This window comes from Pelophylax lessonae, assembly GCF_965119305.1.
Source record: "Pelophylax lessonae genome assembly, chromosome: 2".
NCBI lineage: Eukaryota > Metazoa > Chordata > Amphibia > Anura > Ranidae > Pelophylax > Pelophylax lessonae.
The window spans coordinates 295,192,948-295,265,036 of NC_138769.1; the positions used below are offsets into that span (position 1 = coordinate 295,192,948).

Consider the following 72,089-nt stretch of genomic DNA (forward strand, 5'->3'; position numbering starts at 1 on the left):
ATCCTGTAAGGAAGTTATTACACTGCAAAGCTTGGTGTCATCTGCATAGACTGAAATGGTACTTTTAATCCCAGACCCTATATCATTTATTAAAAAGTAAGGGTCCCAACACTGAACCTTGGGGTACACCACTGATAATCTTAGACACTTCAGAGTAAGATGTATTAACTACCACTCACTGAATTCTATCTTTTAGCCAATTTTCTATCCAATTACAAACCGATCTTTCCAAGCCTGTAGACTTTACCTTACACATTAGCCGTGTGTGGGGAACTGTGTCAAATGCTTTTGCAAATTCCAAGTATACTACGTCCACAGCCACCCCTCTGCCCAAGGTTTTACTTACCTCCTCATAAAAAGAAATCAGGTTTGTTTGACAACTTCTGTCTTTTATGAATCCATGCTGTCTGTTGCTTAAAATATTTTTTTCCAGCAAGACTTCATCTATGTGGTCTTTTATTAAACTCTCCTATAGAAGTTAAACTAACAGGTCTATAGTTACTTGGCAAAGACTTTGATCCTACGCCAACCCAGTGGTACTATTGCAGTGCTTAACGAGTCCCTAAAAGTTAGAAACAAAGGCTTTGAAATGACAGCGCTCAATTCTTTTAGGATGCGTGGGTGGATGCCATCTGGTCCAGGTACTTTATCCACCCTTATTCTGTCTAAATATTTCTGGACCATATCACTTTTGAGCCATTGTGGATCATTTGGGGCTGTGTCAAAACCATCCCAATTATGGACATGAGCTCCCCCATGCTCCTTTGTATATATAGAGCTGAAGAAAGTATTTAATAAATTTGCCTTCTCTTTGTCCCCAGTCACCCACTTCTGATTATTTTGTAAAGGGCTTACATGCTCAGACCTAACCTTTTTACATTTTGAATTTTTGCATCCTTGATTTTCTTTTTACGTATTCTGTAATATTGTTTGTAACAATTAAACAATGATAGTGTTCCCTCATTTTTATATTTTTTAAAAGCTCTTTTCTTTTTATCTATAGCTTTTTTAACTTTGGCCGTGAGCTACATAGGTTTTATTTTTAGCCTTTTAAACTTATTACCCATGGGAATATACTTTACAGTGGGTTTGCATAAAGTCTTTTTGAAAATTTCCCATTTCTGTTCTGTGCTCATCGATGCCAATATTCCCTCCCAGTCTAAATCCTGGAGAGCAGCCCTCACCCTTGGAAATGTGCATTCCCAGAACGCAAAAAGGTGTGAATGAGGCTGAAAATAGAACTGAAGGCAAAACTTTATTTTTCACTTTGGTTAGAGTAACGGAGAGTTATAACCCCTTTAATTTTTCCTCTTTTTTGCCATATGTGTCTCATTAGGGAGATTTTCCTTCACTTCCTGTCCCATAGCCACAACAAGGAGTTAGAGGAAATCACTGCGCAAAGGAGGGAATCCCTGATTGTCCCTAGACCTAGTGTTCCCATTGGAAGATCTCCCCTCTTACTGTTCTGGTAAAAACAATAATTTTTCTTTACTTTTACTTTTGATGATAACAGTAAACAGGACAAATAGAGAGGGTGAATCTGCCTAATGCGTGGAGAGGTAGCAATAAAAATTGACAAGAGTTCTAATCCATCCCCACTCTATCCAAAAAATAAAAACAAATCATTTCCATTAGTTATATTTAAAAATTATAATATCCTCGAGCTATAGCTGTGTTCTGAGGGGTACCGTAGCGCTCCCTCTGTCTTATGTTTCCCAATGGGGAGAAAAAAAGTGCAGAAGGCACTTTGACACATTTGTTGCATGTAGGGCAGCTCATTCAAGTAAATAGGCTGCCTTATGCTGTCGGTCGACAAACCAGAAAACAAATGCCCAAAAAAGTGGCTCATCATACAGATGTGAATGGGGCCCTAATGAGGCCAGAAATTAATTATTAGTTAAGTGAACCCCCAAAAAAAATTCACAGTCAACCATAAACTCATCAACCTATCTCTAATATTTCTGTGCTTACATATTTCATTAAAGACCATAAATACAAGAAATCGGTTTGTTTGATTATGACTGAATTAAACTTTTTTGGGGGGCTCAGCCTAGTTGTGGGGGTTGTACTGTCACAATGGAGAGAGACCATTACACCATTAGATTTACTAAACCAAAATGTTATGTGTGGGGGTAGAGCATTATGAAATTCATACCCTTCGGAGGTACCATTGCTTACCTAATATAAATCAGAAAATTGTGCAGGACTTTAACCACTTGCCAACCGCTGTGGCAGGCTTGCTCAGCTGCGCGAATTGCCGTACCTGGCGCTTCTGGGGGCAAGCGCGCGCCGCTTGTGGTGCGCACCCGCCCCCACTAGGCAGCAGGGAAGGCACCCGCGATCGCTCCCCGCTGAGAGAGAACGACGGTCAGCTGTTGTAAACACAGCAAACCGTTGTTCTCTCTGAAATAATCACAGAGGGCCTGTGATCCTCCTTTAAAGGATCACAGGTCTGTGTTCATTTCCCAAGTCCCTCCCCCATACAGTTAGAAAACACTCCCCTAGGCTCACAATTAACCCTTTGATCGCCCATGGGTTAACCCCTTCCCTGTCAGTGTCATTATTACAGTAACAATGCATATTTTTAGCACCTGATTACTGTAGTAATATCACTGGTCCCCCCAAAAGTGTCAAAAATGTCAGTTCGGTGTCCGATCTGTCTGCCGCAATGTCGCAGTCCCGCTAAAAATCACAGATCGCCTCCATTACTAATAAAAAAAAAGTAAATAAATAAAAAGAACATAAATCTTTCCCCTAGTTTGCACAGTTGAATGAGTTGTTCCTGTGGTGTGGTCTTTGATGGCCTGGATACCCTGTATGCCCGTAACCCACCTGCAGCTCTACACATTATACTGAAGGCTTTGAACAATCGCAAGCATATATATCTCATCAATCTGAAGCAGGATTACAGCAGCATGAAGGCTTGTGAGAGAGCACAGAGAGAAAAGGAAGGTAAGAGGCACCCAGATGCAAAGGAGACACATGGCGGCCCCATTAGACGTCACTCTGTCTGGGGTGCAGCAGCATATGATTTAATTGTCATTAAATAAAGTGGGAATCTCTGCTTTACCTTCCCGGCCAAGGAAACTATTTTTCCTCTAAACTTCCCTGTAATACAATGTCCTTATTTTACTGAGACTGAATTGACTTATTTGTTGGCTGTTTGTAAACAGAACAGGAAAAGCTGCGTGCTCAGGCTGAGCAGAAAGCCATCATGGAGGACATGGACGAAGAGGAATATGATCGCTTACCAGCTGAAGAGTGAGAGTGCATTGATGGACTGCGTCTGCAAGCAGTGCGTGAACGCAAGAAAAGGTCTTGTCCTTGTTTATTGCTTCTGTCTTTGGCCTCGTTCACATGGGGAATGCATAACTGTACTCCTGCGCCCATGCAACTGACATCAATGAGACTGCCTACATGGGGATGCACAGAAAACCCGGGCATCCCCATGCTGGTAAACACTGGCCCTCATGGGGGTACGGTGATGTACGCCCTGTGTGAGTGAAGCCCAATCATCCAAATTTTCCATCTTATAGGAATATTCTCAGTCTACAGTGCCTTGAAAAAGTATTCATGCCCCTTGAAATTTTCCACATTTTGTCATGTTACAACCAAAAACGTAAATGTATTTTATTGGGATTTTATGTGAGACCCACACAAAGTGGCACATAATTGTGAAGTAGAAGGAAAATGATCAATGGTTTTCAAATTTTTTTTACAAATAAATATCTGAAAACTAGTGAAACCAATTGCCTTCAGAAGTCACCTAATTAATAAATCGAGTCCATCTGCATGTAAGTTAATCTCAGTATAAATACAGTTGTTCTGTGAAGCCCTCTGAGGTTTCTTAGAGAACCTTAGTGAACAAACAGCGTCATGAAGGCCAAAGAACACACCAAACAGGTCAGCGATAAAGTTGTGGAGAAGTTTAAAGCAGGGTTAGGCTAAAAAAAAAATCCCAAGTTTTGATCATCTCACAGAGCACTGTTCAATCCATGATCTGAAAATGGAAAGAGTGTGGCACAACTGAAAACCTACCAAGACATGGCCCTCCACCTAAACTGACAGGCTGGGCAAGGAGAGCATTCATCAGAGAAGTAGTCAAAAGGTCCATGGTAACTCTGGAGGAGGTGCAGAGATTCACATCTCAGGTGGGAGAATCTTTCCACAGGACAACTATTAGTCGTGCACTCCACAAATCTGGCCTTTATGGAAGAGTGACAAGAAGAAAGTCATTGTTGAAAGAAAGCCATAAGAAGTCCCCGTTTGCAGTTTGCGAGAAACCATGTGGGGGAAAAGGTCCTCTGATCAGATGAGACCAAAATTAAACTTTTTGACCCAAAAGCAAAACACTATGTGTGGCAGAAAACGAACACTGCACATCACCCTGAACACACCATCCCCACCGCGAAACATGGTGGTGGCAGCATCATGTTGTTGGGATGCTTTTCTTCAGCAGGGACAGGGAAGCTGGTCAGAGTTGATGGGAAGATAGATGGAGCCAAATACAGGGCAATCTTAGAAGAAAACCTGCTAGAGGCTGCAAAAGATTTGAGACTGTGGCAGAGGTTCACCTTCCAGCCGGACAACAACTCTAAACATACAGCCAGAACTACAATGGAATGGTTTAGAGAAAAGCATATTCATGTGTTAGAATAGCCCAGTCTAAGTCCAGACCTTAATCCATTTGAGAATCTGTGACGCTCTCCATCCAATCTGACAGAGCTTAAGGTATTTTGCATAGAATAATGGGCAAAAACTTTACTCTCTAGATGTGCAAAGCTGATAGAGACATCCCCAAAAAGACTTTCAGCTGTAATTGCAGCGAAAGGTGGTTCTACAAAGTATTGACTCGGGGGGGGGGGGGGGGATTTATTTTTAAAAAATTTGAAAACCATTTATCATTTTCCATCCACTTCACAATTCTATGCCACTTTGTGTTGGTCCGTCTGATCACATGAAATCCCAATTACATTTACGTTTTTGGTTGTAACATGACAAAATGTGGAATTTTCAAGGGGTATGAATACTTTTTCCCCACACCGTCTCTTTCCCGCCTCTCACTTATGCTGTTGTTCTCCTCCCTTTGTCTGTCTCTTCTTTCTCCCCTAATCACTCTTTCTTCCCCATTATTTTATTCTTCTCTATTTATTTTCACTCTCTCTTTGTATATCCTCTTCTTTTTCTCCCTCTGACCTTTCTTTCTTTCTTTCTTTCTTTCTTTCTTTCTTTCTTTCTTTCTTTCTGTGTTTTTTTCAAATTATCTCCCCCTCTCTTTCTTTCTTTCTCTCTTTATTTCCCTCTCCCTTTTTCTTCCTCCTCTTTCTCAATTTCAGTATCTCTTTCCCTCTATCTGTTTTTCTTTCCTCCCCTCTTTCATTCTTTATATCTATGCATCTGTCTCCAAGAGAGTCTACAAGACTTTATCTGTCTTGTGTCTCTCTTTCTCTCTATCTCTCTGTCTGTCTCAGCCCCCCCCCCCCCATTCCATCACCTATCTCTGCCTTCCTTGTTCCCACCCTTTATTCCTCCGCTCTATTTCTTTCATTGTCTTCCCCCCTATATCTTATTCTCTCTCTCTTTCTCCCACTCTCCCCCACCCTTCCTCTCAGTCTCTTTCAGTATATTCTTACCTCTGCCTTTTTCAACCTTTCTGTCTTCCCCACCCTCTCTCTTCCACTTCTCTCTTTTCCACTTCTCTCTCTCTCCTACCCTTTCTTCTTCCTCTCTGTCTCTTTCAGTCTCTTCCTTCTTCTCTATCTAACCATTACTTTCTCTCTTTCTCTTTCAGTATCCTTCTCCCTCTGTTTCTTTTTTCTCTCCCTCTCTACCACACCAACCCTTTGTAATTCTCAATCTTCCTGTTTCGGGGTGCAGGGAGCTGGAGGACCGTCTGGCCCGAGAGGAACAGGAGCGAAAGCTGCAGGAGGAAATGTTAAAGCAGAAAGAAGAAGAGGAACTAAAGAAAAAGTTGAAGAGAGGAAAGAGCCGAAATTCTGGAAAAGAAGAGAAAGATGGAAAGAAGAGTCAAGTGGGGAACAAACAGGTGCAGATCCCTCGGACTCTTTGACACATGTGGCTTTCATGTAGTAAAGAAAATACAGTACTAGACTAGTCTGCATATGTATTGTGTATATAATCCATATATCTCCTGTTTGCCAGGCTACAAACACACTGACAGTGAAGCCAGAACATCATCCGGACTATGGAGTAGAGAAAAAAGTCTTAAATCAAAGATCAGATTCTGCACTCAATGATGCAGAGGACACAAAGAGGAAGAGGAATAAAGACACATCCCAGCATGTCACAATGTCTGAGGACCCTGAGAACGATTCCCTCAGTGACAGCGAGAAACAGCTGATTCAGAGATTCAGCAAGGCCCGAAGCGAAAGAAAAAAAAAAAAAAAAAAATAGCGCAGGGCAGACATGACCATGTGAAGAGGGGAGACAGGGCAGGTGTGAGTTAAATTAAATTGTTTTGAGTTGGGGGGTATTCAGGGATTGGTGTATCAGGTTTGGGAGGGGTTGAGGTACAGTTAGGAGGGGTGGCCCCTCAGATTGGAGGTCAGTGGAAGTTCAACGGACGAAGGAAGAAGAAGCTTGGTCACCCACCTTTTTCACTGCAGAGCATCTCACCTCAGCTTCCCTGGTCTGTGATGGCGGATTTGGACGTTTTGCTGGAGCAAATTAAGGCCGCTGCCGCGGTGAAGGGGACTGAGTGGCTCCGGTCCCAGGTCTCCACGTTGATGGGGGTTCAGGACTCTGCACAGGATTCGGAGGGGCTTGCGGTCCCGCGGGCTCGGCGGTCACGGCCGCCGGAGCGTTTTTCACCGGACCCTTCCCCTCGAGCTCAGCGTCATCCTAGGAGCCCCGACAGGGACCCTTCAGGGCCGCCGGCTAAGCGTACTCCTGCTGCGGCCGTGCGCGCCTCTGGGAGGAATCCTCTGCATGGACGGAGCTCTGGGGGTAGTGGGGGGAGGCGGCCTTCGGTCTCTCCCCGTCCCTCTCGCCGGGGTGCTACTGGACTGGCGGGCTCCCCTACTGGCGATGCTCCGGTCGGAGGGGTGCCTCGGCGTGGGAGCGGCTTCATGGCGGCCGGTGGCAGCAGTGATCGGCGGGACTCGGAGTCGGCCTCGGCTGGGCGCAGAGAGATGACGCGGCGGGGCAAGTCACGTGGCCGGGTCATCGGAAGTTCGGCTGGTTCACAGAGGTCTCCGTCGGGCGGAGCTGGAGTACGGGGGCGTGGACGCCTGTCGCTCGGCTCTGCAGATGGCGGGAGTGCGACACCTGGTGGACGGATGTCGGCGGTGCCCGGGGACGATCGTTCGGAAGGCGAAGTGTCCGGATCGGATGTGGAAGAGGATGTCGGTGGTCGGTCGGCGACGAGGGAGGCTGGATCGGCGGCTGGGGGCGCCCCCCCTGGGCAGACAGGTGAGGTCACAATTCCTTCTCTGGCTTTGTCTGATTTGCGGGGCTTGTTTGATGTGGGGGGTGGGAGTGCTGGAGGGGCTCGGGGGGTGGGGGTGTCCCGGCCAGTGGGGGCGGGGACCCCGGAAGGGGGTGATAATGGGGGTTTGAGGGGCTTCCTCCTGGGTCTACGGGACCTCTTGGGGCGTTTGCCCCCGGGGGACGGGGGCCGCTTGTCTCCAGCGGCGGCTTGGGTGCCTCCGGCGGGGGGCTCGGGCACGGAGCCGGGGGGGGCCCCGGGGCTGGCGGGGCCGTCTTCCACGGGGCTAGTTGCGGGGGGGGCTGGGGCCCCTCCCCAGGTTGTTGGTGCTCCGGCAGTGGTGGCGGTGACGGCCGGGGCGACGGGGGACAAGACCGGGACGGCGAAGGAGGGGAAGGCGGACGCTGTTCGCCTGGACGATTCAGCGAAAGGTGAGGTATATGTTTGTTTTGAGGGCCCGTTGGGGGCACATTTGAAGCAGGAAGTCCGGGAGAAGATCTGGAAGGGTGAGTACGTGGAAATCTTCACGCTGTTGCCCCTCGAGAAGTTTCGCCTGGACAGGGTTAAACCGGAGGAGCGCAAGAAGGAGGACGAGGAGCTATCGGCTTATCCCTCGGACCTTCGCCAATTGGCTGCAGGCCTTTGCCATTCTGGCGGGCGTCATAGGGGAAAAGGCGCCGGAAAACTGCTCGGCCCTGTTCTGCTACATGGACGCTGTAGGGGAAGCCTATCGGGTTTCCGGGGGGTCGGCCTGGCTGCGGTACGACGAACAGTTCCGGCAGCGGAAGGCGGTTAGGCCGTCCTTGCGGTGGGACCACAAGGACATCAGCCTGTGGATGCGGCTCATGTCGTCTGCGAAGGCTCCGAATCAGTTTTTTCCAGGGGGGGCCGGTGGTTCTGCGACCCCGGGACAGCCGGCCGCAAAGAGGAGGGGTTTCTGCTGGCAATTTAATGAGGGTTCCTGTAAGTTCGGTGGCACATGTCGCTTCAAACATGAATGCTCCGGTTGCGGAGGTTCCCATTCCTTGGCTCGGTGTTTTAAGTCCGGAAAAGGGCGGTCCGGAGAGCCTTCGCACAAAGGGGACGACGCCGGTGAGGGTGGAAAGGCTGCGGCCTTTTCTAGATAGGTACCCCGATAGGGCGGCTGCTCGACTTCTGTGGGAGGGTTTTGCGGTGGGTTTTCGTATCCCTTGCTCTTTGGCCTCGGTGCCGCCGGTGGCGAGGAATTTGCGTTCGGCATTGCGCCACCCTTTGGTGGTGTCGGATAAGTTGCACAAGGAAGTGGCTCTCGGTCGCATGGCGGGCCCGTTCTCGGAGGTGCCGGTGCGTGACTTGGTGGTTTCGCCGTTGGGGGTGGTTCCCAAGAAGGAACCCAACAAGTTTCGCCTCATTCACCCCCTCTCCTTCCCGAAGGGTGGGTCTGTGAATGACGCCATCGACCCGGAGGCCTGTACGGTGTCTTACATTTCCTTTGACGCCGCGGTGGCCTGGGTGCGACATTATGGGCGGGGGGCCTTGATGGCCAAATCGGACATTGAGGCGGCGTTCAGGTTGCTCCCGGTTCACCCGGACAGTTTTCGATTGCTGGGCTGCCGGTGGCAGGGGGCGTATTATGTGGATCGCTGCCTTCCTATGGGCTGCTCCATATCATGCGCGCTGTTTGAGACCTTCAGTTCCTTTGTGGAGTGGGTGGTTCGGGAGGTTTCCGGTGTGAATTCGGTGATCCACTATTTGGACGACTTTCTGTGTGTGGGCCCGCCCGCTTCCAACGGGTGCGCGATCCTGCTTGCCACGTTGCAGCATGTGGCCGGGAGCTTCGGCATTCCGTTGGCCCCCGACAAGACGGAAGGCCCGACCACGGTGCTCAGCTTCCTGGGCATTGTCGTGGATTCGGAGGCCATGGAGTGTCGCCTACCGGAGGATAAATTGGGGGCTTTGAGAGCTGAAATTGAAGGGGTGCTGGGTTTGCGCAAGATTCAGTTGCGCAGCTTGCAGTCGTTGCTGGGTAAATTGAATTTTGCCTGCCGCATTATGCCCATGGGCCGGGTCTTCTGCCGACGGCTGTCGGCGGCGACTTCGGGGCTGAAGTTGCCCACTCACTTCGTCAGGCTCAACAGGGAACACAGGGATGACTTGCGTCTGTGGCACGGTTTTTTGGCCACATACAATGGTAGATCCTTGTGGATGGCCGGGCCGATCAGCAACTTTGATTTGGAACTGTTTACCGATGCTGCTGGTTCGGCGGGGTACGGGGCTTTTCACCGGGGGGCGTGGAGCGCCGCCCCTTGGCCGGGGGCATGGCAGGTAGCGGGGCTGGTCAGCAACTTGGTGTTGCTGGAACTGTTCCCGGTGGTGGTGGCCCTGGAGATTTGGGGGGCGGAGTTCAGGAACCTGAAGGTTCGCCTCCATTGCGACAATCTCGGGGTGGTTCAGGTGATCAACCGCGCGTCGGCTTCGTCTCAGCCGGTGGTGCGCCTCCTCAGGTATTTGGTTTTGCGGTGTCTACGGTTGAATGTTTTCCTGTACGCTGTGCACATTCCGGGGGTTAAGAATGATATTGCTGACGCGCTGTCTCGTTTTCAGTGGGACAGGTTCCGGGAGTTGGCACCGGCAGCGGAGCAACGCGGAGTCACGTGTCCGGAGTGGCTATGGGGGATTGCCTTGGGGTCCTCGCTGGATGGATCAGGAAGTCGGTGAGCGAGTCCACGTGGTCGGCTTATTGCAAGGTATGGTTGGAGTGGCTCGAGGTGTTGCGGGTGGCATCGGTGGATCCTCTGGGTCCGGAGGTCAGGTGGGTGTTACTTTCTTTTGTCTCTGATCATTTTGAGAGGGGCGCGTCGGCTTCCGCTGTGGCTCGCAAGTTGTCCGGCCTGGCCTTTCTGTTTAAATTTCTGGGTTGTCAGGATTACACGAAGGACTTCGTGGTGAGACAAGCGTTACGGGGCTATTCCAGGGCTTATCGGAGGAGGGACACTAGGCGCCCGGTGTCCTTCGCTCTTTTGCAGGACGTCTGCCGGCAATTGGGGGAGCACTGCGCCTCGAGTTACGAGGTGGTGTTGTTTAAGGCGGCCTTTTCTCTCGCTTTCTTCGGGGCTTTCCGGATTGGGGAATTGGTCAGCTCCTCCCGGACGGTGCCGGGGGGCCTATTGGGTCAGGATGTCTCTGTCGGTCGGGAGGGGGTTACTATCCTCCTTCGACGGTCCAAAACGGACCAGAGTGGCAAGGGGGTCCGTGTCCGGTTGTTCGCGGTGCCGTCTTCACCGCTGTGCCCGGTAGGGGCGGTTCGGGATTACTGGGCACTCCGCCCTTCGCGGCCCGGTTCATTTTTAATGCATGCGGACGGGTCGTCGTTATCTCGTTTTCAATTTGTATCGGTGTTCAGAAGGTGTGTGGGCTCTTTGGGTTTGGATGCCAGTAGGTTTGCATCTCATTCCTTTCGGATCGGGGCGGCCACTGAGGCTGCACGCTGGGGATTGAATGACGATGCGGTCAAACGCATTGGGCGCTGGGAGTCTAGGAGGTTCTTGTTGTACGTTCGTCCACAGCTGTTGGTGTAGGGTATGTACGGGGGGTGGTTTTGTCGCTGGGGGGGTGTGGGCCCGGCTGGTTATCTGATTATTGGTTGGTTTTCTTTTCCTTTTGTCCCCTTTTCTTGTAGGTTTGGAACCCTGCCTTGTTTGGATCGTGGGACACTCGTATGTTTTCTGGGGGGCCCGGAGAGCTGATGTGCGTCCTAATGGTAGACAACTTGGTTTTTCTCGGCACGAGGCTTGTGTCAGGTGGCTGGGGGTGCCGGGGCTTACTTGGGGCAGGGTCCTTCCCGAAGTGCATCGTTTCGCCCGGTTGGACAGGCAGCCAGATGTTTTGGTGCTGCATGCCGGGGGCAACGATTTGGGGGCCAGGTCCGCGCGGGCCTTGATCAGGGACATAAAGTTGGATTTCCTTCGGCTGCGCACGGCTTTTCCGGCGCTGCTTGTAGTTTGGTCGGATATGGTGGCCCGCACGTCCTGGCGCATGGCCAGGTCGGTCGCGCGCCTTAATAAGGCTCGGATTAAGTTGAACAAGGAAGTGGGGCGCTTTGTGTGTCGGAATGGGGGGTTGGTGGTTCGCCACCTGGAGTTGGAAGTGGACACATGGCGGTATCTGCGGGATGATGGAGTCCACCTCAATGCGGTGGGTATAGATTTATGGGCCCTGGGATTACAGGATGGGATCCAGCGAGCCTTGAGGGTTTGGAGGGGCACGCAAGGGTAAGGTGTCACCCTTGGGTGCTGGTGGCGTTTTGTTGGTCTTTGCTGGCGGGGGAGGTGAACAGTTTAGGATAAGGGTATGGTTGGGACTCATCGTTGGTATGGGTCCCTATGGTGCATTCCATTTAATGTCAGTTTAAATGGAATTCAAAATGGTGGCACTGCGGGGAGTGGTTTGTCTCCGAGCCGGTGACGCGGCTGGAGGCCTATCAGGGCACAGGTCCCGCAGTGCAGGATTTGGAATTATTTGGAGGAGCCTCAAAGACCAACAGGCCTAATGACTGATTGTTTTATGTTTGTAAGGAATGTTTTTTCTCCTTATGTTAATTTTAAGGTAAAAGGGTTAATAAAATGGCTGCTGTGGCCAATTAACTCCAAGCACGGTGTGGTCTCAATTATTTAGGTAAAGGGAAAGGTTTATGGCATGGGGGTGGAGCCTTTGGCTTTAAGCAGCCTAAGAGTTTGGGGGTGACATCTATTCTACATTGGTCAAGCAAGGCCCGAAGCGAAAGAAAAAAAAAAAAAAAAAAATAGCGCAGGGCAGACATGACCATGTGAAGAGGGGAGACAGGGCAGGTGTGAGTTAAATTAAATTGTTTTGAGTTGGGGGGTATTCAGGGATTGGTGTATCAGGTTTGGGAGGGGTTGAGGTACAGTTAGGAGGGGTGGCCCCTCAGATTGGAGGTCAGTGGAAGTTCAACGGACGAAGGAAGAAGAAGCTTCCCACCCGCCCTCCCTAATTTCTGGGACTGTTATGGTTGATTTTGATTCATGTCTTTTGTGCTTTCTGTCCTTTCTGGGGGAATTTTATATTGTCATGGCAGCTGGGCGTTTTGTTGGTCTTTGCTGGCGGGGGAGGTGAACAGTTTAGGATAAGGGTATGGTTGGGACTCATCGTTGGTATGGGTCCCTATGGTGCATTCCATTTAATGTCAGTTTAAATGGAATTCAAAATGGTGGCACTGCGGGGAGTGGTTTGTCTCCGAGCCGGTGACGCGGCTGGAGGCCTATCAGGGCACAGGTCCCGCAGTGCAGGATTTGGAATTATTTGGAGGAGCCTCAAAGACCAACAGGCCTAATGACTGATTGTTTTATGTTTGTAAGGAATGTTTTTTCTCCTTATGTTAATTTTAAGGTAAAAGGGTTAATAAAATGGCTGCTGTGGCCAATTAACTCCAAGCACGGTGTGGTCTCAATTATTTAGGTAAAGGGAAAGGTTTATGGCATGGGGGTGGAGCCTTTGGCTTTAAGCAGCCTAAGAGTTTGGGGGTGACATCTATTCTACATTGGTCAAGAACTATGAATCCTCCTAGAAGGAGATCTCACACATCCTCACTTTCTGGGACAGAGTGCAAGGCATCCTTCTGCCACCTCCTGCTGCAGAAGACAGCCATCGGGAGGGCGAAGAGCCACCTCCTGAGCGACACGCCCCCTCTGGTAAGAAGTACCGCAAGGATTGTGAGTGGGAAAGGCATGAAAAACTGGAAAGAGAAAAGGTTGAGAAAGAACGGCAGGAGAAGGAAAATAAGATGGAGATGGAGAAGATGAAGAGTATGGAGGACGAGGCAGGAATGCGCCAAGGATCAGAGCAGGAAGGCCAGGAGATTCAAGAGGACGATCTGAAGGTTTTGAGGACAGAGGTGGGAATCCCTCGCTATGACCTGCAAGTTACCAGAAACCAGGAACCGATGGAACGGCAGATCTTACAGAGTGGGAAGTTACCATCAGTGGAGGAGGTGAGGTTTGCTGTCTTACGTCCAGGCCACTTTTTGCGATTCGGCGCTGTGCGACTTTAACTGACAATTGCGCGGTCGTGCGACGCCGTACCCAAACTAAATTTACGTACTTTTTTTCCTACAAACAGAGCTTTCTTTTGGTGGTATTTGATCACCTGTGTGCTTTTTACTTTTTGCGCTATAACAAAAAAAGAGCGTTTATTTTGAAAAAATAACAATATTTTTAACATTTTTTTATATGAAATTCCCCCCCAAAAAAAATGTAAAAATCAAATTTTTTTAAAATTTTTGGCCAATTTGTTTTCTGCTACCTATGTTTGGTAAAAAAAATCACGATAAGCGTATTTTGATTGGTTTGCGCAAAAGTTATTGCGTTTACTAACTAAGGGAAAGATTTCTGTAATTTTTGGTGTTTTTTTTTTTAACGCGTAATGGCTGATCTGCGATTTTTTTTTGCGGGACTGCGACATTGCGGCGGACAGATCGGACCCTTGACTGACATTTTTTACACTTTTGGGGGTACCAGTGACATTACTGCAGTAATCAGTGCTATATATATGCACTGTTACTGTAAAAATGACACTGGCAGTGAAGGGGTTAATTTTATTGGAGAGGGAGGGGTTAATGTATGCCTGGTGCTTACTGACGTGTGGAGGGGGAGGTGACTGAGTGACAGAAGGACAGATCGGATGTTCAGCTATGCTGATCACTCCGTTCTGTCAGTCCCTGTCACTTAGGAGATCCTCACTCGATTCCCCGACGATCGGGGCAGAGCAGCGGCGATCGCCACCGCTCCTCCCCTGGCCCGACTCCTGCTGTGAATGAAAACAGCGGGAGCGCCGCCTACAGGGGGAGGAGTCCAGCGACGTAGGTCTACGTCGCTGGACGGGAACGAGCCACTGTGCCGCAGTAGCAGCACAGTGGCTAGGGGTAAAGTGGTTAATATCTTAAAAAATAATCAGCCCCAGATTTCCTTTTTTATACTAATTTTAGCACACCCAGGATTTAAAATATAACTAAAATATATAAGGGCAAAACTTTTTTTTTTTTGGTTTTGGATAGAGTGGAGAACACCTATTAGGTTTTTTTTGCTGTCTCTGTCCCTGTTAGGGAGATTCATCCTCTCTATTTGCCCTGTTTATTATTATCATGTAAAGTGAAAGTTCAAGAAAATTCCAAATTTTGGGTTGTCCCCTGAAAAGTAATCGAGGGGAAATCTTTCAATAGGTACACCATTTCTACTCACCTGAGGGCCCCAAGGGATTCCATTGGAGGATAATTTGCATGGATTTCCTCTCATTTCCTGTTTTGGCTATGGGACAGGAAGTGATGGTTACTCTTTGCAGTGAGACACAGATGGCAGTAAAACTGACAGGGGCTATAACCCTCCCTTATTCTTGCCAAAATAAAAAATGTTGCCTATAGTTCTACTTTAAGATCAAATTCCAGCCTAAACCTAACTTTTCTTTAAATGTCCCCTCCCCGTCCTATTCTGACTAACCTGTGTAAAAAGATGTCTATATTTACCTATTTTTTTGCCTGTTCTGGTCTGGTCACATGATCCGGCTCCCCTTTGTCAGCCAGCGGCGGCTGCATTGAAGAGGAAAGAGCGCTGATAATGGCTGGGACATGGGAGCCTATGGGTGATGTCACCGCTCCCAGGTATTTCCAGCTGTTGTGGAGTGCTCTCTCCTCTGCAGCCAATGCTGGCTAATACAGTGTATCACATGATCAGAATAGAGCTGGTAGAGTAAGTAAGTATACAGTATATATCTTTTTTACACAGGTTAGTCGACATGGGGGTGTAGGTGGAGAGGGAGCAGTTTTAGGACTAGTTATGTTGAGGCTGGAAGTCTACTTTTTTTGTCCCTCATAAATTTACAAATTAATGCAAAACAATGCTTCCACCTGTTTCTTCTTTGAATTTGTCTTTAAAAATTCACCCCCTATGAGGATAGGCAAACCTAAACCTATGGCATGGGAGCCAGGGTGGGAACGTGGTGTAATTTTTAGTGGCACTCTGAAGAACGTCACATGATTGGCACTCCAGAAGACCAAAGGATCCTCCATTGGGCCTCTCTACCTTCTACAAATACAGTGCCGCTACCGTAGGCTGTAATAGACAGCTGACTAGGCTTTGAATTACAAAGCTTGCCCCACTGCACCCACAGCCTACCCACCTCCATGATGTTTTGAAGACTTGCCAGACATCACTGACGATCAGATGCTGGCACTCCTCCCTTTACCAGCCAAGGCCCATCTGCTTCTGTGGGAATTGGCTAGTAAAGGGAGGACATTGTTAGATGAAGACCCCTGGCTTGGTATATTTAAACCTCAGTATAGTATTTGTTCTCCCCCAATCTGTTGTGGTGATGGCCTCTCCATTATGAGATGTGATGTGGGGAATGTAATTGGGGCTTATTTTCATTATAATTTCTTTGTAATTTTTATGTATTTTTTTAAAACCAGCAAGCAAATAAAAGTAGTATAAAAGTAAGCCAACCTCCTATTTAAAACAGTACATTGTAAAAAAATACTTGTTTTTATACCCTCCTGGCACTAGGTAGTGGTCACTAAACTAATGATAACACATAGGACAATCTGTACTTGAATCTGTCTTTATATTTTTATCTTCTTTCTCCTGACAGCTCCTTGAAGGCTTTGGACTAGGTCCCTCTGGTCCTCCAGTCCCACCTCCATACATCTTCTCAGTGATCCCATACCCAGACAGGAGAGGACCGCCTGTTGACCAGGAGACCCTTAGCCCCTTCACCTTTATAGCAGCCTCCCCAGATGACCCCAATGTAATTGTTGAAGAGAAGAAGGATGCAGAGCTTGAGCCGAACCCGGGGTTGACCATCTCAGCATTAAAGGTAAGAAGGAAGCTTTACCCCTCTGTCTTTGGGTGGCAGAACAGTGTAGGATCCCACATTCCAGGAGAAGAGATGTCTTATGGAAATATTTTGCTGTATATGAGGAGCAGACTAAACAGATGAAATAGAGAGTGCCTGTGAGTTATTGTAGAGGTGTTAGGTGTATATATGTAGTATAGATCAGTAGATCTTTCTCTTATGTGATTGCAGGATGAGCAGGTGACACCTACAAAGAGTCGCAGCAGGAAAGAGAAAGGTGGAGACACAGGCCGAGAGAGCCAGAAGGACAAGCGGCGCTCCTCTTCTCTCCGCAAGAACCAGCAGAACCAGGACAGCCATTCTCCGCCACCACCGCCTGGTGCCAGGACACCCGTTTCTGACCAGGAGCTTAGCAGCCTTGCAGGAGAGACCCAGCAAGAGAAAATCCAAAAGTAAGATGATGTTCTGTTGGTTTGATTTCCTTTTTGACATTCTTGATTCTTTGACACTGTCAGTCAGCTCCAACAAAGCCCCAACTCAGACTATTCTACAAACTCTGCCTTGATCAACTTATAAATTAATATGTGAGGCCTGAAAAAGAAGAAGTCCCACCCTCTGAAACACGTTGGCTGTATCTGACGTTCAATAAGAATTTTATACGAATTTCTAAGCACATATTTATAGTTTGATGTTCTGATGGGCGATTCTTCTATTGTGATCAAAGAGGCAGCAGCTTAAGACCTGAACCAGATCTACAACAACATACTATTAGAACTGGCTTACCTCCACTATGCAGAACACCCTCCATTTGCATTTACAATAAAATAAATTCTCATTACTTCTGGTCCAGCTCTATCACACATCTATAAATATGTTATATTTTTGTAAGAATACAGCAGATGTGTCATACACCTGTAGCACTGTCCCCTTGAGGACTGCTGGATTTCACACTTACGGGTCCCCCTGGGTTACCATTAGAAACCTTGACATTAACAGTCTCTCACTTTCCTTCTTGGCTCATTCAATAAACAGTCCAGGGGTATGTAGTTGTTTTTGTGTTTTATTGATAAATTAGGGATGGGAGAAGGGAATAGAGGGATACTACAAAATTACCTATTGAGGACTTCTATTTCTTGGTACAGCCAGGCTGTTGATCCACCTTGCCACTGAGGTGAATTTAGCTTTAAGTCTCTTTTCCAGATGACTTGATGAACTAAGTTTATCTTCAGGACACTCTCCTTAGTATCCTCTTTCTTGGCTGCTGACACCCGTCCACTGATTATCCTACTCCTGGGGTGGCCCCCCTCAGGTCAGGCCCCTTGACACTATCCTTTGTACTCACGGTCCTGTTTACCAGGATCTCCAGTGTCTCCCCCTCAGTCAGCTCTCCTGGATCTCTGGGTTCAGCTCCATTCCTCTGGCCCTCAGGACGCCCTCCTGAGGCCACGTGCCACTGCTACAGAGAAGGAGGCAGCCACCACCCTCCCTTCCAGACTCTGCTCTCCAGCCAAAGACCCTGCAGCACATGTGCTCCTGGCTTTTATACAGTATCTCAGAATGCACCGAGACAGCCTGTCTCTGCCAATCACCAGGACTGTATCAAAGCCTATGCATCCATTGGTCAGGTTTCCTCCCACTGTCCAACATGCCTCCCTATTGGACCAGTGTCAAACACTCTCTAGACAGAATGAATCGCATACTGAGCATGAATGAATCGCATAATGAGTAGAGCCAAAAACTATATTCTCTCTCTAGCACCTACCTAGGAGGGTGATACACACTATAGATTAGCAAATAAATAGATATACAGAAAAAGCTGTGATAATACCAATATAATTTTCTAAGTAGCATATGGGTGACTTCCCAGTCTTGGTTGACCTCTATATGCAGCAGATTGTGATGTATTGATCAAATGTCAATGTGTTATAATACTTATCTCTGTACTGATTAATGTGTTGTAAATCATCAGTGATTGGCAGCTGCTTGTTTCAGTCCCCAGCAGCAGAGTGTAAATAACATGACCAATGTAGAATAGACGTCCCCAACCTCTTAGGCTGCTTACCGCCAAAGACTCCACCCTAATTCCATAAACCTTTCCCTTTACCTGAATGAATGAGACCACACCGTGCTTGGAGTTAATTGGCCACAGCAGCCTTTTTATTAACCCTTTTTAACTTAAAATTAACATAAGGAGAAAAACATTCCTTAAAACAGAAACAAATCAGTCGTTAAGCCTGTTGGTCTTTGAGGCACCCCCCAAATAATTCCAAATCCTGCACTGCGGGACCTGTGCCCTGATAGGCCTCCAGCCGCGTCCCCGGCTCGGAGACAACCCACTCCCCGCAGTGCCACCATTTTAAATTCCATTTAAACTGACATTAAATGGAATGCACCATAGGGACCCATACCAACGATGAGTCCCAACCATACCCTTATCCTAAACTGTTCTCCCCCGCCAGCAAAGACCAACAAAACGCCAAGCTGCCATGACAAGCATAAATAACCCCGAAAAGGACAGAAAGCACAAAAGACATAAATAAAGCAAAAAACATAATACTTGTATAACCACAGGGAGGGTGGGTGGGAAGCTTCTTCTTCTTTCGTCCGTTGATCTTCACTGACCTCCAACTCTTAGGGGCCACCCCTCCTAACTGTACCTCAACCCCTCCCAAACCTAGTCCACCAATCCCTGAATCCCCCCAAACCAAAACAACTTAGTTTAACTCATACCTGCCCTGTCTCCCCTCTTCACATGGTCATGTCTGCCCTGCGCTATTCTTTTTTTTTTTTTCGCTTCGGGCCTTGCTGTAGCATCTTCTTCTGTCTCCAGACTAGGGTTGTTCCGATGTGTGGTCCCGGCTGGAGGACAAGTCCTTCTACGGCGCATTTATTTTCAGTCCAACAATATTGGGAACTTTGACCAAACCCTCAACTTTGAGCTTGTTGGGACCCGGCGCAGGTATCCGCTGTACTGCCGTGGCATCTGTTCCTTTCCTACAATCAGCCAGGACCCCAAGTAAGTGTAAATAAATGGGAGGACCCACAGATGTCATTCACATGGGGACATATTAACCTTCACATCATCGTAATGAACACTGTAATATTCTTTTAGAATGATAGATAATTCCTTGTAAGGATTCTTACATCCATGGAAGGGTTAAAGAGTTAGTTCACCTTTACCAAAAAACTGCTTATGCAGGTAAGGGGCACTTGTACATCAAAACAAACTGTGCAGCTTTGACCAAAGGTAAACTAGTTCTAAAGGCTTGGGTGTTTTTGTACCTTTAGGCCCCTGTTCACATATAGGCATTTTTGGGCGATTTTCTGCTCTAAGCCTCAGCTCTAAAAACACCCAACAAGACAAATCCCATTCATTTAAATAGCCCCTGTTCACATCTGAGCGTTCTGTCCCTTTAAACAAAATGCCCGTTGCTCAGAAAAGTACATGAGCTTCTTTTTTGGCAGATTACAGGCGTTTTACTACTTTTCATTGGTCACTCAAAACGCCTATACAAATATGCTGCAAAAATGCTCTAAAAACGCCAGAAAAAAAGGCCTGTAAAAATAGCAATGCCTAGATGTACACAAAGCCTTATGCATTCTGTAAAAAAACACCCCACTAACTAATCCCCCCCCAAACACTTACTTGGGCCTGTCAACAATCCAGTGCAGCCTTCTCTCCCCTCTCTTCCTCTTCTCATAGGGACTTGGGCAGCAGCGTGAGCCATTGGCTCCTGCTGCTGTCAGTCAAATCCTGTGACGAGGTAGTGGGGGATGGGGCCTGAGCTGCGCTTTCTGTGTCAATGGATATAGTCCGTGGAGCTCGGAAGCTAACCCGCCGATGGGCCCCCATAGGCAGCAGCTTTCTATGGGAGCCCACAGAGAAGAGGAGCCAGGAGTGCCGGCAGGGGACCATAGAGGTTCAGGGCCACTCTGTGCAAAACCATTGCCCAGAGCAAGTAAGTATGTTTGCTATTTTAATAAAAAAAATGCAAATTCATTAACATTTTAAATAATGCCCTTGCTATAGGTGAAGGCCAATTACGTTCATCCTGAAACCTGGCAGATGGCATCATCCCAACCTGGATTGTTGCTAGGATGTTGCTAAGCCGATTCAAACCCCTTTTTCATGCGTCACTGTAGATCTGAGTTCAGCGATGCTGCAGTGGAGGAGATAGTGGGCCACACATGTGCGGGGGTTTGAGAGCTCACTCCTGTGTTGGTGGGGGTAAGCAATAAAGGCTGAGAGTGTCTTTTGTAACATCCTAGCAACAAGACTGGACAGGATGATGCCATCCCTTGGAATATTTTTGTCAGGTTTTGGGAGGTACGGAAATGGCCTACAACTATAGCAAGGGTATTATCCAACTTTAGTCAAAACTGCACAGTTTGTTTTTATCTACAGGCATCACTTACCTGCATAAGAAGTTTATTGGTAAAAGGGAACTAATTCTTTACATTTCAGGAACATGGCTGTAATAATAACTGTAGTTTTCTTCAGTCTGATATATGTGAGAGACATTTCTCGTGTGATGCTGTTGCCTATTAAATAACCAGGTAAATGGTTACTGCTATGATTTTCAGAATTGTTTTCCCCCACCGGAAGAAGGATGCCAAAAGTGATGAAATTGTGCAGAAGAAGTTCATCCTGAGCAGCGGCACATTTGACTTTGGGCCTCTGTTGTGTGGGAAGAGCCGGGAGAAGTGAGTACATCAGATTGCTACATTTTGATTGGGCAGGTAAATGGTAATAAGCCCAGGGTAGGGTCCTATGGCAACACTGTGGCTCTTGTAGTGGCATTATGTATGTCAAGCTGTATAAATTATAGGAGACTTCTAGTAGGAATGAGTGCATTGACCCCATCACAGACTGTGATCTCTACCGCCCTCTGCAGGTATAAAGCAGGACAGTACCCAGAGAACATGGAGAAACTCACCATCTATAATGCATCACCTATGGAGTCCGAGGTGACTTTCTGCTTCCAACATGATGTCAAAGCTGCTACCTTCATAGTGGATCCACCAAGCATGATGCTGAGACCGGATGAGAAGCAGGTTTTATATTTTCTATGATATCCAGCTCTTATGTAGCCTAACCTATATATAATACACTCCTCCCTGTAAGTATATGTAGTGTAGGTGTACTGGTTACCATTTTTCCATTATTATTTATTTCCTCTGGAATTCAGAGGGTAGATTGTTGAATTCATGTGTGGATCTCTTTATTACTGTTTATTCTTCCCGTTTGTTATCTTTGAATTGCATTATCCCATCTGACCTCTGTGTAATGAGTGAAACTGAAATTTCTCTCAGCGGGCAACAGAAAAAAAGTAACAAACTAGTCACATAGAAAATTGAAGGCCAGCCCCATTAAGGCTCTAACCCCTCCCATCTCACGGATGCTCAGTTTTGTTTAGTGTCCTTAGTAGAATGGATGTCTAAAATCACTATTATTACATTTTTGGTAAAAATCGCTTTACTTATTCGTACTGATCATATAGGCAGCCTACTCCAGACTGCTGTACTTCTTATCCATACTGACCATAAAGATGGCCTGCTCTGGACTGCTGTACCGCCTATCCATTCTGATCATATAGGTGGCCTACTCCCTGTGGACCATATAGGTGGCTTGCTCGGATTGCTGTACTGCTTATCTATGTTGATCATATAGATGGCATACTCCAGACTGCTGTGCTACTTATCTGTACTCACCATACAGACAGCCTGCTCTGGATTGGTTATCTGTACTGACCATAAAGACGGCCCACCAGTGGCGGCCCGTGCATAGTGGGCGCCAGGGCGCCGCCCCCCTACCCCTAAAAAAAAGAAAAAAAAAAAATGACAGCGAACAAATAAAGTTTAAAAAAAAAAAAAAATTGGGTTAGCCGGCCTTTGTAAGGGAAGTGGTGGCTAGGGGGGGGGGGGGGGGGGTGGGGTTACGTCCCAGAAGAGGCGCCGATCGGCAGCCTTCTGGGGGCGTAACCCGATCGCAAGTCCTTGCGATTGGACACCCCCACTTTCGGATATCCTGGCTGTGATTGGTCCAGTCTCCAGCCTGGACCAATCATCATCCAGGACATCCGATCCCTGACGTCACAATGGGGGCGGTGCCGGTGCGTGAGTCAGTCACTCACCGTCACCGCCGCTCGGAGGACGAGGGAGAAGCCGCTCTCCTTCCCGCCACCGCCGCTGCAGAGAGGACGGACTGGATCGAGGAGGGAAGAACCCGCCGCCGCCGCCAGGTAAGTGCATTAAATTGAAGGGAGCACGCACGCTGCACTCTGCATTGATTGGGGGACAATGCTGTGGGCACTCTGCATTTATTGGGGTACATTACTGTGGCAGGTTGTAACAAATGAAAAACATCAATTACAGAGTGCGCTAAAAAATTATGGAACACAAATATTCACAAAAATGGTGATTGCTGATGTCCAGCTAAACACAAAGTCTATATTCTAAATGATGAGACTGTGCAAAAGTCTTGAAAATCCAAAGAATATAGTGAGGTTGGGGAGTGATGAAGGATAAGGGTAACCTCTTCCCAAACGGTGATCCAGACAGTGCTCAAATGTACACGTGATGCACCCAGTGTTAAGAAGGGACTCTTACCAGATGATGGAGAGATGCAAACATATAGTGTATAACCCTGGAGTCCGTTAGGTCAGCTTGTAGGAGAGAATTCACAATAGGAATAAAAGCGACCATCTGCTTCCAAAGTGTAGGGATCTAGAGGCTTCCACTCAAGGGGATATCGCCACCAAGAACATGCCCAAGGAAGAGAAGGGGACTATAGTGCATTACCTCACTTTATTGAACCAATAAGAAAGAGTAACACTTACATTGTCAGGAGAAAAAACAGCATATGTAAATTTTGGATCGAGGACCTCTGCAGTAGTCCGGGATCATAGGCAACACGGCTAGCTCCCCCCGACGCGTTTCCACTAACAAGTCGGCTTCTGGGACTGGAGCTGTAGCCGTGCTGCTCGCATCTCTCATGTAAATAGTGTGGCTGATGGACACTTCCGGTGCGGCCGTGGCGAGGACCCGGAAGTGTTGTGACGCACTTCCGGTTCAAATGTTAGCCAATCACGGTATGTTGAGATGAAGACCCGGAAGTTCTACAAAGCGCTTCCGGAGGCTTCTGCGGCCAATCACATCGGATGTCAACAAAACTCATCATCCATAACACCGGAGTATAAATAACATAACTGTTCTTATCGATGCCAAGAATATTGGAATTGTATATGAAGGCAAGCGATTCCATCTGTCTATATAATTATCAAAAAGGAATCCATTATAAATAAAAGGCAGACAGGATTCTCTTATTAGAAGTATATGTCAGATGTGTAGTCTATTCAGTTATATTAAAAAGGGTTTAAAATTAACACATAAATTCCCAAAAATGCCACAGATTTGGTCTAAGGACCCGGAAGTGGTTTTAATAATTGTGGCTAAAGCATTTACTATATAAAAAAATATGTAAAAAATATATAAAAAAATTTATAAAAAATTTTTATTTTTAAAATTTATTTTTAAAAACATCTAGGATCATCAAATGTTGTGTAATTTTTTTGGGGTGTATGGCACCAAAAGTCTCCATCCGCCAATTTCACATTTATATAAACGTATATGGCCTAAATGCTAATAAAAACATATAATGACATTATAAAAACTTAATGTAGACTCTTGTTTCAAACATAAAAGAGAAAAAAGAGAAAAAAAGGAAGGTAATAAAGCAGGGCGGGAAGGGAAAGGTAGACCAGAAGAAACTTAGAATGTTATTATCCTATGTGGGTGTGTGGTTATTCATTATTAATGTGGGCATTAATGTCCCATTCCACATTCATACCCCATGGCTGATAGCATTTTAGTTCATGAATCCAAAACGTCTCTCTCCTGGAAATAGATCTCTTCATGTCACTCCCCCTCCAATGTGGGGAATAGCACTCAATCACAACAGCTTTCAAATTTGAGTAGCTTCTATTGTGACACTTATCATGATGGGAAGAGAGACTATGACCAGGGAAACCTGTTTGTATATTGGTGAGATGTTCACCTATTCTGATACTGGGGGTCCTGATCGTTCTCCCAACATATTGTAATCCACATCCGCACGTTAGGAGATACACCGCCCCTTTGTGATGGCAAGTGGTAAAGTTTTGGATGTCATATTTTTTCTTGGTAACAGTAGAGTTGAAGGACTGAGTTCTCTGTGTATTCAACTCTTTGCAAACCCGACATTTCTTACAGGGAAAGAAACCTTTCATATTAGAAAACATTTTCGGGATGGTGGGTTTCTCTACTGGAGTAGGGGCAATAATGTCCTTCAAATTCTTAGTCCTCCTAAAAATAATAGGGGGTCTCTCAGGAAGTGTTGGTCCTAGTATTTTGTCTCCTTTTAATATATGCCAATACTTCCTGAAGGTGTGATTGACCCACCTATAGCCAGTTGAAAATGAAGTAATAAAGGCATATTCAAACTTAGAAAAGGCACTTTCTGGTTTGGGTTTGGGCACCACTAACTCTTTTTGAGGTACATTTTTAACTTGAAGGATGTTTTGTTCCAGAATTTCCTCTTTAAACCCCTTTTCCACAAATCTATCCTTCAATATTTTACTTTGCACCTCAAAATCTTGGGAGTCAGTGCAATTACGACGTATCCTCCTAAATTGGCTGATGGGGACCGAGGTTAGCCAGTTAGGGTGATGGCAGCTATCTAGGGAGATGAACCCATTCTTGTCCGTGGGTTTAAAGAAGGTTCTCGTGCCAAATTTACTTCCCATCCTGTATATAACCAGATCTAGGAAATTTATGGATGTTTCACTGAACTGATAAGTGAGGCGAATGCCCCAATCATTGCAGTTCAGTCTATCCATAAAAAATTGAAGAGAAGAGATGTCACCTTTCCACAGCAATAAAACATCATCTATGTATCTTCTCCATAGAAAGATGTTGGGTTCTCTAGCGGCATAAATATTGCGGTCCTCCCAGAGTGCCATAAACAGATTGGCAAGGCTGGGAGCAAATTTGGCTCCCATTGCCACGCCAGTCTGTTGTAAATAAAAATTCCCACCGTAGAAAAAATAATTATGCTCCATTCCGAATTGTAATAACTCAAGAATGAATATTTTTTGTTTGAGTGGGAGGTCATAATTGCTTTCCAAAAAAGTGCTGACTGCCTCATATCCCATCTGGTGAGGTATGATGGTATACAGGGATGAGACATCCGCTGTAACCATCAATACCTCACCTTCTACGTCCAGGTTTGTAAGTTCCTGGATGCATTGGGACGTATCTTTCAAGTACGCAGGGGTTTGTTGTACCAGAGGTTGGAGGAAATGATCCACGTATTTTCCTATTCGGGAGGTCACCGAATCTATGCCGCTTATTATTGGACGGCCCGGAGGTTTGATTAAACTTTTGTGGACCTTAGGTAAATAATAAATAAGTGGGATTCTCGGGGCTAAAGGAACAAGATGTTCTTTCTCTTTGTCATTGAGAATGCCCTCTTGGTGACCCCTCAATATCAACCGCTCTAGTTGTCTTTTGTATGAATAGGTTGGATCATTGGGAAGGATCCGATATGTGTCGCTGTCAGACAGCAAGCGATCCATTTCCTCTATATAATCCTCTTTCTTAAGCAGTACAACTCCGCCTCCTTTGTCAGCAGGGCGGATAATTAAGTCTTTCCGTTCACACAGTGACTTAACTCCTGTCATTAAATCCTTCTGACGGTGATGGTGAAATTTGGCTTCATCTAGGTCTTTCAGAACAAGGTCTTTAAATACCGTGATGTTGCTACTTTTTACACCTGAAGGGTTGAAAAGTGAGGCATTTTTAAGTTTGGTATGGGTGTATGGAGAGACTTGATAGCTGGTATAATTCCTTTCCCTAGCATTTGATAGAAAATGTCTCTTCACATTGAGTTTTCTGACAAATTTGTGCACATCAATAAATGTGTCAAATTTGTTGATACCTTTCTTTGGTGCATATTTTAGGCCTTTATCGAGGGTACGTTGTTCAGAGTCTGTTAGCGTGATTCCACTTAAATTAAAGATGCCCTGCCCTTTCATCTTTTTCTTTTTCCGGGAGTCACCTCCTCTGCACCCCCTCGTTTTTTTCTTTTGCCTTTGTTGTGGCCCTTCCCTAAAAAACCCCTCGGTTTCTGGCTAATGGGGGTATTTTTTTGGTAATTATTTGGAGGTTCATACTCATCGTCTTCACTCTCTTCAGTGTCTTCTTGCAAAGATTCATATCTGTTATGAGACACTAGCTGTCTTGGATCTTGATATGAAGGTCCAGGATAGTTTCCTTCATAGTCCAGGGAGGATCTCCTGGGTGATTTAAGAGAGGGTGAGGCATGATGTCTAATGGGTTTATGACCTTCCTCTTCCCACCTTAAGTTTTTCACTTGAGGGTGTTTGGACCCTTTGACACTGTTTCCCTTCCCTTTTGAGGGAGCAAACTCTTTTAGAGGTTTGAATTTGGAGTAATGGGCTCCAGACGTGGAGGGTACCGCGTCTCCCATAGAAGGGAGTTTTTGGTTATTGGAACTCATAATTTCCTGTATCTCTTTGGAATTGGTACCAGTAACCTCGGGATTAGCTGAACCGCCAGAGGTGGAGCCAAATTTCTCCCCAGTGTTCAATTGCCATTTGAACACACGGGTGGAGTTGTAATCTTCCACATCCCGAAAGTACTTTTTTCTTTTCTTTATTTTTTGTTCCTCCTCCTCCATGGTGAGGATCTCTCTAAGTTCTTTAGTGTAAATTTTGTAGGCCTCTTCTTCTTTGAATGGTGTCAGCTTCTCCTTAATTTCTAGAATCTCCTTGTTGAGTCTAATGGTTTTCCTCCTTTTTCTATCAACAAGGAAACTTAGTAGGCTAATGCCTGCTCCATTGAAGAACTGACTCCACTCAAGAAGCTCTGTGTCCCCTTGATCGGGAGTAATGTTCCACCTGAGGCTACGGGGAACCATTTTTTCATCTATATATTTCTCTAGGAAGACTATATCCCATGCGGCATGTAATTCTGCCACCATTACATTTTTTAGTCGCATGAATATTCCTCTAAGATCAGTGGATTCAGTTTTATTCCTAATGAATACATCATCCACTGCTAGTTTACGGGAACTGTGATATTCAAAAATATCCATTTCCAAAAGGACGCAGCTAACCTGTGAGGGTGTATAATCAATGGTGAAAAGAGAAATAGGTGCGCGAACCTTTATTGAGAAAAAGGAGTGAAAAAAAGCAGCACTGAAAAATTATAAATATGTGAGGGGTTGTAACAAATGAAAAACATCAATTACAGAGTGCGCTAAAAAATTATGGAACACAAATATTCACAAAAATGGTGATTGCTGATGTCCAGCTAAACACAAAGTCTATATTCTAAATGATGAGACTGTGCAAAAGTCTTGAAAATCCAAAGAATATAGTGAGGTTGGGGAGTGATGAAGGATAAGGGTAACCTCTTCCCAAACGGTGATCCAGACAGTGCTCAAATGTACACGTGATGCACCCAGTGTTAAGAAGGGACTCTTACCAGATGATGGAGAGATGCAAACATATAGTGTATAACCCTGGAGTCCGTTAGGTCAGCTTGTAGGAGAGAATTCACAATAGGAATAAAAGCGACCATCTGCTTCCAAAGTGTAGGGATCTAGAGGCTTCCACTCAAGGGGATATCGCCACCAAGAACATGCCCAAGGAAGAGAAGGGGACTATAGTGCATTACCTCACTTTATTGAACCAATAAGAAAGAGTAACACTTACATTGTCAGGAGAAAAAACAGCATATGTAAATTTTGGATCGAGGACCTCTGCAGTAGTCCGGGATCATAGGCAACACGGCTAGCTCCCCCCGACGCGTTTCCACTAACAAGTCGGCTTCTGGGACTGGAGCTGTAGCCGTGCTGCTCGCATCTCTCATGTAAATAGTGTGGCTGATGGACACTTCCGGTGCGGCCGTGGCGAGGACCCGGAAGTGTTGTGACGCACTTCCGGTTCAAATGTTAGCCAATCACGGTATGTTGAGATGAAGACCCGGAAGTTCTACAAAGCGCTTCCGGAGGCTTCTGCGGCCAATCACATCGGATGTCAACAAAACTCATCATCCATAACACCGGAGTATAAATAACATAACTGTTCTTATCGATGCCAAGAATATTGGAATTGTATATGAAGGCAAGCGATTCCATCTGTCTATATAATTATCAATAATTATTTGATAATTATATAGACAGATGGAATCGCTTGCCTTCATATACAATTCCAATATTCTTGGCATCGATAAGAACAGTTATGTTATTTATACTCCGGTGTTATGGATGATGAGTTTTGTTGACATCCGATGTGATTGGCCGCAGAAGCCTCCGGAAGCGCTTTGTAGAACTTCCGGGTCTTCATCTCAACATACCGTGATTGGCTAACATTTGAACCGGAAGTGCGTCACAACACTTCCGGGTCCTCGCCACGGCCGCACCGGAAGTGTCCATCAGCCACACTATTTACATGAGAGATGCGAGCAGCACGGCTACAGCTCCAGTCCCAGAAGCCGACTTGTTAGTGGAAACGCGTCGGGGGGAGCTAGCCGTGTTGCCTATGATCCCGGACTACTGCAGAGGTCCTCGATCCAAAATTTACATATGCTGTTTTTTCTCCTGACAATGTAAGTGTTACTCTTTCTTATTGGTTCAATAAAGTGAGGTAATGCACTATAGTCCCCTTCTCTTCCTTGGGCATGTTCTTGGTGGCGATATCCCCTTGAGTGGAAGCCTCTAGATCCCTACACTTTGGAAGCAGATGGTCGCTTTTATTCCTATTGTGAATTCTCTCCTACAAGCTGACCTAACGGACTCCAGGGTTATACACTATATGTTTGCATCTCTCCATCATCTGGTAAGAGTCCCTTCTTAACACTGGGTGCATCACGTGTACATTTGAGCACTGTCTGGATCACCGTTTGGGAAGAGGTTACCCTTATCCTTCATCACTCCCCAACCTCACTATATTCTTTGGATTTTCAAGACTTTTGCACAGTCTCATCATTTAGAATATAGACTTTGTGTTTAGCTGGACATCAGCAATCACCATTTTTGTGAATATTTGTGTTCCATAATTTTTTAGCGCACTCTGTAATTGATGTTTTTCATTTGTTACAACCCCTCACATATTTATAATTTTTCAGTGCTGCTTTTTTTCACTCCTTTTTCTCAATAAAGGTTCGCGCACCTATTTCTCTTTTCAACATTACTGTGGCACTCTGCATTTATTGGGGGACAATGCTGTGGGCACTCTGCATTTATTGGGGGACAATGCTGTGGCACTCTGCATTTATTGGGGTACATTGCTGTGGCACTCTGCATTTATTGGGGTACAATGCTGTGGGCACTCTGCATTGATTGGGGGACAATGCTGTGGGCACTCTGCATTTATTGGGGGACAATGCTGTGGGCACTCTGCATATATTGGGGTACAATGCTGTGGGCACTCTGCATTTATTGGGGTACAATGCTGTGGGCACTCTGCATTTATTGGGGTACAATGCTGCGGTGCTCTGCATTTATTGGGATACAATGCTGTGGCACTCTGCAATCATTGGGGTACAATGCTGTGGGCACTCTGCATTTATTGGGGGACAATGCTGTGGGCACTCTGCATTTATTGGGGTACAATGCTGTGGCGCTCTGCAATCATTGGGGTACAATGCTGTGGCACTCTGCAATCATTGGGGTACAATTCTGTGGCACTCTGCAATCATTGGGGTACAATTCTGTGGCGCTCTGCATTTATTGGGGTACAATGCTGAGGCGCTCTGTATTTATTGGGGTACAATGCTGTGGGCACTCTGCATTTATTGGGGTACAATGCTGTGGGCACTCTGCAATCATTGGGGTACAATGCTGTGGGCACTCTGCATTTATTGGGGTACAATGCTGTGGGCACTTTGCAATCATTGGGGTACAATGCTGTGGCACTCTGCAATCATTGGGGTACAATTCTGTGGCACTCTGCAATCATTGGGGTACAGTTCTGTGGCACTCTGCAATCATTGGGGTACAATTCTGTGGCACTCTGCAATCATTGGGGTACAATTCTGTGGCACTCTGCAATCATTGGGGTACAATGCTGAGGGCACTCTGCAATCATTGGGGTACAATGCTGAGGGCACTCTGCAATCATTGGGGTACAATGCTGTGGGAACTCTGCATTTATTGGGGTACAATGCTGTGGGCACTCTGCAATCATTGGGGTACAATTCTGTGGCACTCTGCAATCATTGGGGTACAATGCTGTGGCACTCTGCAATCATTGGGGGACAATGCTGTGGGCACTCTGCAATCATTGGGGACAATGCTGTGGCGCTCTGCAGTGATTGGGGACAATGCTGTGGCGCTCTGAATTGAAAGGGGCATGCACGCTGAACTCTGCATTGTGGGGGCACAGCACAGTGTTTATTGCATTGAAGGGGACACAGCACAGTGTTTATTGCATTGAAGGGGGCACAGCACAGTGTTCATTGCATTGAACGGGGCACAGCACAGTGTTCATTGCATTGAAGGGGGCACAGCACAGTGTTTATTGCATTGAAGGGGGCACAGCACAGTGTTCATTGCATTGAAGGGGGCACAGCACAGTGTTCATTGCATTGAAGGGGGCACAGCACAGTGTTCATTGCATTGAAGGGGGCACAGCTTCAAAGTCACGCAATTTTTTCACTGCGTTTTTTGGTGCAAAGCAATACCTATTACATTTTTCTTTTTGCGCCCCCCAAAAATTTTGAGCACCAGCCGCCACTGCGGCCCACTCCAGAATGCTGTACTGCTTTTCTATACTGACCATATAGATGCCTTGCTCTGGACTTCTGCACTGCTTTTCTATACTGACCATATAGGCAGCTTGCTCTGGACTGCTGAACTACTCATTCATACTGACTATATAGCCGACCCACTCTGGACTGTACTGCATATCTGTACTGACTGTATAGACAGCCTGCTCTGGACTGGTTATCCGTACTGACCATAGAGATAGCCCACGCCAGACTGCTGTACTGCTTCTCTGTACTGACCATTTAGATGGCCTGTTTCAGACTGCTGTACTGCCTATTTATTGTGACCATATATATGTCCTTGTAGTATGGTAAGCAACGGGTTAAGTTGCTGTCTGCAAAATGTTACAATTATGTATATGTCTGGGAGCTGGGTGTGGCTGAAGTTAGTTGCATGCTGATGTGCAGTGAATAAAGAAGCAACCTGTACAGCTTGTCTGTGTTAATACACTACATTTTGGCGACGAGGATGGCTAGCTTTCTGGATTTACCGGCTATCGGACCGTTTGATGTGTCTGGAGATCACACTAGTCTCTCGCAGCGCTGGGACAAGTGGAAGAAGGGATTTCAGCTCTATGTTATAGCCACAGGAGTGACTGCACCTGCTCAGAAGAGAGCCATGCTGCTGCATCTAGCTGGACCTCAAGTTCAGGACATTTTTGAAACCCTGGGAGCAACAGGGGAAGATTCAGACTATGAGACAGCCATGAATAGACTGAGTGAGTACTTTGAGCCAAAGAAAAATATTCCCTATGAAAGATATAAGTTTAGACAGGCTGTGCAAGAACTGGGAGAAACCACAGACAGTTATGTGACTAGGCTGAAATATCTGGCAAAGTCTTGTGATTTTGGGACTGTAACTGAGGAGATAATCAGAGATCAGGTCATAGAGAAATGCACATCTGTGCACCTCAGGAGGAGATTATTGAGAGAACCTAGTCTCACACTTACTAGTCTGCAGGAGATTGCAAGAGCCATTGAACTGTCTGAGCTCCAGGCTCTGCATATTGAAACCAAGAACACTGCATCTGTCAATACAGTCTCCAAACCTACCTATAATAATAGGAATATCTGGAGTAGGAAGGAGAGTTTTCCAAAGAGGACTTTACATATCACCTGCAATAAATGTGGCAGGGCGGGACACACAAGTCAGGACTGCACTGTGGTACAGAATAAAATGTGCTATGCTTGTGGAAAGACAGGTCATTTTGCAGCTGTGTGTAGAAGTACAACCAGAGATAACAAAACCAAAGGACAATCTGCACAAGTAAATGTTATAGCTGAGGATAAAGAGAGTGCTCCTGACTGTGAATTTATATTCTCCCTGTGTTCTCTGCAGGCTGGGACATTAACCATTAAGATTGGAAATACAGATGTGTCAGTGTTGATTGACTCTGGAGCTACATGCAATGTTATGGACTTGGCTTCTTGGCACAGTCTTAATGGCAGAGAAAATCACCTTAAATTGTGTAACACCACTAAACAGATTTATACTTATGGCTCCAGTACACCACTGCAACTTAAAGGCAAATTTTATACCTCTGTTCAAACACATGAGACTGGTCCTCCATTGCAGACCGAATTCTATGTTGTAGATGGCACAGGGTCGCCTCTGCTTGGTCGTCAAACCGCAATGGCACTAGGGGTGTTACAGATTGGCCGTGATGTAGGCAGCGCAAGAGTGAATATGGTGTCTCCTGCTATTTCTGCATTGAAAGAGGAATTTAAAGATTGCTTCTCTGGGTTTGGAAAATTAAAGGATTTTCAGTTGGAGCTTCACATTGATCCACATGTAAAGCCTATTGCACAGCCAGTACGCAGACTTCCTTATAGCCTGAGATCACCTGTTGAGCACAAACTGGCAGAGCTGCTAGACCTTGACATTATTGAACCTGTGGAAGGGCCCACTCAGTGGGTATCGCCGTTAGTTGTTGTACCAAAGGGCACAGATATTCGGATTTGTGTGGACATGAGATGTGCTAACCAAGCTGTGCAGAGAGAGACATCCAATTCCCACTATTGAAGATGTTCTGCATGCAATGAATGGGGCAAGTGTCTTCAGTAAACTGGATTTGAAATGGGGTTATCATCAGATTGAATTGACCCCAGCATCTAGAGTCATCACTACATTTGCAAGCCATAAAGGTCTTTTTAGATACAAGAGGTTGATGTTTGGCGTATCGTCCGCACCGGAGGCCTATCAACATGTGATTCAGCAAGTGCTACATGGTTGTGAAGGCACGCATAACATTTATGATTATATAATTGTGTGGGGAACAAACACACAGGAGCACGACGAACGTCTCTGTGCAGTGCTAAATCGCTTGAAGGAGAAAGGGTTAACATTAAATGAGAAGAAATGCACATTTCAAATGAATAAAATGACTTTTATGGGCCATGTGCTGTCTGACAGGGGCATTGGTCCGGAGGACTGTAAAATTAAAGCTGTGTCTGATGCCAGAAATCCTGAAAACCCTGCAGAAGTACGCAGTTTTCTTGGGCTAGTGAATTACTGTGCCAAGTTTATTCCAGATATGGCGACTGTCAGTGAACCTTTGAGAGTGTTGACTCGCAAAGCAGTCCCGTGGAAGTGGGGCTTTTTGGAACAAGGTGCATTTGATGAACTTAAGAGACGGCTGACTTGCGCCACAACTTTGGCTTATTTCAATCCTACTGCACACACCCAAGTTATTGTCGATGCTAGCCCTGTGGGGTTAGGCGCCATCTTGGTTCAGAGACAATGCACAGGCGATTACAGGCCTATTCAGTATGCAAGCAGATCCCTCACTGATGTAGAGAGACGTTATTCTCAGGCCGAGAAAGAAGCTTTGGCTGTTGTTTGGGGATGTGAAAGGTTTCACACCTATCTCTACGGCCTTGATTTTGAAATCATCACAGACCATAAGCCTTTGGAAGTGATATATTCGCCACGCTCAAAACCATCCGCCAGAATTGAGAGATGGGTTCTCAGATTGTTACCATATCGCTTTACAGTGCGGTACAGACCTGGACCGACTAATGCGGCAGATGCACTTTCCAGATTGCCTCAGTCTTCTGCACCTGTTCATAACCTGGCAGAAGAGTACATTCGTTTTGTGGCTACTAACGCCATGCCTCAGGCATTGACACCGCGGGAGGTTGAAGAATTGTCATCTGTGGATCCGGAAATTGCTTGGTTGAGAAAATGTGTAAGACAAGGGGTTTGGGTGGATTGTGACCCTAGCTATCACAGAATCAAACAAGAGCTGAGTATTGCAGGACAACTAGTTCTACGTGGCAATCGTATTGTGATGCCTAAAGATTTACGGAAACGTACATTACATTTAGCCCATGAGGGCCATCAAGGCATTGTAAACCAAACAAAGATTACGTGAGAAAGTCTGGTGGCCAGGAATTGACAAGGATGTGGAACGTTTGGTTTCTTCATGTCGAGCATGTCAGTTGGTGGGCAGCAAACCTAAACCAGAACCAGTAACTCACACTGTTCTACCTGAGGGACCATGGGAAGATTTAGCCATTGATCTGTGCGACATTCCATCTGGACACCATCTTTTAGTTGTTGTGGACTATTATTCAAGGTGGCAAGAGGTGGTAGTTCTCACTAAAGCTACATCATCAACTGTAATTGAGGGGTTGGAGAGCATTTTTGCATCTCATGGGTTGCCTAAACGGATTGTGAGTGATAATGGTGCCCAATTTACTTCTCAGGAATTTCAGGATTATCTGAAATCAAATGCTATTGAACATCATCGTACAACTCCATACTGGCCACAGGCTAACGGGGAAGTGGAACGCCAGAATCGAACCTTGCTGAAAGCTTTGCGGATTGCTCATTTAGAGAGAAGAGACTGGGAAAAGGAACTGTGGCGTTTTCTTTTGGCTTATCGCACAACTCCGCATACTGTCACTGGCGTTAGTCCTGCGGAACTTCTTTGTGGTCGCAAATTCAGGACAAAATTGCCAGACATTGGGGGTCCTCCTACAAGTCAGAAACCTTTTCGGCATATTGATGAGGAAAGGAAGATCCGGGCTGAACAGTATGCAAACCACCGCCGCCATTGTCAACCTAGTGGCCTTCAACAGGGTGATAAGGTGTTGCTTCAAAGTGATCGGTTTAACAAACTGGCTCCGTCCTTTGAACCTGAGCCTTATGTTGTAAAGGAGAAAAGAGGTACTCAAGTGGTTTTAGAGGATTTAGATGGACACACAAAAGTGCGTAATTCTTCATTTGTGAAGAAATTTATTGAGTCAGAAGGTCAAGTATCGGAAGATGGCGAACAGGCAAAGAGTAGTGATGATACTGCCAGTGATCCAGACTTCAATCCACAACCATCCACATCGGAATGGCCAAGAGAAAAACGAGCAACAAATCCACCGGCCTACCTTAAGGACTATGTGTATAGTCAGGAGTTTATAGGTTAAATTTTTAGTTGTTCATCCATGCATTTTGTTAATCTTATTAATACGTTGTGCATGTTATGTTTTATTCAAAGAGAGGAGGGAATGTAGTATGGTAAGCAACGGGTTAAGTTGCTGTCTGCAAAATGTTACAATTATGTATATGTCTGGGAGCTGGGTGTGGCTGAAGTTAGTTGCATGCTGATGTGCAGTGAATAAAGAAGCAACCTGTACAGCTTGTCTGTGTTAATACACTACAGTCCTTACTTGCAGTGCTGTTGTAATCATATAGTTGGTAAGCTCTGCATTACTGTACTCCTTTTCAATACCATATAGGCAGCATGCTGCAAACTGCTGTAATTGTAACATAATGGGGTTTATGTACTAAAGATAGAGAATACAAGATCAGGCTCACTTCTGCATAGAAACCAATCAGCTTCTAACCTCAGCTTGTTCAATTAAGCTTTGGCTATAAAACCTGGAAGCTGATTGGTTTCTTTGCAAAAGTGAGCCTGATTTTGCATTCCCCAGCTTTAGTAAATAAACCCCAATGTGACTTTCTTTGTAGGTGTTTTCAATCAACAAAAATTCAGACAGACACAGACCCCATCATGAACATTGCTCTAACCCACTATTATTAATGTGTTCCCTTCTAGGAGCTCTCTATATGGGCATACCCGACTGCCCCGGGATTGGTTGAGGATAATATCGTGTGCTGCATTAAGGACAACCCTGAGCCTGTCATATTCCACTTGTGTTGTCGTGGCGTACGTCCAGAACTGGAACTAGACCGCAAGCAAGTTCACTTTGAGAAAATTCTTCTGCATCGGTAAGACAGCTGAGGGCCAAATTACCAATGTCAGGGGCCCTAAGTTACCTTTGTGTAAATGGGGACCAGCCTTTGCTGGGTGTGATGTTGTTTGTTTCTACCTTTTGATGTTGTGCATCAGGTTTTCTGACTTCAGGTGATGTACAGCCATCCTGCATAGTCTAGTGATGTACCATTATCTTGTATTCTGTCCTCTCATTATGTGCAGTCATATTGTATTTTGTCCTCCAATTATGTGCAGTCATTTTGTATTTTTGCCCTACTATGATGTGTAGTCATCTTGTATTCTGTCCTCCAGGGATGTGCAGTCATCTTGTATTCTGTTTTTCAGTGATGATCATGTAAACTCATCTTGTATTCTGTCTCCCAATGACGTACAGTTATCTTGTATTCTGTCTCCCAGTGATGTGCAGTTATCCTGTATTCTGTCTTTCATTGATGTGCAGTTATCCTATATTCTGTTCTTCAATGATGTGCAGTCATCTTGTACAGGTTTCTAACTGTATGCATGTTGTACATGGATTTTGCATGTCACATTCTCATTCTCTGATTTGCACATATAACAGGAAAGACACCAAAACCATCTTCCTGAGAAACAGTACTTTCCTGCCGGCAGCATGGCGTGTGACCGGCCTGGAGAATCTGGGTAATGACTTCTCTGTGTCGCAGGATCAGGGCATTGTTGCCCCTCGATCAGAGTATGGATTGCAGCTCCACTTCAAAGCTGTCAAAGCCACAAACGTCAACAAGTTTATTCGCCTGGAGGTATTGATGCCAACTGATTTTTTGAACTCTCCTGTATATTCTTTGTGCAGGGGTCTCTGTGTTTCTTTAAGTTTATTTCATTACTTGATCTCCTGAAGATGAAAACCTCTCAGTTGACTCAGAATGTTCTGTCCTCTCCCTGCAGGTCTCTGATGTGGAGAACATTCTAGGAATTGTCCAGCTGGAAAACATCCATGTGTTTGCAGAATCGTATGATGTGTCCCTGGATATCAGCTTCCCAAAGGTACCCAAACGTCACCATTCACATTTCTAGATTATCAAACCAGACATTACATGTACACTCTGGGCAAATTCAGAATATTTCCATACTGTGTTTTGTATCCGTGTTATATCAGTAAGTGACTAGGGCAACTTCTGATCATCCAATGACCTCTCCAATCTGTTCTCCACCTTTACAGCCTGCACTCCATCTCACCCTTCTGCCCTCCACCTCTTCCACCTGCCATCCGCCTCTCCTACCTGCCCTCTGCCTCTCCCAACTTCCCTGCCCCTCTCATGCCTGCCCTCCATCTCTCCCACTAACCCTTTCTCATTGTGTAAAGTGTAGCTCGGCTTCCTAGATTGTAAGCGCTTTTGGTCAGGGAACTCTTTTCCCCTTGAGTCCTGTATTTCCTGTAAATTGTATTCAACACATATTTCCTCATCTTGCAGGCACAGATGGTGGATTGGATTTTGGGGTGGTGAAGGTGATGGATGAAGCTAAGCATAGCTTGTCGCTGAAGAACAAAGGCAAATATGAGATTGGCTTTAGGTGAGTGTCTCAGACTTTTGTGGCTCCTTCTTGCAGATGTGTCAGAGTGTAATCTCCTTTCCTGTCCACAGTTTCTCCCTGGAAGCCTCCACTCCCGGAATGCCTGATCTGAACTCCATTTTCACCATATTGCCCCAGAAAGGAACGCTCAGCCCCAATGACCGGACGACCCAGGTACAGATTGTCTTCCAGGCCAAGAAGGAAGTGCAGATTACAGATAAATCCATCTTGAAATGTCAGGTGAGTAAATTTATGTTGGACTCTCTCAGCAGATTTCTTTTGGACTCGCTCAGTAGATTGATTTTGGACTCAGTAGATTGATGTTGAATTCACTCAGTAGATTTATGTTGGAATTGCTCAGTAGATTTATGTTTGACTCCATCTGTTCCTTCACTTCAATTTCAATGCAGGTTATTGAACCAAATCTAAGTGAGGGTGGTGAAACAATTGCGAGTATCCCCATCCGATTGTCTGGCACATCTGCTTTCTCCAAGTACCGTCTAACTCCATCCTCTGACATCAACTTTGGTGCCATGGTGATTGGCGTCCGCAAGCTTCATTCTTTCACCTTGGAGAACTGCGGGCAACTGGAGTTTCGTTACAGCATCAGCAAAATGATCGGGGAGGTGATGATCCAGCCTGCTAAGAAGGGGTAAGGCGGGGAATGGCCGGTGTATAAAACATGAAATCATTGTTGCTCCTACAGATGCCATGGACAATTAAAAAATAACCTAACCACATCTATTTAGCACATAGCTAGTCTATATAAGGATTTACTAAATTTTTGGTCATGTACAGATCCTATTGAGGTCATGCACAGGGCTCATAGAAGACATAGATGGTGCATAGGTGGCACAGGACCCAGCCATCAAAACTGCAGACAAGAAATGAGGATAAAAGTGGAATTGTTTTCTATAGCAATCAATCAGGTTTCACCTGTCATGTTTTGAAAAAAATTCAGGCTGGCCACTGCGAGTAACAACTCAACCTTTGTGCGCAAATTCTTTTCTCTAGTTTTATTGGGTAAGCACCATAGAGTTGACGCATAGAGAATGAGCTTCATTAACTTTTGTAAGCCTTTTTTTAAATGTGTCCTCACTGGTCCTAGTTAGTAATAATTTATAATGACCTTGGGGGCATCATTTAATCCATAATGGATTCATTAAAAAGTACCTAAATGGTCCTCCTGTATTACTCTGCAAAGCATTAGTCAGATTGAAGGGGGAGGGGCAGCATTAGAGCCAGTCACCCTATGTTGCTTGGTGTGACAATCTTACCAGATTGCTGCTCCTTTTTCATTGTCCAGTTACAGACTGGGGGCGGGTCCTGCACCAGGCTTTGCTCCTCAATTGCAGAGTAGTCTGCGGAAAGGTCTTAGGAAGGGCGGTACCCAGCAGTGCTCCCCAGCTGGGGTCTCTGGTTGACAGGTACGCTTGAAAAGAAATACAAATCCTTTGGCATGTAAGAGTTTCCATATACTGTATGTGTTGCAACTGTGCATTTAGCAGTTTTTTGGAGTTCAGCTTTACCCATTTGAAAGTTTGGAGGAGGTCCCTTCTAATGATTCAACATCTCTGTTTTCAGGCTGGCTCACAGCATGAAGAGATCTCGATCCCGGGAGGGTTCTCGATCCAGTAGATCTCTTGCGTTAAGTAAAACCAAGCACTCCGATTCCCAGCTGAGAGAGACAAATGTTTCTGGACAGGTGAGCTGATATCTGTGTGGTTGTAAGATAAGGTGAATGACACATTATACAGAGCATTTACCAGCTCCTTAGTGCAGCTTTTCATCCTTGTCACTCGGACCAGTGCTCTTATGCCTGGTACACACAATGAGAAAATCAAACGAAAAATACCGCTTTTGGAGCTATTGTCCAATAATTTGATCATTAGTACACAGCTTTTGAGAGCCGATCACATTAGTTTGTGCAAAAATATCCGAAGGGACAAGCACGAAAATTTTTGTCGTCTGATAATAGAACAAACAATTTTCGTGTAATTAGTATGGTGTTTTTATTTAAAAAAAAAAAAAGACCATGCATGCTCGGAAATGAAAGAATACATTACAATACATTATATTACATCCCTTCCGAAGTTGTATTCTGTTGTAAGAGAATTTTCAGAACTTTAGCAACCTATTGGTTTTCAATATGAGACTAGCATGTAAAAAAAAAATGGACAATCATTTGTCCGATATGTGTACATGATATGTATATATGCTACACAATGGAAACACATTCACTTGAAGAAGATACTATGGACAGCAGTGATGTCTCATACAGACCCTGACAAGCATCAATTTGGCACGAAAGGTGTAGAGACCAGTGTAATGGACAAGAGTGGGGTGGATAGGTGCAGGGTGGACAGGACTGGAGGGATCAGGAGGTGGGTGGAAAGGAGTGCAAGGGACAGGAGTGGGGTGGGCAGGATCATGGTGGACAGAAGTGGGGTTGACAGAACTGGAGTGGACAGGAATGGTTTGGACAGGATCATACTGGACAGGAGTGGAGTGAACTGGATCATTATGGACAGGAGTGGAGTGGATAGAATCATGGTGGACAGGAGTGGGATTGACAAAAGTGGGGTGGGCAAGATTCTGGTGTACAAAAGTAGGTTGGACAAGATCACACTGAACAGAAGCGGGTTGGCTTCTGTACAGAGGGATCCAACTTGTCTCATGCTTGTCCCATGTCCGTCTTTCAGGCACGCTTTGCTTTGGGCATGTTCATCATTTCACCTGGCTTTGGAAACCTTCCTCCAGGGGGTCAGCAGGTGATCAGTGTGGAGTGTCTTGCTGATCAGCTCGGGAAGAGTGAAGAATTCCTGGCTATAGATATATCTGATCGGAACCCAGAGGATCATCCTAACGGAATCCCCTTCCGACTGGTGACTGAAGGATGTATTCCAGGTAAGGCTGATCTCCCTCCCCTCAGCACACTATTCTTATTTATCATATTGATAATGCTTCCTTTAGGTGAAGCTGTCTGTCATACACAAGTCACTTGGACTATGTACTGCATACAGCTATACATTGCAATATTGTGACTAAACACCAGAATGGACAATCCATTCCATATGTTGAATGCACACCTGCACGAACAAAGCTTTCTATATTCCAAATACACAGCTATAAGAACAATCCATTCTACAGTATATTCCTAATACACATCTGTATGAATAATCCATTCCATATTCTGAATGCACATCTGTATGAACAAACCATTCTGTATTCTAAATGCACAACTGTATGAACAATCCATTCTTCAGTATATTCTGAATACACACCTGTATGAACAATCCATTCTACAACATGTTCTGAATACACATCTGTATGAGCAATCCATTCTAAATTCTGTAACACTGAGTTATGAAATTCTCTATTTTCTGGGCTGCTGTAAATAGTCATCGAGTAATACCACTTAGAGGCTTCACTTTAATTAGTATGTAGAGCTGAGAAAATATACAAAGTATATTCCACGCGCCAAAGAGTTTCAGGAATGGTTGATTTAATTACTATAAAAATTAATAGGTGGGTGTTTATAAACTCTAGCTTGAAAGAAAATGATCTTAGCAGCCGCTGTATATCTAGAATGTAGTATGATATGTATGATCTCAGGAAAAGATCAAATACAGCGCTTGCTATGAACCATAGATACCAATATGTCTATACTCTATATCTGGTGTGTGTATTACCAGTGTAAAGATATGACAAATATCAAAACATCAAATTATCAAAAAGCATCAGAATAAATTCCATCAGTTGATTGGTTGTGCAAATCTGTGCAAAGTGAAAAAAGCATAAATATATAAAAACAAAACCAATTCAGTAAGTGAAGAGTAAAAAAATCACTAAAAAAAGTCTATATATATATATCTGCCATTAAGGACATTCTACCTCTATCAATTTGGAGCAGAGAAGTCATCTTAATATTTTGGATAACCCTTCCTGGATATTTATATATATATATATATATATATATATATATATATATATATATATATATATATTGTGAGGGATTAGCTCGGTGGCGGGTGTGGATGACCCCTTTGGGGGTGCGTTTTCCCAGAGAGGTAGCCGACAAGTGCTTGCAAACAAACAGTGTGGTTTATTAAATGGTGTTTTCTTCACCAGGCTGTATGCAGCAAAACATCCAAAATAAAATAAAACAGAAAATAAATCCTTGCCTCTGTGGGCGGCTACCTTCTCACAACTGGAACCTGCCTAAGTGTCTGTCTCCAACCTACCGTCGGGCAGACTTCCTTGTCACATAGCGGACACTCAATAGTCCTTTTATAATAGCTTCACAGGGCAACACAGTCCTTTTGTTTCTTTCACATCAACAGTTCGTCTTCTCACCTTTGAGACGTATTCACCCTTGGTTACCGTCCCGGGCACACATCACTCCGGGGGGTCTTCTCCCAGGCCCACACATCCTGTCGGGAGGCACACGCTGACTGTCCTCCTGCTCCCAGCCCACATGGCTTCAGGATGCAGCTTCTGGAGGCAGCAAACAATAGGAATTTCTCTGAACAAATTATAGAGCCTTAACTCCCTCATTCTGAACAGGTGAAGGCCTTTCAACTTCCTGCTGGCTATCTCTGTAGCCAACACCCTAAATTAATTAATGGACTTTCTAAGTCAGGTGGAAATGTATCTCCTTCCTGTGACTACATTCCCAGATTTAGCTGACTTCCTGTTACATACCCCCCCCTCTTGTTTCAACCCTAGGGTTGGGACACAGATTTCCAGGCACGCATGTGTCAAGCACTGCTGACTCACTGATAAGCCTCCTATTATCCTCAAGCTTCCGGATGAAACTGTTTTGTCATCTTCATTGACGGATTTCTCATAAATGCCACACAGTTTGTCTCTCATCTCATATACACATTCTTCAACTGCATTTTTGGCATCATTTCGCTCCTTCTCGTTTCTGTCATCTTCATTGACAGCTTTCTCATAAATGTCAGACAGCTTGTCCCTCATAACCGTCTGTCCAATCCACCATGGAGGACCGTGATCCATAGGCAACTCAATTGGGCTAGTCTTAATGTCTTCAACATTCTTAAGACGCCTCTCTCTGCAATCCATAAATGTTTTCCACAAAACTTTGAGAACCTTTGTTCCAAGTAGGGACTCTTGACATCCCTCTGTGACTTGAGTTGCCTCTCCATACAGCTGTACACAATCATTGACTTTTTGTTGTAAAAGGGAATGATCTTCCTTCTTGAGCTTTGCTTGCTCTAAGATGCTGTGCAGAGGATTTTCCAATTGAGACAACAGGCTGTCACACATTTCTTCAAAGTGACCCCTGTTCCTTTTCCCAGAGATATCAATATCATTCAAACATTTCATATTCATAGGCAGATCTGAAGCATTTGCACTCATCAACTTCTTAAACTTTTCGCCCTCCTGAGCGAGTCGCAGTAAAGGCCTACTATTTGATTTGATATTCAGTTTATATTTCTTGCCAAACTCTTCACAGAAGAAGCCAACCAGAACATCATCAACTTTCCTTCCACCAACATAGGGGTCAAAGGCAACAACACAGTTGAACCCAGCGATCTGGGTGGTATCCATTATAGACCTCCTCTCTGCATCAGTGAAGAAGCATGGAACTGCAACACATTCTTTTACAGGTTTCTTCAATGCACTTTCTGCTGAACTATTTGACCGCTCAAGGTCACCTAGTTCTTTTTCTCTATCTGAATTCCACATGGAATGCATCTCAAGATCACGATCAAACTTCTGCCACCCGTCTTTCACCAGTTTCATTTTAGAAATATTCTCTGAAAGGCACTTGAAATTCATTTGCTTCACGTTTTCACCAACAGCCTTAGTTTTCTCCACTAGGTGGCGTTTGCTTTTTCCTCCCAGATTTATATCACTTGCTTTAGTTTTCTCCGCTTTAGTTTTCTCCACTAGGTTTTCAGCCTGAACTGAGAAATCATCACATTTCTTACACAACTCCTTTATTTGCTGAAGTTCTAATGATACATTTTCCAATGCTTGAAGTTTTTGAAGGAACGGTTTATTCCAAAGGGGTGATTCAAGCCACGTGTCATCACATTTCTGAGGCTCACTCAGGACAGACCCCAAAACACTGATCCTTTTAAAAACTGCATCAGGCACACTATCCCCTCTTTGGGACAGATCCTCTGTTGCCTGGAATTCCTCTTCCAGTTCCTGCAACGGAATCTTCATCTCTTCTACTTGCTGTTCTAAGGCTCGTTTAGACTTTTCTAGCTCCTGAACGCTTTTCACAACATCATCCTTGGAGCTGACCAATTCTTCCATTTCTGTACGCAGCTGTTTGTTAACACTTTCTAGTTCAGCCTTACACTCTAGAACTTCCTCCAAAGAGCGAGCCAAGAACAGGGCTTTGCTCTCGTTATCACGCGCCTCCGTTTTTGCACGGTCGCGTTCTTCTGCATATTTTGCAGACACAGTCTTCTCTTCACCAAGCATCTGATCAAACTTCTTTTTCACATCTTCAACACACTGTAATGAACCAACGCTTTCTTCCATGCGTTTTTTCATATCCGCTATCTGAGCTTGCAATGTTGCGACTTGCTCTGATAGGTTTTTCTTTGCTTCCGCCTCCTCTTTTAATTGTTCCAGGAAGCCATTTTTCTCATCTTCCATTTGTTTGAGCTTTGTGCTAAAACTCAGCCTTTGACACCTCTCTTCCTGTAAGAGTTCCTGCGTGTCTTGCAGCTGCGATTCCAAGATAGAAAAATCTTCCGCAATTTCTCTAGATTTGCTGTCTGCTTGAGAAAGCTGATTTGTAACATTGTCCAACTCAACCTGCAGTCGGTTTGCCTTCTCTGACAGCTTAGCACACAATCGGTCACCTTCTGACACCTTGACTTGCGATTCCAGAAGCTGTGCCTCTACTTTTTCCCTCTTATGTTCACAATCTCCTTTTCCCTGCATAAGAGCCTTCACCTCATTGGCTAGCATCTGGGAATAAGAATGTAATTCTGCCACACAGGCTTCTTTCTCCTTTAACTGCTGCTGGACACGTTGGGCTTCCCCTTTCCAACTTTCACAGTCCGCACGCCATTCATCTACCACATTGCTCAAAGTAGTGAGCTCATACACAGTACTCAGTAATTTAGCCTCTCTTTCACTTTTCTCTTTGTCGCTGAGAGACAATGTCGCTTTCAGAGCAACATTCTGTTCCTGCGACTCCTGCAGGTCTATTTTTGTAGCTCCCAAAGACTGAAGACTTTTTTCCAGCTGATTACGCAACTCCAACATATCAGCCATACTTTGCTTCTGCAAAGTCTGAATTTCACTTTCCTTTTCCATGAGGATGGTATCTTTCTCCATTATAGTCTCTCTGCGTTTTTGCAACTCGACCAAAAGAAGAGCAGTGGATTCTTCCCACTGTGACACATGAGACTTGAGTAGTTCATTCGTTTCCTGCAAGTTTCTATGCTCCATTTTAAGCAATTCCAAGGCTTGTTCCTTTTCTTCCATTTTCCGTTGCAAGGCATCCAACTCAGCCCTGCACACATACTCGGTTTCCTCCAAACCGATGGCCTCCATTGGCTGCTGGCGTCTCTGTTTCCAGCCTGCCATGCTCTCTTGATGAGCCTTTTGTTGAGCTGCAAAGCTCTGCTGAAAATCCGCATTTGCCTGCTGTTGAGCTGCATTTGCTTGCTGTTGAGCTGCATTTGATATAATCAGATGTTTCAACATCTCCTCCATTTTGAGCTTACTTTTCATCTGAGCACACTGCGTCTCCATAGCAGTTTCATCAGTGTTGCTAGGGACAACAACCTTCCTCTTTAGTAGACTCTCTTTAGGCATGGATGGGGCTGGTTCAGACGGCAACATCCCCTCCATCCATAGAATCCGGTCTCTCATTTCATCTATCTTTGCATTTTTCAGGCGTTTGGACCGCCCCATCTTCAATAACTCCACAAACAAATTTTTCACAGTCCAGCAAACAATTTTCAGACCACTGTCTCTTCAACACATGTAGTTTTTCTCTCTCTTGCAGGATCTCTTTTCCTGCACACACAGTTTGTGCAGTCACTTGCACCAGACACAACAAAGTTCATCAAATAATTGCACTTCCTTGCAGGGATCTCTGCTTATGCCCACTGCATACCTCCACCATATGTGAGGGATTAGCTCGGTGGCGGGTGTGGATGACCCCTTGGGGGGTGCGTTTTCCCAGAGAGGTAGCCGACAAGTGCTTGCAAACAAACAGTGTGGTTTATTAAATGGTGTTTTCTTCACCAGGCTGTATGCAGCAAAACATCCAAAATAAAATAAAACAGAAAATAAATCCTTGCCTCTGTGGGCGGCTACCTTCTCACAACTGGAACCTGCCTAAGTGTCTGTCTCCAACCTACCGTCGGGCAGACTTCCTTGTCACATAGCGGACACTCAATAGTCCTTTTATAATAGCTTCACAGGGCAACACAGTCCTTTTGTTTCTTTCACATCAACAGTTCGTCTTCTCACCTTTGAGACGTATTCACCCTTGGTTACCGTCCCGGGCACACATCACTCCGGGGGGTCTTCTCCCAGGCCCACACATCCTGTCGGGAGGCACACGCTGACTGTCCTCCTGCTCCCAGCCCACATGGCTTCAGGATGCAGCTTCTGGAGGCAGCAAACAATAGGAATTTCTCTGAACAAATTATAGAGCCTTAACTCCCTCATTCTGAACAGGTGAAGGCCTTTCAACTTCCTGCTGGCTATCTCTGTAGCCAACACCCTAAATTAATTAATGGACTTTCTAAGTCAGGTGGAAATGTATCTCCTTCCTGTGACTACATTCCCAGATTTAGCTGACTTCCTGTTACAATATATATATATATATAATATATATTTTTTTTATTAATTTGGAGCACAACAGTCACTTTATATATTTCGGACAATCTTTCCTGGCTATTCATATATATATAGACATTCTACCTCTATCAATTTGGAGCACAGAAGTCACTTTAATATTTTGGATAATCCTTCCTGGTTATTTATATATATATATATTTCATTAATCTGGAGCACAGCAGTCACTTTATATATTTCGGACATTTTTCCTGGCTATTCATATATATATATATATATATATATATATATATATATATATATATAGACTTTTTTAGTGATTTTTTTTTTACTCTTCACTTACTGAATTGGTTTCGTTTTTATATATTTATGCTTTTTTCACTTTGCACTGATTTGCACAACCAATCAACTGATGGAATTTATTCTGATGCTTTTTGATAATTTGATGTTTTGATATTTTATCTTTACACTGGTAATACACACACCAGATATAGAGTATAGACATATTGGTATCTATAGTTCATAGCAAGCGCTGTATTTGATCTTTTCCTGAGATCATACATATCATACAGTATGTAGAGCTGCTAGCTTACAGAGTATCGACTCATTGTAAGATAGACAGGACCACTTTATATAAATGTGTACTTTAGTCATTGTTGTGCTCTGTATGATCCTCACTCCTTGTTCATTTCAGGATTTGTCACAGATGACATCGGCAGCATATTTGAGGAGCACAGGATCATTGGAGATGCCAGGATCCTCCAGTGTCTGCCGCCTTTGCAGTCCGGTGGAATTTACCTGAAAGACGAGAATCGCTTTCTGTTTTGGAACGTCATTGTAGGACAGACTTCCTGCGCCCGCTTTAAGATCATCAATAGCGGGAAAGTGGCCCGTGATGTGACCCTGAATGCCAAACCCATGTCCAGTAAGGTACAGAAGTTTTGAGTCGGTGATGGTAACATGAATTCCTCACCAATCACCTTTTATTGTTCTGATGGAACATGAATCTTATTGACTGCTTGAAGGTTAAATCACTTGGCACTGGCCTATTCAGTTATCCTGTATGTGGATGTAGGGAGGATCTTATGTCAGCACTGTATGGTAAACTGGCCACTCTTCTACCTCTAGTCCACGGCTCGGATCACTGACATCTTCGAAATCCAGCCATCGCGATGACGGTGCCGAGTCACAGTCATAGCTTTGTCACCGTGTTCTTCACCCCCCAGAGTATGCAGATGTACCAGTGCTTCTTTGAGGTGGCCGTGGAGGGGATGCCAAGGTATAAAGCAATCTGCCAAACATGCTTCATGTAGTATGAGGTAACATGGAGGATATGTCAGTAGAGCATAGTATTTCATCATATAATGCAACATGGAGAGTATGTCAGGCAGGAGAGCACAGTATGCTGTAGTATGAGAAATCATGGGGAATGTGTCAAGAGAGCACAGTATATTGTAGTATGAAACATCATGGATATGTCAGGAGATCACAGTATACTGTATTATACAACATCATGAAGAGTATGTTAGGAGATCACAGTATACTTTCGTATGAGACATCATGGAGAGTATGTCAGGAGATCACAGTATACTGTAGTATGAGACATCGTGGAGAGTATGTCAGTAGATCACAGTATACTGTAGTATACAACATCATGGAATGGAGAGTATGTTAGGAGATCCCAGTATACTGTAGTATGAGACATCGTGGAGAGTATGTTAGGAGATCACAGTATACTGTAGTATACACAATCATGGATAGTATGTCAGGAGATCACAGTATACTGTAGTATGAGACATCATGGAGAGTATGCCAGGATACAACAGTATTCTGTACAATGACACATCATGGAGAGTATGTTAGGAGATCTCACTATACTGTAGTATAAGACATCATGGTGAGTATGCCAGGAGACCACAGTATACTGTAATATGAGACCTCATGGAGCGTATGTCAGGAGAGCACAGTATATTGTAGTATGAGACAACATGGAAAGTATGTCAGGAAAGCACAGTGTATTGTAGTATGAGACATCATGGAGAGTATGTCAGGAGAGCACAATTATATTGTAATATAAGACAACACAAAGAGTATGTCAGGAGACCACAGTATACTGTAGTAGATGAAATGACCTGGAGGAAACCAGGATAAAACCATCCTGGCTTTAATCCAACATTAGCTTAGCCAAATTCCTCTGAAGACTCAGTTATATTAGAAACACAGACATAAGTTGTGGAGTGAAGGGTTTGTAATTGATTTGAGGATCTTCAATGGAAAAACCTAACGTGATGCTTCTTATCTCCCCCATAAGTCAGTATTGTGGCCATCTCAAATGTTATGAAATGTCATTGTGGGTTTGTGTCCTTGTCTTTTGTATGAACATTTATTTATTTTCTCCTTCTTTAGTGCTCTTTCCAAGTCCCAAAACTTGACCTTTGACATCTGTGGGGAGGGCAACCTTCCCTGGGTCACCATCTTACGCCCCATACTGCGCAACAAGCATGGAAACCCTGTCCTACTTTTCCAAAGACTTCTGATTGGTCAGAGCCACCAGCTCCCCCTTGTTTTAAAGAATGAAGGATCTATCCCAGCCCAGGTGACTGTCCTACCGTCAGCACTGTACACACACACTCTATTTGTAGTAATGTAATAGCTGGATATAAATTTTGTATTACACCTTGGGGTTGATTTGCTAAAACTGGAAAGTGCAAATCTGCATAGAAGCCAATCAGCTCCCAGTTTTATTTTTGTCAAAGCTTAATTGAACAAGCTAAACTTAGAAGCTGATTGGCTACCATACCCAGCTGCACCAGATTTTGCACTCTCCAATTTAGTAAATCAACCCCCTTATGTTATAGTGTCTTGCTGTGCAGCACAGCAATGATACACAGTGTGTTACAAAGTATGATACCCCTTTATAATACATTGTAATAGAGGAGAATCATCCTGGTGTCTTGTGTATGTATTCTATCAGTAACTGAATTTCTCCCCTGACAGCTGAACATTGACTTATTTGAATGTGGGCAAGTCTTCAATTTAAAACCAAAGCCCAACACACACTGCATCTACCCAGCCTGGGGTGAGGGAGGAGAGCCAGGTGAGAAACCATCAGCTACCCTAAATGTTGTGTATATTTGTGTGAAGTACAGCCATTCTGAGTGACTTGTGTATCAGTGTGAAGTATAGCCATCCTTAGTGCTGTGTGTATATCAGTGTGTGTGTGTGTGTGTGTGGGGGTGGGTTATAGAAGTTGTCTTTCATCTCATGTTCTCTTGTGGCCCATAGGGCGCCGGCCACATACCGCCTCACTGATCCTTCATCCAGGGGAAGTGGCAGAATTCGATGTGATCTTTTGTCCCACTGAGCCACTCCGATGTGAGTGCGCCTTGCAAATGTCGGTGCTGGACAATCAATATGAGAAGACCAGTGTACAACTAGTGGGGGAGGGTTACTTGGAAGACCTGACCCTCGACAATATCCACAGCCCGGGAGGACTGTTCACCCCTGAAGGACAGCTGGATGATGATGTGGAAGGTAAAGCTTCAATTGTGAATGAGTCATTAGGGATGGTGAAAGCCGGTATATCAGCTATCACATTGACATAAAGAAAGAGCCATGTGTGAGTGCCCACCATACCTTAGTGCCCTTTTTATAACTGTAATTTTCTGTGTTTATGTAACAGCCACCCGGACCGAGCACGTTGTTTTTGGGGACTGTCACATCGGTCAGCAATACCAGGTGACATTCACCATGACAAACCGCAGCCTTACGGACACCATGAGGTTTGAGTGGCCTCAGGAGGCTCCTCTGGACTTCTCCCCTCAGGTATGATATGAAGGTGTCACAGTGCGGTCACCTGCCATAGACATGAGATAAAGGAATCACTGTTTATCCTGCCCACAGGTTGGACATATCCATGCCGGCTGCACCAAGGATGTGACGCTCACTATGAAGTCTGATGTGGCTGTGATACTGGACAAGTCTCCGATGAAGTGCAGAGTGTGGCGGATCTCGTTCCCACTTCCCGTGGACCAGATTCCAGACTGGGATGACAGAATGAGGACAGTGAAGTGGGTGGATGGAGGGAAAGGAGTGCAGCGCCCAACCAAAAAGAAGGTGAGCTGGGAGAAACCAAAGTGAGCATCCATTCTGACAGTGACATGTTGGTGGGGAGAGACTTTATTCATGTCAAGATGTGAAGTTATCAGAGTTTATTGTACAGAGCCATTTTCACATCATGGAGCTTTAATAACCTTACTATCTGAGCTAAGGTTTGCAGGGGGACAGGGCAGAAGGCAGGGTTAGACAACAGCGAGGGACCAGAAAGAGAGCTGTAATATTGCCATAACACTGCATTGCTAGCTACAAACTGGATGACTTTAGTACAACTCTGATCAGCTGGGACTGTCTTGGGAAGGAGAAGCAGTGAGTAGAATTAACAACAGTGGTAGATTAATTTCCCACGGCTCTGCTTTCACCTAAGGCTTGATTCCTGCAGCTCAGTATTACTTACCTGCTTATTGTCAGCTAGCTATGCCGATTATGCTTTCTGCCGATATAATGATCTCATCAGCCTTTTAACCAGCACTGTCCAACTGTAAGAGCAAAGCGGCATATTAAATTGCAGTGGATGGCAAAAGCAGAAACAGTGTCCGCATGCATTGACGGCTTAACTATTATTGATGACACATACAGTATATATGCTTTCTGCTTGCTAAATGCCACTAACATTACTAGTGCTTGAATAACTAACAATCTCTCTCTCCTTGGATTCAGCTATAATGATGCATTCTTTCCCTTTGCATTTCAATGATACATTTTATGGATATTGAATTACTGCTTCACTACCTGAATAGGTCAACTAGCTTGAAAGTCAAATTTAAAGGAGTAATTTCCCAATTTTGATATCCTGTGATATCTGCATGTGGTATCTATATTCTACCATTGATGTTGGAATTGTGCGACAATCCTGTCTATTGCAGTTTATCTACATCAAGCCTATATGTTTTTTTGATTGCCATTATTAGCCATACTGGATTAAGCGCACTTATCCAACTACTGGATAAGATCCATGAGTAGCTACACTGATATTCCCTTATCACATTGGGTAACAATCCAGATTTTTTTAATAATCTTGTGGTATGTATGATGTATTAATGTTTGTCCTTTGGAAGGTTTAACCCGTAAGTGGATGACTATCCACATATATTTATAAAAATCTCAATAAACATTTTTGCATACTAAACTGCTTGGTAAACTATTGCCTACTATTAGACAGTCTGTCTTTTCAGCTGCCATTTTTTCTTAAATTTTACTTAGTCCCTAGGTAATTACCACACCTAAATGGTGTGTCAGTGAGTATCCAACCCCTCGATTGCCTGGTGGTTTTCACCTTTTTTCTTTAGACAACACCAACCACAGCAGTCATGTCAACTGTCCATCATACTGGAGAATCTCTGGTACCAGTGGGCAATAGGTTCCTTCCTGAGAGTATGGGAGCCAAACAGTCATAAATTGGGCAGTTCTGAGGGCAGCAGTGGATCTGTGATGGCAGGATGAATGACTGCATGTCTTTGGTCAGAGAAGTGCTTTGGTGTGGACAGCGGGGTTCCCTTGGAGCAGTACAACTTCAATAATAGACATCTGTCTGCAGGTGATAGAGACAGATCAGGAACCGGCACACACACTTCTGGATGATGGGTCTCGCCAGGTGGAGCTGTTGGTGAGCGCTGCTGTGGACTATGCTCAGTACAAGGCCAGTTCTGCGGACATCCATTTCCGAGATACTCTTCTGTATCAGACACTAGTGTACAAGTGAGTGCAGAGAGAAGCAGAGACCTTTAACAGGAACTGACTTCTTTCTTATCTGTGTGCAAAAACTGACCTTTTTCTATCTCTGTGTGCAGGAACTGACCTCCTCTCTCTATCTCTGTGTGCAGGAACTGACCTCCTCTCTCTATCTCTGTGTGCAAGAATTGACCTCTTTTCTATTTCTGCATGCAGGAACTGACCTCTTCTCTATATCTGTGTGCTGAAACTGACCTCCTCCCTATCTCTGTGTGCAGGAACTGACATCCTCTCTATCTTTGTGTGCAGGAACTGACCTCCTCTCTATCTATGTGTGCAGGAACTGACCTCCTTTTATCTGTGTTCAGGTTCCTCTTACAGAACAGTGGTTCTGTCCAGCTTGAGTTCTCCTGGCAGGTCCAGATGGAAGGACAGAGCAGAGCCATGGAGAAGGGTAAATGGACATTGTGAAACCTTGCATATTAAGCTGCTGGTGATGGGTGGTGCTGCATTGCTGTCTATATAATCGCATGACCATTATAAAGCTTACTCTTCTGAAGATTTTTACCTCCAAAGATGGCGATGTTGGTGGAGCTGGGGGTGACTTAATTATTTTGGTCAAGTGAGACCACCAACATGATGAACCGCCATTACCTGACTAGACAAAATATAAATGTGCTGTGAGGGAATTGCAGAGATTGCACAGAGATGTGGGATGTCTTGTGTAGAGACAACAGTGGGCAGCAGTGAGCTTCTCTAGGACCAGATAACAGCGTGTTCATTCTATTTTTACATCTCAATCAGAACATTTAACCAATTTCCATTATTGCAAGTTACAAAAGACAAATTAAAAAAATAATTTACCATTGGACTCCTCTATACTCCCTATCAACTGCTGGGATTATACTGAAACAGCCAGATAAAACCATATTGTCTGTCCATCTTCATTTATGAAGAACTTCCTGTATTGCCAACATCAACCAGACACAAACCTCCCTCCATTATTCTACAGCAGTGGTCTCCAAAATTACAGCCCGGGGGCCAGATGTGGTCATTTGCTTGCTTATATCTGACCCTTGAGGCACTATTTCATCCACTGATACCAATAATGGGGCATAACCCCCCCCCTCCACTGACACCAGTGAACGGGCACAATTCCTCCCACTGGCACCAATGAACGGCCACAATGCCTCCCAATGATGGGGCACAATTCCCACCATGATGGGACACAATTCCTCCTACTAACACCAATGATGGGGCACAATTCCTCTCAATGACACCAACAATGGGGCACAATTCTTCTCACTTGCACCATTGAATGGGCACAGTTCCTCCCAATGACACCAACAATGGGGCACAATTCCTCCCAATGACACCAATAATGGGGCACAATTTCTCCCAAGTTTTTACCCATAGACGTTGGGACCTTTTCGACGTCAAATGGCCACAGTCTGGCGCTCCCAAAGTCTGAAGGACAGTAAACTGGCCCTTTGTTTAAAATGTTTGGAGACCCCTGCTCTACAGGACAGGATCTGAACTGAGTCTTTGCGGTGAGACAACACAGACAGTTTCCTATTTCAGGCACCATGATAAATGAGGCCAATTCATTGTATAACACAGTGTTTCTCAACTTCAGTCCTCAGGGCATACTAACAGGCCAGATTTTAAGTATTACCTTGGGGAGATGCAAACTAGAATACTGCAATCACTGAGCATCAAAATATATCACCTGTGATATATTTCAGTTTTCTTGCAAACCTGGCCTGTTAGTGTGCCCTGAGGACCAGAGTTGAGAAACACTGGTATAACACACTCACTTTGCTGTAGATGGTCATATTCCTGTATGTACAGTATTATTGGCTGTAAGACAACACATATAGTTTATGTTTCAGACACCTTGATAAATGAGGTCCATTTATCGTATACCACACACACATTGTAGTATTTGGTCACATTCCTGTACGTATTGTTGGCAGATTCCCTGGGCAGTTCCAGCTGCACTTCCAACCACAGCCGTCCTTCCGGCGCCTTAGAGAGCGTGACGTCTATGCTGTCTATGGGAACAGATTCATCCCCGTTCTGCATTCAGCCAAACACTGGCTACATACCTACTGGGGACAGCTAGGAGTTTCTCATTAAGTTTTCTCCTGTCGGCAAATTTGAGGGTCATTTGATCTGCAGGTGAGGTGGTAATCTGTGAAACTGTTAGTGTTACATATGATGAAATGATTGACCCAGGATGACCTCACTTCCTTCTATCTTCCAGCATCCCTAATCTGCTCCCTGGGCAGCTGGAGCCACATCTCCTGGTCAGAGGCCGTAGCCTGCGGCCATACTGCCACTTCCAGTTGGAGGACTCTGACTATATCAGCAGTGGGAGATGCAACCCAGAGCTATGTGGACCCCGTGGAGCCCCTTCAGGGACCACTTTGGATCCAAACACCCGAGTTGTGGAATTCACCTCGCTGGGGGTCAGGACCAAAAATGTCAGGTAAGCAGGAACACTAAGAAGTTACAGTGGTACATGTAATATATTTGTAAAAAAAAAAAATTACATTTTGTTTTGCTATATCTTATTAGGAGCTTCAGTATTGTGAATCCCACCAACAGTCCTTACTCCTTCCTGTGGACATGTGAGGACCCCCCCCCAACTATCCAGCACCCTCCAACCTCCCGCTGTCTGAATGAGCAGGGGCTGATCCAGCCAGAGAAGAAGGCAGAGGTAGGTGTTATGGTACCAGTGTTTCAAGGGAGGAATACAGTATGTGCTATGACACTAGCCTATTGGGGAATGGGGGAGAGGGGTGTTATGGCACTAGTGTATTGGTGGAGAGAGTAGGTATCATGAAAGGGAGGGTAAGGGTACAAGTGCATCATGGGAGGGGTTAGATGTCATGGTGCCAGTGTGTAGGGGGAGTGGGGGGGGGGGTTGTATGTCCTGGCACCGGTGTATCAGGGGATGAGTAATGGTCATGGTGCCAGTGTATTAGGGGAGGGGGTGGGTAGGTGTCATGGTACAAGTGCGTGTTGGGATGGGGTGTCATGTCACTTACTGTAGGGGGTAGTTGTCATGATACAAGTGTATCATAGAAGGGGTTAATTGTCATGTCACTGTATCGGGGAAAGGTGTAGGTGTCATAGTACCAGGGCCGGTGCAAGGATTTCTGCCTACACAAGCGAAGCTCCATTTTGGCGCCCCCCCCCCCAACGGCCACCCACGTCCCTTGCAAAAATGTTTCTTTCAATAATTTCTTTATATATATATGCCCTCCTGCTTTCATTATCCACCCCGTCTCCATTAACCCCCCTTGCTCCTTCTTCCATCATCCATCCCCCCTGGGCCCTGCTCTGCTTCCGCTATCCATCCCCCGTGCTTCCCCCACTCCTTCTTCCATTATGCCCGTGGCGGAGCTAGACTTTTAAAACAGGGGTGGCAAAGGGGTGGCAAGGTATTATTATTTTGGGGGGTCAATATACAAAGTGTTATTTAGTGTCAGATTTGTCCACCGCAATGTCGCAGTCCCTCTAATAATCCCTGATCGCTGCCATTACTAGTAAAAAACAATTAAAAAATAAAAAGTTCCATAGTTTGTAGATGTAATAACTTTTTTGCAAACCAATCAAAATACACTTAGGATTTTTTACAAAAAATATGTGGCAGAACACATATTAGCCTAAATTTATGAAAAAATTTGATTTTTTTCATTGGGAATGTTTTATAGCAGAAAGTAAAAAGGATTTGTCGCTAATTTTATGTTTATAGCGCAAAATATAAAAACTGCAGAGGTGATCAAATATCACCAAAAGAAATCTCTATTTGTGGGAAAAAAAATACATCAGTTGTATTTGGGTACAAAAGTGGCAAAAGTGAGAAAGGGGCCTTCAGTAATTAAGGTATAGTGTGCCCCCTTTCAATGCAGAGAGACCAGCGTGCCCCCTTTCAATGCAGAGAGACCAGCGTGCCCCCTTTCAATGCAGAGAGACCAGCGTGCCCCCTTTCAATGCACAGTGACCAGCGTGCCCCCTTTCAATGCACAGTGACCAGCATGCCCCCTTTCAATGCAGTGACCAGCGTGCCCCCTTTCAATGCAGAGAGACCAGCGTGCCCCCTTTCAATGCACAGTGACCAGCGTACCCCCTTTCAATGCACAGTGACCACCGTGCCCCCTTTCAATGCAGTGACCAGCGTACATGCCCCCTTCAATGCACAGTGACCAGCGTACATGCCCCCTTCAATGCAGTGACCAGCGTACATGCCCCCTTCAATGCAGTGACCAGTGTACATGCCCCCTTCAATGCACAGTGAGCAGCGTACATGCCCCCTTCAATGCAGTGACCAGTGTACATGCCCCCTTCAATGTAGTGACCAGTGTACATGCCCCCTTCAATGCAGTGACCAGCGTACATGCCCCCTTCAATGCAGTGACCAGCGTACATGCCCCTTTCAATGCAGTGACCAGCGTACATGCCCCCTTCAATGCAGAGATCAGCGTGCGTGCCCCCTTCAATGCAGCGACCAGCATACCATTCCCCGAATGCAGAGATCAGCGTATATGCCCCCAATGCAGTGACCAGCATACATGCCCCCAATGCAGAGATCAGTGTGCGTGCCCCCTTACCTACCTGGAGCAGCAGCGGCGGCGGTCGGTTTCTTCTGAGTCCCCGTGACCGGCGGTGCTTCTCCACGAGTCCTTCCGCTTCCGCCTCCTCCTCGGCTAATGGCAAGGGGTTTGCCTTGCGGCCAATCAAGAAGCGCGTATCGGACGCGCTTCCTGATTGGCCAGGATCGGTGTGACAATAGCGAATTTTCATTCGCTATTGTCACGCAATGGGTGGGCTCGGGATGCACTGCTCTGCACCCCGGGTCCAACCTTTGCATCGCCCTATTAGAGCCTCTGGCTCTAATCAGGTGATGCAAAAAAAAATCCCATTGAACTCCATGCGTCCAGCTCCTCTGCATGCAGATTAGGGGGCCGGACGCATGGATGGGGGGGCGCCGCCCCTGCGCCCTCTGTACACCGGCCGCCACTGTGGATGGATTCCAAGGATGCCCCTACTATTCAGTCACAGACTTGCTCAGACACTCACCTTCTTCCTCCTCCCTCCCCCCCTTAGGCACTCACCTTCTTCCTCCTCCCTCCCCCCCCCTCAGGCACTCACCTTCCTCCTCTTCCCTCCCCCCCCTCAGGCACTCACCTTCTTCCTCCTCCCTCCCCCCCCCTCAGGCACTCACCTTCTTCCTCCTCCCTCTCCCCTCAGGCACTCACCTTCTTCCTCCTCCCTCCCCCCCTCAGGCACTCACCTTCTTCCTCCTCCCCCCCCCTCAGGCACTCACCTTCTTCCTCTTCCCTCCCCCCCTCAGGCACTCACCTTCCTCCTCCCTCCCCCCTCAGGCACTCACCTTCTTCCTCTTCCCCCCCCCCAAGCACTCACCTTCTTCCTCCTCCCTCCCCCCCCTCAGGCACTCACCTTCTTCCTCCTCCCTCCCCCCCTCAGGCACTCACCTTCTTCCTCCTCCCTCCCCCCCTCGGGCACTCACCTTCTTCCTCCTCCCTCCCCCCCCTCGGGCACTCACATTCCTCTTCTTCCCCCCCCTCGGGCACTCACATTCCGCTTCCTCCCCCCCCTCGGGCACTCACATTCCTCTTCCTCCCCCCCTCGGGCACTCACATTCCTCTTCCTCCGCCCCCCTCGGGCACTCACATTCCTCTCCCTCCCCCCCCTCAGGCACTCACCTTCTTCCTCTTCCCTCCCCCCCCTCAGGCACTCACCTTCTTCCTCCTCCCTCCCCCCCCTCAGGCACTCACCTTCTTCCTCCTCCCTCCCCCCCCTCAGGCACTCACCTTCTTCTTCCTCCCTCCCCCCCTCAGGCACTCACCTTCTTCCTCTTCCCTCCCCCCCTCAGGCACTCACCTTCTTCCTCCTCCCTCCCCCCCTCAGGCACTCACCTTCTTCCTCCTCCCCCCCCTCAGGCACTCACCTTCTTCCTCTTCCCTCCCCCCCTCAGGCACTCAACTTCTTCCTCCTCCCTCCCCCCCTCAGGCACTCACCTTCTTCCTCTTCCCCCCCCCAAGCACTCACCTTCTTCCTCCTCCCTCCCCCCCTCAGGCACTCACCTTCTTCCTCCTCCCTCCCCCCCCCTCGGGCACTCACCTTCTTCCTCCTCCCTCCCCCCCCCTCAGGCACTCACCTTCTTCCTCCCCCCCCCCCAGGCACTCACCTTCTTCCTCCTCCCTCCCCCCCTCAGGCACTCACCTTCTTCCTCCTCCCTCCCCCCCTCAGGCACTCACCTTCTTCCTCTTCCCTCCCCCCCTCAGGCACTCACCTTCTTCCTCTTCCCTCCCCCCCTCAGGCACTCACCTTCTTCCTCCTCCCTCCCCCCCTCAGGCACTCACCTTCTTCCTCTTCCCCCCCCCAAGCACTCACCTTCTTCCTCCTCCCTCCCCCCCCTCGGGCACTCACATTCCTCTCCCTCCCCCCCCTCAGACACTCACCTTCTTCCTCTTCCCTCCCCCCCCTCAGGCACTCACCTTCTTCCTCCTCCCTCCCCCCCCTCAGGCACTCACCTTCTTCCCCCCCCCCCTCAGGCACTCACCTTCTTCCTCCTCCCTCCCCCCCCCCCTCAGGCACTCACCTTCTTCCTCCTCCCTCCCCCCCTCAGGCACTCACCTTCTTCCTCCTCCCTCCCCCCCTCAGGCACTCACCTTCTTCCTCCCCCCCCCCTCAGGCACTCACCTTCTTCCTCTTCCCTCCCCCCCTCAGGCACTCACCTTCTTCCTCCTCCCTCCCCCCCTCAGGCACTCACCTTCTTCCTCTTCCCCCCCCCCCCAAGCACTCACCTTCTTCCTCCTCCCTCCCCCCCCTCAGGCACTCACCTTCTTCCTCCTCCCTCCCCCCCCCCTCGGGCACTCACCTTCTTCCTCCTCCCTCCCCCCCTCAGGCACTCACCTTTCTTCTCCTCCCTCCCCCCCTCAGGCACTCACCTTCTTCCTCCTCCCTCCCCCCCCTCGGGCACTCACATTCCTCTTCCTCCCCCCCCTCGGGCACTCACATTCCGCTTCCTCCCCCCCCTCGGGCACTCACATTCCTCTTCCTCCCCCCCTCGGGCACTCACATTCCTCTTCCTCCGCCCCCCTCGGGCACTCACATTCCTCCTCCCCCCTGCGGTACTCACATTCCTCTTCCTCCCCCCCCTCGGGCACTCACATTCCTCTCCCCCCCCCCTCGGGCACTCACATTCCTCTTCCTCCCCCCCTCAGGCACTCACATTCCTCTTCCCCCCCTCGGGCACTCACGTTCCTCTTCCTCCCCCCCTGCGGCACTCACATTCCTCTTCCCCCCCTGCGGCACTCACATTCCTCTTCCTCCCCCCCCCCGGGCACTCACATTCCTCTTCCCCCCCCTCGGGCAATCACATTCCTCTTCCTCCCCCCCGGGCACTCACATTCCTCTTTCTCCCCCCCCCCCTGCGGCACTCACATTCCTCTTCTCCCTCCCTCGGGCACTCACATTCCTCTTCCTCCCCCCCACCTGCAGCACTCACATTCCTCTTCTCCCCCCCTCGGGCACTCACATTCCTCTTCCTCCCCCCCACCTGCGGCACTCACATTCCTCTTCCTCCCCCCCCCCCTCGGGCACTCACATTCTTCTTCCCCCCCCTCGGGCACTCACATTCCTCTTTCCCCCCCCTCGGCACTCACATTCCTCTTCCTCCCCCCCCTCGGGCACTCACATTCCTCTTCCCCCCCCCCTCGGGCACTCACATTCCTCTTCCTCCCCCCCCCCTTGGGCACTCACATTCCTCTTCCTCCCCCCCCCTGCGGCACTCACATTCCTCTCCCCCCCCCCCTGCGGCACTCACATTCCTCTTCCTCCCCCCCCTGCGACACTCACATTCCTCTCCCCCCCCCCCCTCGGGGCACTCACATTCCTCTTCCCCCCCCTCGGGCACTCACATTCCTCTTCCCCCCCCCTGCGGCACTCACATTCCTCTTCCTCCCCCCCCCTCGGGGCACTCACATTCCTCTTCCCCCCCCCCCTGCGACACTCACATTCCTCTTCCCCCCCCCCCTCGGGCAGTCGGGCACTCACATTCTTGGGGTGGAGGCGGAGCCAATGCTAGCCTAGGTGGCAAGGACAGGAATATGAAATCCTCCTCCTCTCGTCATGTGACAGCAGAAGAGGTTCTCGGAGCGGAGGAGGATTTCAAATTCCTTTCCTCTCCTTGCCGCCTAGGCTAGCATTGGCTCCGCCTCCACCCCCCTCCGTCTTCTTCTGGCTGCAGCGCTGCGGCTGCTTGACACTCGGGGGGGCTAACTTAAAACGATCCACACAAGACACGGGGCAGGGCGGGCGGTGGCAACTCCGGTCCCCGGATAATTGAGCATTTAAAAAAAAAAAAAAAAGTTCATTTTTCCGCCCCATCCCGGCTGCGGACCTGCCCGCCCCAAGCGGCCGCTTGCTCCGCCTGGTGGTTGCGCCGGCCCTGCCCCTAGTTGTAGTATAACAGGCCCTGGTAAGGAGGAATGTTGGGCTCTGTAGTGCCCCTAGTTGTATTATAGCAGGCCCTGGTAAAGAGGAATGCTGGGCCCTGTAGTGCCCCGACTTACCAGGAAGCAGAGCTGCAGCCAGTTGTGGATGAAGTAGCGGTAGGTGTATGGAGTAGGGCTCGGACAGGTCCCGGGTGATGAGCCTCATGTCAGGAATTTGGAGCTCGGACTAGTGCAGTGCACGGTACAGGCGGAAAGCAGGGCCTCCTCGCTCCTCTGCGGTCAACTCAGGCTGTCTGCCGAGAACCGCACCGCTACCAGAAGTGTACCGAGCTGGGAAGGCCGCGACTTCGGGCGGCCGGGCTGTCAGAGCAGGCTGTCGGGCAGCAGCGGGCTAAGTGGGCGTGCCGTGTGTATCCCGGGGCCAGAGAGAGCACTGATAGCTCCGCTCTCCTCCTCTCCAGCGCCGCGAAGAGGAGCTCCGTATCCCACAAGCCCGGCCAGCGCCGCCATGTCACTTCTGTCCCCGCCCCCGGAAGTGACGTCATTAGGTAATCGATTATTCAACCACCCCGAATCGATGCAGAATGGCGAAGGGTCGCGTCGCGATGCATCGATTCGGCGATTATATTCAGCAGCCCTATTGGTGTATATAACACGCGCCGGGCCCCAGTATATGAAGGATCAAATGGCGTATGTTCTATTACCCATTTTAAGATATATAATCAGAATTCATCCCCAAAGCATTACATGCTGTCAATGAAGAAACCAGATGATCCTTCCAAAGATCCATTCACTTTCACATCACAGCCTCTCTCTACATTACAGTCATTACAGTGCCCCTTCACAGTGCAGTCCCCTTTACATCACAGTGCCCCTTTACATTAATGTAACTGGGACTACTCTGTAAAGGGGGCACTGTAATGTAAAGTGGGGCTGTGATGTAAAGGGGGCACTGTAATGTAAAGTGGGGATGTGATGTAAAGGGGGCACTGTAATGTAAAGTGGGGCTGTGATGTAAAAGGGGCACTATAATGTAAAGGGGACACTGTAATGATTATAGTCCCCCTTATAGTACAGTGCCACTAGCAACCCTGCACAGGACTCCTACCTTTGGCAGAGCAGAGGCTGTGATTAGTCCATGTGTCCTCTCCTGGCTCACCCACCCACCCACCGAACAATGTCATCCTATCAGCAGGGCAGGGGGCGGGAGAAACTCTCTATTCTGCTCTTCAGCTCCTCCTGCCCTGCTGATTGGATGACATCATCAGCCGGGTGGGCGGAGATGCTGGGAGAGGATATGCAGGCATGGTCACACAACAGGAGATGAGCCTCGACCGCGGTCCGCACGGGTCTATCGCAGTCACTACTCATCTCCTGCTGTGCAGCCCGGTCATCAACAGGCTGTGGACCATCACAGGTCCATGGCCCGGGTTGGGGACCCCTGCTCTATAGGACCAAGACAGAACCGCAGTGCCATTTACAGAGAACTTCTAGAACGGGGGCTTCAACCATGTATCATGTTCTATACAAACATGAGCATAGCCAGTCCCGCCTCAGGCATATGAACTAGAAATCCCATCAAAGGGAATAGTGGTATCCTCAAAGTCTGTGCGTACTTCAAACCAGGGGAGCCCAGGAATGACGGCAGGAGGGAAAGAGGTGTTCAGGTGGCTGTAGAGTCACTCAGATCATTTTTACATCATAGAGCATTGGTGGCACCATAAAATTATACCAGGATCATGGCTGCAGCCCGAGGACATGCAGGTATATCCTAGGGTCTGGAAATGGTTAAAGCCTCCTAAAGTCTAATCTGAATGGACATACAGAGCAGCGGCTTGGGTTTCCCCATAGCAAGCTGCTTACTGTGGGGGCACTCGGCAGGAGGGAGGGAGAGGCCAGGGGAGCCGAAGAGGGGCCCAAGAAAAGGAGAATCTGGGCTGCTCTGTGCAAAACCAACTACACAGAGCAGGTAAGTATAACATGTTATTGGTATTTTTAAATGAAAAAACTGAGTCTTTAGTATCACTTTAAATATTTTTATTTTGGTAATAAGACAAATAAATCCACTGACAAGAGTTATAAAGATATAGATTTTTATTATTTCCTGAAATGAAAAAACCAACAAGATCCTATAATAAAAATCACAAAGCAGTTTTATTTCCGCACATTTTTCTGTTTCCGCACTTAAGAAAGTTGCATATCCTCATTCTTCCAGCAGTGGCAGTGAGCAGTCCTTACATTATACTGAAGGGGTGTCACATGAGCACCGTCCGGTGCTGGAATACTAAAGAAGGGCTTATTCACATCATGTCCACTGAGCTGCATTTTGCTGCACACCTCCACACATGTATAGCATGAGCAGATCTGGTACAGGGGGGGGGGGGGGGGGTTGAAGGGACAGGGTGCCCTGAGCGGTAACATCAGCGGGGACTCCGATGCACAGGGCAGGTGACTCCGTTTACCGCCTGACACCCGCGATCGCTCCCCACTGAGAGAGAACAATGGTCAGCTATTGTAAACACAGCTGACTGTTCTTCTCCCTGGAATGATCACAGAGCGCCTCTGATCCTTCTATATAGGATCACATGTCTCTGTGATAATTTCACGCCCCCATACAGTTAGAAACACGCCCCTAGGTACACATTTAACCCCTTGATCACCCACAGTGTTAACCCCTTCCCTGCCAGTGTCATTAGTACAGTGACAGTGCATATTTATAGCACTGATTACTGTAGTAATATAACTGGTCCCCCCAAAAGTGTCAAAAATGTCAGTCAGGGGTCCAATCTGTCCGCCGCAATGTCACAGTCCCGCAAAATATGACAGATCACCGCCATTACTAGTGAAAAAAAAAAAGAGAAAAACAATAAAAATTACATAAAACTTTCCCGTAGTTAGTAGACGCGATAACTTTTGCACAAACCAACCAAAAATATGTAGCAGAAAACAAATTGGCCTAAAATGTTTTCTATTGAATTTGTATTGTTTTAAGTATTTTCTTGTTTTGAAACGACATTGACTCTTATATTACACTCGGGACGGGGGCGGGATTGGGGATGGGGGGGTGCAGTTTGCCATCTTCGCCCTGGGCACCAAATGACCTTGTCCCAGCCCTGAGTATGAGTAGGACCCATAGGAAACAATTGTTTTCTATGTGCCCTGTTCACACCATGCATGTGTGTTGTTGTGCAGTAAATGGATATGGTGTAAAGAAGCTGTAAGTGGCGGTTTACACACAGTACGGTGACTGGCATTTTTCTGCACTGGAAGAACACCAGTCACACAGTTGTTGGAGCCGCAGTAAAATGCAGACATGCTGCGTTGTATGGTAGCGCACAGGAAGGCACTGCATGTCACTGTACAGAAGCTCATCACACTGCACTGCTCTACGGTGACATGAATGATGTGTCACTTTGTGTGCTTCACATAAAGTTGTGCAGTAATATGTACATGACTCCGCCTCCTAGGGCTGGCTCACTGCGACTGGAACGGACAGCTGCCTGCACACTAAACCGCTCCAGTTTGATGTGTGGGTGGTGTGAACAGACCCCTAATGATCAAAATAAAAATTCCGCCTTCCTCTTCCTGCTTATAGCTGGCCAATCACACACCTTTCTTGTAAAATGTTAAAGCGGCACTAAACTCTGGTTTAAAAAAAGAAATGTTCTGTTCAGGTATTTGTTCTTAAAGCGTTTGTTACCCCAACACGTCATATTCCTGATATGTGGCTGCTGTACCATGTACTTGTATGAGAAAGTCTCCTCTTCTCTTTCTATTACTTCCTTTATGTGAAATCCCCGGTGTTCCTGCCAGTCCCTATGTTTTCCTATTATAAACTGTCCACACTAAGCAGAAAAGCACAGCGTGGTCAGTTCCCTAGCTGTGCTGACAACTCAGTGTACTGTTGTCCTGACATGCCCCCGTCTGCATAGCCATTCACTGGGAAGCCCAGTGTGCTGCTGCTTCTCCACCCCCAGCTCATATGAAGCTGAGAACAGAGAGAATGTGATCACTTATAAAAAAGGGGAAAAAGTATTTATAATGTTTTTATATATCTACACAAAAATGTTTTGCCTTTCTTTTTTATTTTCAACTGAATGGGTTGTCTTACTAGGTGATTGTTTACAATCACTTTAACTCAAAAAATAGTCCATTCTGTTGGTCTCAGCCTCCTATTCTCCAAATTCCTTTTGTTTTCCCTGTGATGTCACTTCCTGTTAGAGGGTGGCTACATTTATTCTCCATGGTCCTCACAGTAAGTAAGAGCATTGCCTGTGCAATGATAATCAAAATGCAGTGTACAACACCACCGGTGCAAAATGATGAAGTGATACAATAGATAACAAATTATCCACAAAAAGAATCCACAAACAAATCAAAATACTGTATAAAACACCAACGGTGCACTGTGATGAAGTGATGCAATAAATATAAATAGTCCACAAATTAAATGAATTAAAAAATAAAACAAGTGAGTCCACATAAGGTGATGATATTCCTAATCTGGAAATGCAGTGGTATAGAAAGGGCTCTTTGTAGTGCAGTGTCCTCAAAGCGTGCGGTAAAATTGCTCCTTACCAGAATTAACCAGTAAATCGCATAAAGATGGATCCAATTACCACGACCCAAGCTATGATGTAACCATGGCACACACTAGGACACCTCGTGTAGATGGATAAAATGGTCTCTTACCAGATGGAAAGGAAAAGTCAGCCAATTAAAACTCTATCCAGAGTATGGATGGCCACAGACCAGCAGGGATGGATTATAAGGCTGAAAGACTGTTTCCCCCGTGCACGGTATCCCGGAGTTCTATCACCATGTAGGGCTGCTGCATGTAAACCTTCTTCCATGCAAGGAAAAGACTCATACAAAAAAGGAGGAAGACCAATCGTGTATTACCCCAAATAAAGTTCAATGTACATAAAGTAGAACACTTACATAAGCCCAATGATAAATTTCTTCCGATAATGGTATTCGCGGCCTGCAGTGCGGACCGCAAAGATGTGACAGTGCGGCCTCTCCTAGCCGACGCGTTTCCCCTTGAGATAATCTTAATTTTTTTTTTTTTTACAAAAAGCTGTCACTAAATGATATATTGCTCACACATGCCATGGGTATATGTGAAATGACACCCCAAAATACATTTTGCTGCTTCTCCTCAGTATGGGGGTACCCCATGTGTGAGACTTTTTGGCAGTCTAGCCGCGTACAGGACCCCGAAAACCAATCACCGCCTTCAGGCTTTCCAAGGGCGTAAATTGTTGATTCCACACTACCTATCACAGTTTCGGACGCCATGAAATGCCAAGACAGCACAAACCCTCCCCCCCCCCCCCCAAATTACGCCTTTTCGGAAAGTACACACCCCAAGCTATTTGCTAAGAGGCATGTTGAGTGTTTTGCAGATCTCACTTTTTGTCACAAATTTTTGAAAATTGAAAAAAGAGAAAAAAAAAATGAATTTTCTTTTTCTTCATTTTCCAAAATAAATGAGAGCTGCAAAATACTCCCCATGCATCTTAGCAAATACCTCAGGGTGTCTACTTTTCGAAAATGGGTCATTTGGGGGGGGGGGGGGGGGTTTGTGCTATCTTGGAATTTCATGGCCTCAAAAAATGTGATCGGTAGTGAGGAGTGAAATCAACAATTTGTGGCCTTAGAAAGCCTGAACATGGTGATTGGTTTTCAGGGTCCTGTACGCGGCTAGACAGCCAAAAAGTCTCACACATGTGGTATCTCTGTACTCGGAAGAAGCAGTAGAATGTATTTTGGGATTTAATTTCAAATATATTCATGGCATGTGTGAGCAATATATCATTTCATGACAACTTTGTGTAAAAAAAAAAAAAAATAATAATAATTTCCCCGAAACTTGTGGCAAAATATAAAATATTCCATAGACTCACCATGCCTCTCAGGAAAGAGGTTGGAATGTTTACTTTGCAAAATGGGGTCATTTGGGGGGGGGGGGGGGTTGTGCTATCTTGTAATTTCAGAGCCCCTGAAACTGTGATAGGTAGTGAGGAAGTAAAATAAGCAATTTACGCCATTAGAAAAACCGAAGGTGGTGATTGGTTTTCGGGCTCCTAAAAAGTCTCACACTTGTGGTATTCCTGTACTCAGGAGAAGCAGCAGAATGTATTTTGGGGTGTCATTTCACATATACCCATGGCATGTGTGAGCAATATATCATTTAGTGCCAACTTTGTGTAAAAAAAAAGAAAAAAAAAAAAAAACAAATTGTAATTTTACCAAAACTTAGGGCAAAATATAAAATACTCCATGGACTCAACATGCTTCTCAGGAAATACCTTTGGGTGTCTACTTTCCTAAAAGGGGTCATTTGGGGGATGTTTGAACTGTCCTGGTTTTTTCTGCTCAACCTTAGCCACACATCACTCACTCTTCTAACCACTTGAAGACCAAGCCTTTTCTGTGACTTTTTGTTTACATAAAAAATATTTTTTTTAGGGCTGCAACTAACGATTATTTTCATAATCGATTAGTTGGCCGATTATTGTTTTGATTAATCGGATAAAATCATTAAAGAAAACTCAATATGCAATTCTTTTCCCCCCGGCAACTTCAATGATGGTGCACTATTCCTCCCGGCAACACCAATGATGGGGCACTGTTCCCCCCGACAACACCAATGACGGGGCACTATTTCTCCCATTGATACCAATGATGGGGCACCATTCCTCCAGGGAACACCAATGATGGGGCACTGTTCCCCCCCCGACAACACCAATGACGGGGCACTATTTCTCCCGGGAACACCAATGATGGGGCACTGTTCCCCCCCGACAACACCAATGACGGGGCACTATTTCTCCCATTGATACCAATTGACGGGGCACTATTCCTCCCGAGAACACCAATGACGGGGCACCATTCCTCCCGGGAACACCAATGATGGGGCACCATTCCTCTTGGAAACACCAATGAGGGCACTATATTTCACTTCTGTTATTCCAAATGCTGACATTTTTTTTTTTTGCTGACTCTAATCCCCATTTCCATAGGCTTTGGAATGATCCTTGAGCAAGTTTGGAAATAAAATCATTGAAAAGTAACCATTGCAGGGCACATAATGCTCCCAGTATATTGATACCTTAGGCCCCTTTCACACTTGCAGCTCCGTCAGCGGACTCCCTTTTTCTCAGTGGGGGATCGATCCCCCGCTGAGCAGGCGGATGGCAGCTCTGTCTGTCTATGGGGGAATCGGCTGAGAACGGACCGCCTGTCCATTCTCACCCGATCCCATCCGATCTACCAGACAGATGGGAAATAGGGTTTCCATCCGTCCGGATTTGACGGAGAGGGTCGGATCGGATGTCAGCGGACATGTCTCCGCTGACATCCGATGCCCAATAGAGATGCATGGGGCATCCGTTCAGATCCACCTGAAAAACTGACAGGTGGATCTGAACGGTCTGCAAGTGTGAAAGGGGCCTTAATTGCTTTTTTTTTTTTTTTAATTATGCTGCTATATACTGTATAATTTAACAATAAATCCTAATGGCAGCTTACAAAAAGTGCCTTTCACTAACCACAAACCAAAATTAAACAAAGAATCAATGCAGAGGCAAAAGCCTAAGAAATATGTGCTTATCCGGATAAAATAGTTAATATTCCTTATAAGGTGCAATATTATAGTATAAAAATAAGTGAATGAAAACATCAGCCAGAGATATGCAAAGGATGTGAAAAATTATAATAGTGCAATTTCACTAATAAAATGAGGCTTCACTCCATAATAATAGGGAGCATAGAAAGACCCACTATATGTGCTAGAAGGACATTTTTAGTCACTTATAATAATTTTTCTATTATAATATTCCTTATAAGGTGCAATATTATAATATAAAATAAGTGAATAAAAATGTCCTTATACTTTATTACTTTGAACCCCCAAACATTATATATTTTTTTCATAGCAGAGACCCTACAGAACCAAATGCGCACAGATTTTCCAAACGCAATTTTTGAAAAAAAAAAACACTTTTTTTTAAATTTAATGCACAAATACACAATATATTTCCTAATTGTTTGGTAAAATGTAAAAGATGATCTTACACCAAGTACATAGATAGAAAACACGACATGCTTTAAAATTGCGCACGCCCGTGCAGCGCCAACAAACTACGTACATTTTTAAAAGCCTTTGTACGTCTAAAGTGGTAACCTGTAAGACTTTTAGAGGAGGTCTACTGCAAGAATTACTGCCCTTGACCTGGCGTTCGCGGCGATACCTCACATGCTGCAATTGCTGTTTACATATGACACTACACCGACGCTTACGTGCACCTTTGCGCGCAAGCACGGGGGGGACAAGGATGCTTGAATTTTTTTATTATTATTTATTTTGCTTTTTTATGTAATTTTGACACCTTTTTTTTTTTTTTTTTTCATTTTTATTATTATCACAGTGAATTTAAATATCACTTAATGACAGCAATCTGTAGTAACAGGTACTCTTGGGGTCTATTAAACTCTAGATCTCTCCTCTGCTCTTAAAGCGTCTGACCACACCAAGATTGGTATGATAAGATGCGTTCCCAATTTCCCAATGGCGCTGTTTATATCTGGCAAAACCCAAGTCATGAAATGCTCGCAGCTTCCGGTATCTTAGGCCATAGAGATGATTGGAGCCATTCTAGTCTCCAGTCAGCTCTATGGTCAGATAATGGAACAACCGGCTGCACTCTCTGGTTACCCGGTGGAACAGGAGAGCCTGAGAAAAACCGCAGAAGGCGGTAGGAGGGGGGGGGGGTGTCCCCTCCCACTGCTTGTAAAAGCAACCTAGCAGCTAATTATCCGCTAGTATTGCTTTTACATGTAAGCCGACCGCTGGCTGTAAAAAACGATACCAAGATGATGCCTAAATCTGCAGGCATCATCCTGGTATAACCACTCAAAGTCCAGTGACGTACCAGTACATTGCTGGTCCTTGTTCGGCATATATTGTAGGTTTTTTTTTTCATGCAGCCTGTGGGCTGAACGAAAAAAAGAGAACCCAACAGATTCCTCCATCCACATCGATCGATGTGGTTGAAGAAATCTCCGCCAGAAAATAAGTGGTATACCCATCATTAGACCGCCCAACATCCACCCACTTCTAATGATGGGCATACATGATGAAAGCCATGTATTGCCTATTTTTTTAACTGCGGTGGTGAAATCACCTCCTACAGTGCTGCCATAGTAGATTTCTATATATGCTGAGCGCACACGCTGTTGCGGTCAGAATATATAAATCAGCGTGGCAGCTGATGGGCGTACCTGCAAGGCAAACAATAATTAACAATAAAACAGTAAAAATAAAACATTACATTAAAATAGCATGGAATGTTGGTATCTGAAAAGTAAAAAATGGTTAACAATGAAAAACAGTAACAATAAAGTACAGTAAAAGTAGAAAGAGTAGAAGTAGAAGAGCAGAGTAAGAAAAAAAAAATTAACTCAATAAAACCACAACTATTTTTGGCTTTTTTATTTTATTTTTGTAATTTTTTTGTAACTTTTTTTTTTTTTACACTTTTTTTTTTCTGTAACTTTAAAACTTTCCAGGCTAGGAGGGTCTCTCAAAATGCGATCGCCATTGAACATCTTTCGAGACCCTGTGTAAGTGTGCCCTAGACTGTACCATGCTGTACCCTATGCTAACACTATACTAGTGTGTGGTAGCGATGGAAACATTCCCCGATGCAGAGACCAGGTTGGCCAGGACAGTAGGGACAATAAATTTACAGGTGCATAGTGTGGCTAACAGGTAAAAAAGCACCTGGTTGTCGAGGACTGTTTGAATCGCTACGAAAAAATTAAAAAACTGCTAGTGCTAGCAGAGATCAGGCCTGACTCTGCTAACGCTGCGGTTTTGTGTTTCGGAAGTGACAGTAATCTATTGATTACTGCACTTGCTTGGGTGGGGTGGGCTGGGCGGAGGGGCTAAACACAGGTGCTGGCAGGTGTCGTGGCCGATCCTGCTAATGCTGCGTTTTGGGAACCCTAAACTATTGGGGAACCTAGTACATTTCTGTTCAGATCAAAGATATTGAGCCATTCAGACACTTTGGGCTTTGGGCTGCAGGTTTTGGGCTGCAGGCTGTGGGTTTTGGGCTGTGGTCTGTGGGTTTGGGCTGCAAATTTTGGGCTGCGAACTGTGGGTTTGGGCTGTAGTCTGTGGGTTTTTGGGCTGCGAGTTTTGGGCTGCGGGCTCCAAAAAAGTGATTTTTACAGATTTCAGACTCCTCCAAATCTCCATATTTTTTTTGTGTTCCAACTTCCTGCTGTGGGGGTGGACTGTAGGGTATGGGCGGTGGGCTGTGGACTGTAGGCTATGGGCAGTGGGCCATGGACTGCAGGCTATGGGCAGTGGACTGTAGGCTATGGGCGGTGGGCCGTGGACTGTAGGCTGTAGGCAGTGGACTGTAGGCTATGGGCGGTGGGCAGTGGACTCTAGGCTATGGGCGGTGGGCAGTGGACTCTAGGCTATGGGCGGTGGGCAGTGTACATGGAGCAGTGAACATAACTGTAACTAACGTGCACTGCTCGTTCCAAAGAAGAAGTGAAGGGGAAAAGGAGAGGTGTGGGATCTCATGGAGGATGTTACAGAACAAGGAAGCAGAAAAACAAAGTAAGAAATTAGTTATTGAAAAATAGGTAACAGGGTCATTACCCACTGGATGTGTATGGATTTTTACAAAAAAAAAAAGAAGGATATTGTTTAGTGTTAAAAAAGTCGGCATCCTCCTCCCCTTATTGTCGGCCAATCAGGCTCCTTTTTTTCAACATAAGATGTTGAAGTGACACTTAAATCTAGTTTAAAAAATATACTGTGGGTTTTGGGCTGCAGGCTGTGGAGTGTGGCTTTTGGGCTGTGGGTTTTAGGCTGCGGGTTTTGGGCTGCGGGTTTTGGGCTGCGGGCTGTGGGTTTTGGGCTGCAGGCTGTGGGCTCCAAAAAAACGATTTTTACTGATCTCAGACTCCTCCAAATCTCCATATGTTTTTTGTGATCTGACTTCCTGTTGAGGGGGTGGACTGTAGGCTATCGGCGGTGGGCCGTGGACTGCAGGCTATGGGTTGTGGGCTGTGGACTGCAGGCTATGGGTTGTG

General features: G+C 46.1%; 2 protein-coding genes and 1 long non-coding RNA gene across 3 annotated transcripts; all 3 read left to right on the forward strand.

The window, feature by feature from the left end:
* Window positions 1-3,281: 3,281 nt before the first annotated feature.
* LOC309548068 (hydrocephalus-inducing protein homolog) lies at window positions 3,282-47,634 on the forward strand (the record flags this gene model as incomplete). Its single annotated transcript, XM_082248037.1, has 18 exons — window positions 3,282-3,315; window positions 5,878-6,046; window positions 6,163-6,378; window positions 13,011-13,433; window positions 16,082-16,306; window positions 16,517-16,737; window positions 19,116-19,301; window positions 20,870-20,989; window positions 21,181-21,340; window positions 36,172-36,344; window positions 36,911-37,109; window positions 37,255-37,363; window positions 37,782-37,881; window positions 37,953-38,121; window positions 38,292-38,533; window positions 39,466-39,586; window positions 40,584-40,788; window positions 47,384-47,634. Exons 2-18 carry the CDS (start codon window positions 5,933-5,935, stop codon window positions 47,632-47,634), a joined length of 3,234 nt encoding a protein of 1,077 aa, XP_082104163.1. The 5' UTR covers window positions 3,282-3,315; window positions 5,878-5,932.
* Window positions 47,635-49,207: 1,573 nt separating this feature from the next.
* Window positions 49,208-50,212, forward strand: LOC309546895. The gene is made up of 3 exons (XR_014224946.1): window positions 49,208-49,285; window positions 49,687-49,786; window positions 49,975-50,212. It is a non-coding gene; the product is annotated as an uncharacterized lncRNA (long non-coding RNA).
* A 43-nt stretch (window positions 50,213-50,255) lies between these two features.
* On the forward strand, window positions 50,256-54,601 carry LOC309548069 (hydrocephalus-inducing protein homolog; the record flags this gene model as incomplete). Its single annotated transcript, XM_082248038.1, has 6 exons — window positions 50,256-50,268; window positions 50,372-50,514; window positions 50,593-50,805; window positions 52,343-52,503; window positions 52,845-52,930; window positions 54,453-54,601. 6 exons carry the CDS (start codon window positions 50,256-50,258, stop codon window positions 54,599-54,601), a joined length of 765 nt encoding a protein of 254 aa, XP_082104164.1.
* Between the last annotated feature and the right edge of the window lie 17,488 nt (window positions 54,602-72,089).